This window comes from Falco cherrug, chromosome 6 (genome assembly GCF_023634085.1).
Source record: "Falco cherrug isolate bFalChe1 chromosome 6, bFalChe1.pri, whole genome shotgun sequence".
NCBI classification, from domain to species: domain Eukaryota; kingdom Metazoa; phylum Chordata; class Aves; order Falconiformes; family Falconidae; genus Falco; species Falco cherrug.
In genome coordinates this window covers 30004594-30076682 of record NC_073702.1, presented here as the reverse complement: position 1 = coordinate 30076682, position 72089 = coordinate 30004594, and the positions used below count along the sequence as shown (strand labels likewise).

General features: G+C 41.7%; 1 protein-coding gene and 1 long non-coding RNA gene across 3 annotated transcripts; one reads left to right on the top strand and one right to left on the bottom strand.

The window, feature by feature from the left end:
* Positions 1-33892: 33892 nt before the first annotated feature.
* On the bottom strand, positions 33893-55366 carry TRIB2 (tribbles pseudokinase 2). 2 transcript variants are annotated; one of them, XM_055714284.1, is made up of 4 exons: positions 55247-55366; positions 53886-54305; positions 49586-49878; positions 33893-36263 (listed from the first exon to the last, which is right to left on the bottom strand). In XM_055714284.1, the coding sequence occupies exons 2-4, from the start codon at positions 54153-54155 to the stop codon at positions 35795-35797; spliced, it is 1032 nt and encodes a 343-aa protein (XP_055570259.1). In that variant the 5' UTR covers positions 54156-54305; positions 55247-55366; the 3' UTR covers positions 33893-35794. The 2 variants fall into 2 exon arrangements, with proteins under 2 accessions (XP_055570259.1, XP_055570258.1); XM_055714283.1 differs by having other exon boundaries at positions 53886-55031; positions 55247-55323.
* An 88-nt stretch (positions 55367-55454) lies between these two features.
* Positions 55455-69805, top strand: LOC114016870 (uncharacterized). The gene is made up of 3 exons (XR_003561610.2): positions 55455-55982; positions 58808-58962; positions 69458-69805. It is a non-coding gene; the product is annotated as an uncharacterized LOC114016870 (long non-coding RNA).
* Positions 69806-72089: the final 2284 nt, after the last annotated feature.

Sequence of the window (72089 nt, the reverse complement as noted above, 5' to 3'; positions counted from 1 at the left end):
TAGTTTGAGGTTCATTTCAGTTCTGGGAGAACCTGAAGGAAAATTTAACAGGGGATCTCCATGGGAACCTTCTTTCTTAAACCATATGTTTTCCACAGAGCAGTATGACCCTCCACATGATCCTGCCACAGGGACCTCTCTCAGGGAACCTCTTTCCTAGTGAGCAGGAATGTGCTGGCTCAGACCAGATAGGAAGAAGATGCATCTGGCATGGTGAGTAATATGGCAGAAGAATGACAGAGTTGAGTCATTTGGTAAGGAAAGGTTACGGGTGTCTTTTCATGAGAAGATTTTGAACCACAGTTTCACACCCTGTGACTGACTGTACACAGGCTGAAGCGGTTGCAACACATAGCAGATCAGGGAGACCAGCTGGGCCACCACAGAGGATCACAGATGAGCAGAGAGGTCTTGGCCACTTGCTGGGTGGGAGGGGAACATGAGGAGGGAGGAAGTTGTGGGAGTAGAAGTCTGAAAAGCGTTGACAGGTCTGTCTGGTGGGGACCAGGGGACTTTCAGAGCTATTGCATAGCCAACTATAGTGTTAGAGGTAATGTCCTAACCACTGAAAGAAGCTGGACTGAGCCAGATTACCCAGCTCCAAGTGAATCCTGAATGTATATCTGAATGTCTATTTTCTGCAGGGCTTTTCTAACAGCTGAAAAAAACTCTGGAGTGTTCAGTCACAATGAAAGCTGGGGATCACATGAACCCATCACAGCCTACCTTTGCCAAAACCCACAGGTCAGATTCCTATCTGTCCCAGGTAGATAGAAAGGTAGAAAAACCTTCTAAATTCCAACATCCTTAACTACCTCCTGGTCCCTGTAACTGCATGTCCTCAAGTTTGTAAATTAGTGAGTGTACCTAAACAGAAAATTCAAAACAGACTTTCTACATATTCTTAAAATTAAGTTGTGGGGTTTTTTTTATCCTGCAAAAGAAGCTATTATTAGCTGCCTTTATCACCTTACATCACCTTCTCAATTCTGTTTGTTGCTGCTTCAAAGAGGGCTCTAGCCCATATTTTTCCTTTAGGAAAGGAAATTCACCTCTTACATGAGGATGTAAGTATGTAGTTGTGTCCCAAAAGAAAGCACAGACAGATGGAAAGCAAGATATTCTAGGAAACCCAAAAGATTATGAACATTTCATGACTTAAATTAGATGTAAGGCTACATGTATGTATCTCACTTGGAAACAATAGCGCAGTCACAAAGGGACTGACCCCTTCTTTGCTCTCACTCTTGACACCATGAAAAAAATCAGAATCATATGGATACACTGGGAACACAAGGACACGACCTGCAGTCCTGCAGTTCCAAACAGCCATGACTCAACTTCCTGCACTTGAAGGAGAGTCAGAACAAAAGCATCTTGGAGTCATTTTTCTGAAGTTAGAGAGAAACGATTATAAGTTCATTGCAGATCTCTGAGGTGAATGAGATGTACATAGCTGCAGGTCTGACCCGATTAGGTGAATTCTCAGGAACCTGAGTGCTCCAAGTGCCAGTGAAGAGGCAGCAAATGCTCTGAGCGCACTTTGCCAGGAAGCTCTGAACACACACTTATAGGTCTATTCACCTCATCCCCTTAGAACAGAAAACCATTTATGCTGGGATAGTGTGTCTCAATGGCACAGAAAGAAGAAAGAGAACCTATGACATGACATCAGATTAAAAGAAACATTTAACAAATCTGATGCAAAAATTACTTGGGAGGCTTGACACAGAAAATATTCAGCCTGACTTCTCTTCTCTCCAACCCCCAAAGCAAATTTCTTTTATTTTTTTTCCCCTGCTTTGCATTTCTAATTTAAAACAGGAAACAATTGCTTGACAAAGGATTTCTTAGAGCATTATGAAAAATATTAGTACAAATTCTACTCAGGGAAATGTTCCTTTGAGTAACTGGCTTATTGAAAAAACTTCAATGAGAAAGAAAATATTTACCCCATACATACATGCCTTTTACCTAGAAGAGAAAAATGTCACAACTAGAAACTTCCTGCAGCCCAGAAAATCATCTTATGTACTGCATGGAAAACTAACCTGAGGCTACCAACCTCAGTTTATGAGCTAGATCATTTCTTCAGGGCAATCTTGGAGTGGTCACAGGCAGTGAGCCCTATTCTGTGACAAAAAAGAGAGCTAGAGAAAAATGGGGAATTTGCAGATTTGGTGAACCATTTTATTCATCATCCAATTGAGTCAATTGGTGTGATCTACTATACACCATGAATAACACTGGGTTGGCTCAAAATCTCTCAGAGGCTGCTCTTCTATTAACTTCAGCTGGCTTTCAGGCCCACAGATGCTAGTGCATTGAGATACACTAAGGCCCCTATCCAGCCAAGTAAGCACATATTTAACTTGCACCATGATAATAGTCCCATTGAACTCCCAGGATTACCCCCACTGCTTAAACACTTGCTTATGTGCTTTACTTGGCTCATTGACCAGAATTTCAGTAGTGTTGCTCCAGAAATTAATTTGGCTCAACGTCTAATGAAATGCTGCAGATATTTGAAGATGTCTGGTACAGAATTTAGCACCAGTTTCACTGCAACAGTAGACATATTATAGCAAGCAGTAATTATTTCTCTTAACAAATTTCTGATGAAAAAGGCTAGGAAAAAGTTAGTCTCTATCCAAAGCATTGAAGTTAATCATTAAGATCATGTCTGACATGATACGAATTTCCAATCAGGACTTAAAAGTGGCAAGCGTATATCTATTGCTTGCTAACTGCCTCACGTAAATTCATACCTAAAAGTGTTTCATTTATTGTAGAGAAAATGTTGCAGTGGAATAGTCTTTTTCTCTTCTTTTTTTTCTTTCTTTCCTTTCTAATAATTCCCATGGAAATACTTCTTTAGGATGACCATTATTTTTTCATGAATAGGATTGTAAATATGTAATGGAACATAAATATTTTGTATTTAGATTAATAAAAAATTTAGTTCCATAAAAGATTTATCCCCACTAAAAATAATTTGGCCTCAAATAGGAATCAGTGGCAGTAACATATGAGGCAAATGTTCCTCCTGTAAGAAAAACAGGCAAGCTAAACAAATACTCCCAAAAGTGTTTGAAAGGGATTTGCACAAATGTAAAACTGAATTTGTGTTAGATTTGCATATAGCTGAGATAATATACCTATTATAGTCCTAGCTTAAGGACAGTTAAACTCAAATGATCTGACTGTGTCCTACAAAAATATCCATTAGGGAGACTAAGACCTCCCATATAAAAATAATTGTTTTATGGAAACATAGGTACAGAAAACAGCATTTACACTCTGGATGTAGCAATCGGTTTTGCAATTGTCTAGTCCTGTCTCTTTTTACTCTAGGTAAATCCTGCATTTCTTAGATGATCTTTAAAGGTCCATTCCACCCCAAACCTGTCTATGATTCTATGATTCCTACAGGCCAAACAGTTTTTAGAAATCCTAGAATAATTCCATATATGCAGTTCATCAGTCTATCCCAGAGAGACTTCATCCCAAGGCAACCTTTTCCGGTTCTCGTCTGCTTTCACTGCTGTTGAATTCCTGCCATCTCATGTAACTACATATGAGCAACCACAATTAACTAACAAGCTCATATTTTCAGTTCAAGTACTTGAAGCAAATTCTGTGTGATACCTCCTACAGCGTAAAAATAAATTTGCAAGAGAATATCAGGCAAACCAAAGTCATAAATAAGTGTTTGGAAATCACAACCAGCCTGCAGACTTTCCATGAACAGAGAGACAGACTAGTTTTGACAGGTCCATCTTTCATTGTGAATTATTCACCCCTCTCTTAGCATTTCTACTTTAATTGTTTTTAATTTCATTGCTGTTGGGCAGAGGTGTGAAACCACAGTAGTAAAATGAAAGTGGCCTGAGAAATTTCTCTATATGGGTCAAAGTCAAGGAAAATGCCTTAAGGAGTACTGAGCTGCTTGTTTTAAGTGTCAATGGATTTTATCTTTGCTAAAGTGAAGCTAGGTGCTTCACCCACACACGTATGACCAGCTTATGTGCAGTGGCAGCAGTTATATGGCAAAAAGCCTAGGCAGGTATGAACTCCAGAGATGTGTGGCTTCAGCACCTCGTTCTCTAGAAGCAGCTGGTATTTTTAACTTTGTGCTAACTTCAATACTTTTTCTGAACACTAACTGGCTAATTTACAAGTCAAGTGTATTCTGCTCCAAACACCCTGGCAGACCCTGGGTGAATTGCTTGGGTCAAGCTTCTCAAAACACATGGGCAGAAAGTGCTCAATAGGTTTACAGTACCCATTAGTAAAATGAAGGTAATAATCCAGGTATCTATTATCTCCCCAGCAGACTGTGAGAGTAAGAACAATGTTAGTCCTTTACAGCTCTGTAACACTCCTGTCCCCAAGAGACTTTGAGAAGGGCTGAAGTTCCATGTCTTAGAAGCAACTCATTGAAATGGCAAGTACTGTTTAAAAGAAGATACTCTGCACACAGTCTGTGCTTTAGGTTTTGCTCACCATTATTTTGACCTATTGGAAGGAAAACCATAGTATTTGGTAATAGTAGGACATTCTTTCAGCTTTAATGTAACCAATAGGGATATTTTCAAAACAAACTTGAAATCTGTTAATTGTTAGTACATTTTGGTGATAAATAAAAATCGAGGGAGCAACCAACTCTGTTAGATGTTAATCAAATCCTTACATGAACTAATTTCTATACTCCCACATTGGATTTTTGCATGCTGTTCAGACTGCAAGACAGTGTAACGTGAGAGGTCTCTGATAAGCATGCTTTTTCTTCATTATATTTACAGAAGGAAGTGCTACTGTCCTCTGGAAGATCATAAGAATAGGTGCCTTTTTAGTACTCAGGTTCATATATTTCTGAAAGTAAAATGTACAGTTTCCAGTTGAAGAGTTCACCACCACCACCCTGCCCAAAATCCTGTAAAGTACAATCCCAAGCAATGGAAATAGCTATAACACTGTAATTAATAAAAAGAACCTGAAGACATTAAAGATTTTTTTAAAGCTACCGACTTTGTTGTAAAAACGTTGCTGAAAATAGGCCTTAATTACTGCATCTTAATAAGACATCTGAAAAGACACAGATAAAACAATTATTTCTTATTGATAGCCTACATATTTGAAGCCTAAAGCAGAATACTAATATTCTGGTCACATAAGCTACATGAGTTCTAAATTACACTCCCTTAATATTCACAGACTTCACTTGAACTTCTCTATTTACATAAATCCAAGAATTTTCTGATATCTACAGCTCATCAATACCATATGCAAACTTATCAGACTGAGCACAACATCTGTCTAGCATATGCTTTTGGGTCTGTAAAGAAACAACTTGGAAGCACAAGCTGCAAAATTATTTTAACTATTCTTTTGCATCCTGAGTCAAGGTTGTGCCAGAAAGTTTAAGAGATGCTGTCTGGTTTTATTGGTTTCATGAGTGGCTGGTGGCTCTCCGTGAGTGTGAGGTTCTCAGTCTGATGTCATTAGCAAGTTGCTGTTCTCAACAATAATTCCTGGATACCAAGTGCTCTGGCATAGAACTTTACAACGGAATTAAAAGATTTCTTTAAATACATGGTAGGTTTGAGAATGGGTAATGAGGAAAGCAATGAACTTCACTGTCATCCTTTTAGTAAGTGCTAGGCAAAATACATGAAATATGGATACCTTTCCAAAATCAGCATGTGCAGAGAAAGGCATCTGATTGCTTGGTGAGGATTTAAGACTAGCTGTACTTTGCTAGATCTGGACATGCTCAACTTTATGCTCCTGCTGCTAATGGAATTTCAACAGAATGAGGACTGTTAACTCAAACATTTTCTATCTATCTTCTTCAAGTCTATATGTCCATGAAGAGGTACAAGACTATGAAGGTAAAAAAAGGGGATGAGCAAAAGGTACATTCAGCTTTTCTAAATTGTTTTTCCTATTAGGTCAAATTAACTAAATGTCCAGTTGGAGCCTGAAAGAGTGAGAGGAGTAAGCTGATTCCTTTCCAACTGAGTTTAGAATAAATGAGGATTCAAGCACTGAAGAAAGCATACCAGCTTGGTTTTGATAAAACAGATGTTCTGATGAACAACTTCAAATAATCTATGTCAATAAACGAACTGATAGACATTCAAGTTTCTGCCAGAAACAGTATTTTGTTGTAAATGAGGAGATGCAAAATGCATACAAAATATTCTGTGGATACAGGAAGGAGCTGGAAAGAGAAGTTCATGAAATAGCCCCTTTCGAATGAGCACAATTTTTTTCTTTTTTTTTTTTCTCTTTTTTTTAAAACCTTGAACAAGCTATGTTTTTGAAGGATGGAAGTAGCAAATATAATATAAATCAAGTCTTCCTTTCTAGAAGAATTCTGCACACTAAGAATCAGATCTGTGAAAGTCCATGTTAAGGCATGACTGTAATTGTTGTGGTTCCTTAAAGGAAGGAGGAGGTTGTAGCCCAAATCCATAGGGGATAGAACACACTCCAGTCTAGCATTCATTTGGTGGTCATTGATGGAAAGCAGTTATTCAAAGACATAATGAGACTGAAACAGTTATCTGTGCTTTGTTAATAGGTACATTTTACTGTTGAGACACAAAGCTTTCTAGCTTTCTGCTACTTAATGTGGTTCAAGGCTATATTGCTACTGAAAGTAGATACTAGGTTTCTCACACAGTTTTACCAGTGTGTTTCTGTACTGCATTACAACACCTCTTCTGCACTTCTAACAGTCTTTTTATGAGATGGGACTGTTCTGAAGCTTGGAGAATTAACTATAGTCAGGCTTGGTTCACTCACAGTTTAATCTAGACATGACCATATCAACCCAGTACTAAACAAGTTTATCTCAACTTTATTTTTGATCTTTTTGGGTTTGTTTTTAATTTCTTCATCATTCATGGAAAATTCAAAGAGGGAAACAGAACTACTCAGAGATCATCTATTAATATCTTTCCAGTGTTTTCCAACAAAAATTAAAACCTCAAATAAAAACAACAACAACAACAACAACAAACAAAAACAAAAACCAACCAACAAAAAAAAAAACACCAAAAAAATCCCCAAATTCCCACCATCACTACTTTGGCCAAGCAGAAATCCCACCCAAAGCAGCTAGCAAATGCCCTGAAGCAGCCTTAAATTTCAGCGAGCAGGTCAGGGGATCATGTGAGCCCATGTCCATTACCTCAGCTATACACTCCCATTGTTTTCATAAATACCTTTTATACTTCTGTATTAGCTCCTCTGTGTCAAAACCACCCTTGGAACCAAGCAGCTTCCCAAGGAAGCTGAGCCCATTTGGCTATGAGCATCAAGTAACCTGATCAGGTGGTATCATCTGACTGTTTCTGACCTCCCATAGCAAACGCAATCATAAGTCTGTTCTGCCAAGAACAGAGGTTGCAGAAAGTTATTATTCCCCATTTGCAAAAGAACTAACCTTTAGTATTTCCATCACATGTCTCAGTATTCCAGTGTAGGTTTTATTTTACTTTTGGGATTGCACCACCCCATTCCTGATTACTTTGTTTTTCCTAACGTGTTAGCTACTAAGCTATGTATTTAAGTAGTAAGGAAAATATTAGCTGGTTTCTTCTGTGATAAGAAAAGATAGAATAACCCACAATAAAACACTGTCAGCTCCAGAGCACTACCTAGGCTTGCATCATATCACTGAAAAATAAATGTGCAATATTGGAGAGCTTTTCTCTATGTGATCTTTGCATACATACTACAGTAGCCTCATAGTTTATATAAACTAATAATAGTTGCCTTCAAAAAACTTTCCAATTGTAAGTTAAATTTACCTCAGTATCTATAATTGCTGTACTCAGTGTTAAATTCAGCCAACATAGCAGACTGTTAAAATAAAGTTTACAGAGGCTGATAGAGATAAAGATATTTTACAAGGGATGTACAATTTCAAAAATGAGACTTGTCTCCCAGCTGGTGACCATCTGGCGTCTGTGACTGTGTGTTTGAGTATTAGTCTAAGTCATTATTGTGTCAGTCTTACACACACAGAGACCACCCAGCACCTTACTGGCCCTACTGCTCAATGCCATAACGGCACCGTTGTTTCTCCCTCAGGAGTGTCATTTGTGCATTGCAGACTACCTAAGGGCTGCTTCCTGTCCACATGTTCTTTGGCCTTCTGCAAAAACACATTCCCTCTAGAGGGAAGAATGAGGTTTAATATTGCTGCAAAAAAACTTTAGGAAATATATCCAGAGTGATAATTAATTACAGCAATATACAATTCCAGTCCCTTTTGGAATCTAATTATATTCTTGCCCTTGACTCTCTGTAACTGTGACTTCCACAAGCTAATTACAGGTTGGCTGAAAAAGTATTTCCTCCTAACTCTAGCTCAGTTGTTGCTTTGCACATTTTTATCATGACCATCTCCTGCTATGAATGGTCTGTTTCCAAGTTTCTTGAGCACTGTCAGTTTGCTTTGAACAGCAGCTCAAAATACTTTCTTCAGAAGGCAATAATCTTTACTGCATATAAATTGCAGATAGGACATTTCTGATTTGCAGAAGAGTACGTTAGTGATCTCTATGTGGACTGTGTAAAAAAAATGAGCTGGCTAACTGTGTTTGTGTTTCTGATCTTGACTTCAAATTGAGCTGAAAAGTCTTGGCTCAGCTATCTGTGAAGTGGTCCAGTTTATTCTCTTTGAGTTGTATTGATTCAGCTTCACTCCTAGATGAACATGGTTTTATGCCACAGAAGTTTCATTTGTCAATAATCAGAACAAAGTCCTGTGTAAGAGTTAGAGACCTACATCTTTAATTCATACATAGGCAGTCCTTGGTCACTGGTAGGACACTTGCTGGCCTCTAAATAGAAGGAATCTTCTCAGGCAGATTTAATAGCTTCTAAACATCAAGGCCAAAATGCCTAACCTCTGTTGTGTGCATGTTTGCGTAGCTACAGCTCTTTATCACTCCAAGCGTGTACTCTCTCCATTCTGGTGTAAATTCCTTTCTTAGAGAAGCTGACAGATGAAACATTTATTTAAAGATGTCTTCCCGTGTCCAGGAACATTAAGGGTACAATTAATCTCCATATTCAGGTATACTTTTCCATACAGACTTGTAAGAGGACTTGGCATCGCTCACATCTTTATATATTTGATTTCTTTTGAGAACTAACTTACTTCTCCACACTCCCCAGCACCAAATAATGGTGAGTTCAGTGCACAGAAAACAAAGAGAAGGTAAAAGCAGAGATAGAGTGGCTTAGTTCTTGTCTACAAAATAGAGTAAAAAGGTTCACCTAGGAACACATTTTAAAATGCATTAGCAGAATTAGACCTATACATTAGAAATAGATATGTATATAGAGTCTATCTTCATCTTGTGCCTCATTTATAACTTCTTAATTACTGTGCATGATACTAATGGCATTTGAATTAATAACATCAGTGGCTGAGACCACAGATTTAAACACCATGCTGAAGGAAGTTACTGTTGACTGGGACCTGCGTCCAGTGGCAAACCTGCAAGCTGCAAGTGCTGACTACCAGTGAATTTCCTTTGAAAACACATGGAAGTCACTGAGGAGCTGTCAAAGCCTGGCCAGATCTGAATGTCCCCAATTTGTGTGATAAGATCTGCCCTGCGGGATTTGTACATGGATCCCTTACGATCACCATTCAAATCTCAAATAGAAGGGAAACAAACAAACAATGACATCCGCCTCACACGAGGTATGGAAATGACTTGTAACAAAATAAACCACTGCTCAGTGGGAGGAATTAAAAAAGGATTCAAACCTGGCCACAAAGGCCTTGGGCAAGCATTGTGCAAGCAAAACTTGTAAATAATAAACACATCTTTGAAGTTCTGCAGCCAGTTAGATATCTAATGGCATGTTGGTGCCTTATTTATCCAGCAGCATGTGTGGTCGTCGTCTCCCTTTCTTTGGTAGAAGATCGGTCAGACTCTGCCATATCTCCTTTTCCCTTTCCCAAGAAAATAATCACATCAAGTTCTCTAGATCAGAAGATCAGGCTAAAGAGCCTACTGTCTCAGAAATACTCTCTCTTATATAGATGTGAATCACTTCACAGATTTTCCCTTTTCTTTGTTTTCTGTAGCAAAACTACAACCTTTCTGCCTGTCCATTTGACCCTCACTCCCGGTTCCTCCAAAATCACAGCAAGACTGTTTCATTTGAGGGAAACAACAGCAGGACTACAAGCTGAAGAAGCTCAAGATTTGCCTGATTCCAGAGATCCATGCAGTTCCCCTCCATCCCAAACTATTTGTACACCCAACTCCCCAAAAAACAATAATAAAACATTGTAAAGAACATGCATCTGTCTGTGCAACAGCATGGGTTTTTTAGAGATGAGAGGGCCTGGGGCCAGTCAGTTCTACACACTTATGAGGGTAAGCTGTTGTTTACTGAAAGAAGTACTAGAAAAGAGATTGCAAAAGAGAAACAGGCTCCTACTGCAGGGCCTGAAGCAGGGAGCTCTGAGCGAGGCACTCATAATAAATAGTAGCGTTTGATTTGAGCGCTTCCCTAATTTTCATGAGCTAGAAAAATTCCCTTTGAAAGAGATGTGATAGCAAGTGCTTCCAGCACTGGATAAACAAACCAATCACTCCAAACGTAGGAGGCACTGTCCTTCATTCAGTGAAGAGCATAAATGCATACTGGATCCTAGCTAAAAAGGAAAGGCTTCACCTGCAGCCTGACTGCTTCCACAAAGACATTCTGTGCCAACTCATCAATGTTTTACCTGCTCTTTCCCCTGTTTGTAAGCAATATTTATATTAACTTCTTTGAGTTTACAAGGTGGCAATTTTGAACCTTATTCCACTATACTGTGTACGTTTCCTTTTGTTTGGTTGGTTTTGTTGTTTTTTTTTTAAACACAGATGTCTTATATGCTCACCCTCCCCTAGCCTTCTTAATTCTTTGAAGTAGATAATGGAGAAATTTTCAGCATCTTCAGCTACTCTTTGCCCCAAAGTCCACTGCTGTGTGAAGTATAGGAAAGGAGAAAGATGCTGCTGTGCCTGTGTAGGAAACTAAGAAAGACTGCTCCAAATTGGTCACTATGTCTTACCATACATTTCCGTAATGCTCCAAAAGGTCAGAGACCTGTGTCTGTACACTGAAGTATTTCTGATGACTCCCTGGTACTCTCTGCATAAGGTGAGGAAGGCAGGCACAATGATGGGATTTTCTCAAAACACTTTTTAAATCCAAGGAAGGATGTAGCCTTTTCCTGTTGGGGGAATTTCCAAGAACAGGAGTCAGAACTCTCATTTCTGGTATGTATAATCTCTTAAGTCAGTAATATCTTACCCAAGCAGATAGAAAATTGGCTCTGTTTCTGTTCTGGCTGCATTTAAGCTCTCCAGTTTCCCTTTGTTAGCATATTCAGTGGGCATCTCCCACAGCTCTCAGGCATTTCAGGGCAGGTTAACACACTTTGGGACTGACCTGAAAACAAGGCCTGAGTGGTCCTTTGAGTCTGTCTTAATGGACTAACTTGGCCTGCAGTAGATCAAGTTACTCACGATGCAGAAATACTTAGGTTGAGTTTATTAAGCATATCTGCTCTTTTTGCACCATAATTTTGCTAGAAATGCATGGATATTAGACAGTGGAAACCACAAATGGGAAACTCGGGGGAATAGCATATTGAAGAAACAAAATGAAGCTGCACAAAATCACACTCTCTCAATTCTTCCCACCAGAAATGGAAAACTAGTAGTCTCAGCATATCAAATAAGAAAGGTGGTGGCCTGCAGGACTCAAGCAAATCAGACTAATTCAGCTCTAAGATGAATTTGATTTTAGTATTGTAATAAAAAATTAATCCTCTTTTTATGTGACAGTTTGGGGTTGGGTATCTAATATAAGCAAAGTACTAGCTCTCATCTTCTCAGGTGCTATAATTGCAGAGCTGAGCTAATTCACAGACGCTGATATTTTTTCCAACCTTTTATTCCAGGGCCAAGAGGCATAACAGATTGAATATAGCTACAAATAGCTATAGGCTTTGTCCTGTTTTCATGCATTTATGATTTCATCTTAAAGTCAATGCTGTTATAACATTGTTTACTGAACATTTAATTTGCTGAACACACAGAATTCCAGCTGAAGCTAATGTGAATTGCAGGTGCTCAAACTGCTGAAAAATAAACTGCCCCTTTTGTATTTAAATGTATGCTAATAGAAATCCATCAGGTTGCTGTGTTTCCACAATGATTAAAACATCAAAGAAGTCTATAAATATATTGATAAATAAATGATAATTTGCAAAAAAATCCCCAACATTAAATTGTACTTCCTGTCCTTCATCCCAGGTCTTCCTGAAGGGCTTGGTCAAAATTTCCTGGTGACAGCTAAAACGTTTCTTTTGCATTCAGCAGACTTTGAACCAGGCTCTAAATGCCTAAGAAGAGACATGAGCCTGTATGACCTGAACACATGCCAGTCTGGGCCACCATGCTCCAGTTCAGAGAAAGTCAGCACTGGAGGATGGGTTGTGGGACACTACGTGTGGCTTTCCTAGCCCAGTGTCAAAGTAGCAAGCCCAGAGACGCTGGCATGTAGCAAAGGGTTCAGTGTGCAGCAAACCAGGACAGGGCTGCAAAAACACATTTGTAGGCAGGGGCTTGTTCACCCTGCCAGCTCTGCAAGCAGAGCTCATGGGCTAAGCATGAGGCCGTGTTAAGAGAATGTCAGGGGAGATTATGTATCATTTCTACCATTCATTTCCTTTCCTGGACTTCAGCCTAACTCTTCAGTTCTTTTCAGGACATTTCAGAAAGCATTACATAAAATGAAAACCTCAGGCTTGCATCTAAAATCCAAAATTAAGCTGTTATTCATATCTCCTGGTCACCTTCAGAGGCAGATAAAGAATAAATGACGCCACTAGCCAATACACTCGCCAAAATTTTGGGGGTCATCTGGCTTTGGCTATGTGACCAAGAAGCTGATCAGGCATTAGGACCAAATCAAGGGAGTACAGAGGAAGGGGAAAAAATCTCCCCTACCTATTGCTGCTTGGTGCAGCAATGCTATCAAGTTAATCTGTACTTTACACAGTAACTTTACTTTTATATCCTGTCTGTGGCAACACGTGCTTCAGCCATCTGCCTTAACTCACTTCCCTCACCTCACATCATGGAGAGAACTACAAGATATGGAGGTAAGGAAGAGGATTATTTTGAGCATAGTTTGGTTGTTTTAAGATTTATATCTGTGGGAGTAGGATCAGCTATTGCCCTTCAATATTTTTTAAAAGCAGCTACTTCTGCATCTGCAAAGGGAACAGAACATTAATGTAAATTGTAGCCTTTCTCACAAACTTCCATGTTCATTTTTTGGCCTTTCCTAGAATAAACAATCCAGCTGGTGTGTTGTGTACATCCTAGGATCAAGTGTTCACCATGCCTCTCTGCTGCTTCAAAATCGCAGACTTCTGAGAGAAAATCTTATTTATTGTAGGGGCAAGAATGTATTGTGAGTCACCGTGGTTTTCTGCTGTCTGCATTAAACTGTAGTGAAATTGAAATCATACTTCAGTCTCCATTTAAATGCCTTTTCTTGGCAGGAAGAACGAAAGTTTGGCCTCCAAACTCTGACTGGCAGCACACTGCTTGGTTGGTAGCTAACTCCCAGCCTTATTGGGTCCTCCCTGTTGTCAACAGGATGGATCTTGTCCAACAAAAGCAACATCCTGTCAGCTACTCCTTCTTCCAGGAACCTGCCTTTTCCTCCCCCGCAACTGCTCTCTTTCTCCAGGTTCAGGCAAGAAAACAGTGATTCATGAAAGGGATAGAGCTACAGATGGAATAGACATCAGACCTTAAATTCATGCTTCCTATGGGCCGTATAATGTTCTTCCCCATTCATAAGGTCATTAAGAATGAATAAATGCAGCCTCTTTCTTTAGCTGGTAAAGACAACTAGATAAATGGGAAAAAAATACTTTCATGTAAGGAAGTCGTAAGGAAAGAAGGGGACATATTCTTAGGCCCCTCTCCAGATATCTCAGGAATACAGTCTTGGGAGTGCAGCTATAGGAATCCCAGCAAGGAAAACCAAGTTATTTGGGACAGGGAGGGCAGCCAGCCAGGTGATACAAAGACAATGCTTGACTTCTTACCAGCATCCTGCCACTGAGACAACAAGATCCCACACTTCAAGGCTCTTCTTAAGGGCATATGATAATTTATTTCCAGATGTTAGAAAACAGTTGTATAGATGTGGAGAATACTGGGAAGAATGAGAAAAAAAGGAGGGAATGAGGAGGGCTGCAGAGAAGGTTTCAGTTTTTTATTGTAGGCTGGAGAGGAGATAGTCCCTTCTTCGATGCTCTCTTCTCTGGGATGTGATGTTGTCCTTTCCTTAGCTCAGCAGATTGGGAGAGAGAAGGCAGAGAGATGCAATCCATCAGCAAGGAGTGGGAAACGGAGCCACTCATTGGGATGCAACTAGCAGAGTGATATGAAAACCCTTCCATTACCCCCAAGGGAGACTAGGGATCTCCGATCATAGGTGGGTGGGAGAAGACCAGGTATTGCTAGACAAGGAACATGAGTATCTCTCTTCAGAAAGGAAATGTATGAAAAAGAGATTGCTTTCTTTCACAAGGGGAAAGGAAAAGCCTGAAAAGCTGACCTAGAAACAGGGGATAACACACACAATGGGCAACATGCAAGAGAACTGATGACAGCCTTAGGCATGACTTCAATATAGCCTGAAAATTTACAGGAATGGATTAGCTGAGAACATCCCATAAGAGTGCGCAGTGTTTTCAATTAATACTTAGGTATATACGATGATAATAAAATACCTTAGGGCTATCCATTTTTCAATGACGTGTCTATATTATTCCTGTATTTTTTTTCACTAAGTGATGGCTGCTACTGACTGCTAAGAATGTTCTGCTTCAGTAAACTTTGATTTTGCTTGCAGTTGTGCATTTATTAGGCAAGATTATCATCATCCAAGTTTCCAGGGTTGGGAATTCATTTGAAAAATATGGTCTATTTGCATTTAATTATCACATATTTACAGAGGAAAAATATAAACACGCCTGTTTTAGGCAAGGAATGGAGCCAGTAATGTACTGCAGACTTGGGATTGCGCTTTTTAATATAATAAAACTACTGTTATAAACAATTCACAGTTTCCACTGGGGGAAAAAACTTAATATGGTTTCCCTGATAGTTTGAATTTTTTTTTTTAAATGTATAAAGCGAGGATATTTTACAAAATACCAAAATTACTCAACATGTTTGTATCATATGAGATATTATTAAAATTCACCTTGAAAGAGGATGTAAAGGGGGAAAAAATCCCCTCTATGAGAAGTAGCTACCAGTTGCAGCTGCTAGAAGAAATAAAAAGAAGAAATATATTCTTGTAAGACACCAAAGTTAAAGAACCAGATGACAAGATGAGGAAATGTCAAGTTAACTTTCAGGAAATAAATCCTCTGTTCAGAGTTCACATAGTTCCAGTCACTACACAGACCTCTTACATTGTTTCCAATTTAATTGACTCACAAAATGGAGTTGAGGGATGCTGACTTTACATCAGAAAGGCAGAATTATTGAACTGATATTAGACAAAAGAAAAAAATCTCACGGCTTTTCAAAATTCCTGCATGAGTGATTTTCTTGTCCATCTTCTGTGGTGTCCTCTACAGATTTTGGTGGGCTGAAATAGAAAGAACAATCAGCTTCTTTTCAACAAAGGACTTTCATCCTTCCACAAGAAACTGGAGGGACTGTCATTGACAGTTACCAAATCCTTGTACAGAACATGCTGCAGTGAGGTTGCACTAGGCTAGAAGAGACAGACCCTTTAGTGTAGCGATAGGCTGATGGGACCGCACTGTCTGCTCAGCCAAGGAGCAGGTAGCCTGGGACCAAGTACATAGGACTGAAGTGAGGGGTTATATGCTGATAAGAAGTAAAGTTGAAGATGTCAATAGAGTTTGTGAGGCATTTCATGGGGCCCCATGAAGATGGCTAGAACGAGATGAGCAGCTCTTTGGACTCCACTGGTAGCCTAGACACCTAGCTCACATGTAAACACCTACATAGTCAGAGACCTAAGCAAGCGTCTTACAATATCTGAGATGCACAAAACGTGCTGGTGTGACAGCATGGCACAGACCTTACAGTAGACCTGCATTTTCTCAACCAGCAAATGAAGGTTAGGCAGGCTAGCCCAAGGTTTCCCAAACAATGCCAGACACCTGTGTTTACTTAACTGAATCCCACCTTTGGTGAGGAACATAGGTGTTGCTCAGTGGCTCCAGAAAGGTACTGTGCAGCCAAGAAGCATTCATATTACTGAGGAGAAAGGAAACATGTCATATCAAACAAGATGGGGAAGCATTCTCTGTAGTGATAGCTATGGAAGGGGCAGATGATCCTTCGTGACATTAAATTCAGTAGTCAACACATGAGGCTTCCTCAGATACTAGTCATTTCATGCTGATAATTCTTCTGCTGTGATCTTGTTGCATCACAAAAATAAATAATTATTGCCTAAAAGTTCAGCATTAAGCAATTTCAAATTGGGTTTACCTATTTATGGTTTGATTTTATTTTAAGACTCCTAAAATGTTTGCTTGAAAAGTATTGTAAATATATTTATTACTACTGCTTTTATTTATTATTATTGAACAAATGAATACTAATGCCTGTTCCTGCTACTGCAAGAAGCATGATATTCCCTTTCATTATATTGCTCTGTAGTTGCTAGTTTTTACTTTCAGCTTCCTTCCTCATCTGTAGATGGTGTGAACGCTGTCATCTTTGTCATGTCTGTCTTCCATAGTCTTGACCTTGTGATTTGCTGTATGAAGTAAGATAATGATTTCTCTGTACTGGCGTGTTCTTCCAAAGAGATCAACACTCAGTGAGATGCTAATAGCATGAGACAGATCCAATTGTATATTTTTACTAAACATTTAAAAAGCCTTTATCTTTTTCCTAACCACATCACTCCTTGCTTTTGAAATTACTTCCATAACTTTTTTCTATTTCTGAATTTGATTTCTCTATCTGCCTTTTAAAAATTAAAAAAGATATAGGGTGCATATGTAGCCAGAAGCAAGTGAAATTATACCATCAGATAAAGATTTGTGACAACTAGAACTTCAGTTCCAGGTTTAAAAGGCATTGTTGCACAACTCTTTTCTTTTTTTTTTTTATTCAGTACACCACTACTGTCTATAGGTCTACTTAGGCGTGTAAGACTCATTCATATGAATAAGTACTTGCAGTTATGTCCCATGAAGAAAACAAAAAAGGCTTCAGGCAGTTGGCCAGCTGATTGTTGAGGACTTAACATTTATACAACTCATTCTCCTCATGAACAATAACATTTATTGTGCTGAGAGTTCAGGAACTAAATATAACAGGAACCAGCAATAGACGGCTAAAATTAAAGCAAGGCAGAAAGGAAGGCCATAATGTAGAGCCATGTCTGTTACTTAATTTCCCTTCAGAAATAAGAAGGAAAAACAGGACCATTCTTTCATCCATTCTTCTCATCTAAAAATAAAAATAAAATTAAAAAAAACCCAACAACCACAAAACCCTCATAGATACAGACCACAGAAACTCTAGACCCTAGGTCCTGGTTTGCAGAGATTCAGCTTCTGCCAAGTGGACACAATTAAGAGGGTGGAATGACTCTCAATGAAAGCAAGGCTTAAGCTGAATATGAAGTATCTCATCCCAATACCCACTGGTACTAAAGAGAATGGCATCCTGAAGACTGAAATGCATACCCATCTGTATGCATACCACAATATTCAACAGGATTGAGATATGGCAGCCACATAGAAAGATAACAAGGAAAAAAATTATTACCATCCTTTTTTTTTTTCCACTTTTCCCGAAAAGACACCTAAGACATTCATTCCAATCATTTTGCTCAATAAGGAACCAAATTCTGAGAGAGCAGATCATCATTACTTTTGATGAACATCAAATAGTTTTAAAGTTTTAGAAAATCTTTAGATTTTCATTTAGGAATTGGAAAGAAGAGTCATTTGGTGGACTTACACAACTTCTAAAATTAAATTCTAGTCCCAGTGAGGTCAATGACTGGGCTTTTATTCCCTTCAGCAGGTCCAAGATTTCCACCACAGAACTCTAAAAAATCCATGTAGAACTTAGATGGGAGAATCAGCCTTACTTTTTCTCAATATTGGCAAGTATTTGACTAATTCACTTATGATATTCAACCAAAAGAGTCTTTGGTTCCCAGAAAATACATAACTGATAGAATTAACAAGGAGTAAGAAATAGAACACACACCGATGGTTTATGTTAGTAACTTGGGGTTTTTTGTGATTGCCATAGTACTATATGTAAAACATAAAATTGTAAGTAATGGAGAATACTCTTTAAAATAGAGGATTCAGCCTTATTTTAACGTGAAGTAGTTGGAATATCCTGATGCAGGTTCAAGGACCTTTGTGCCAAAGGCATTTTCTCCTTTAAAATGTATGTTCTTTTACAGCATCTGGTCTGCAGTATCTTGAAGAGAAACAAGACTGAGAAAATGAAGGTACAAAAGGTTAATATCAGCAAACCTATCTCTCCACCTGAAAAGTAACTTGAATATGTGTGGCTTCATATTTAATCCCTTTCCAGATCTTGATTAGTAATTAGTAACATCCCATGCAGATGACCACATAAAGAAGTTAGTACTTAACTATATTGGCCAAGAAAGATGAAAACAATCTTGTGAGCTTTCTGGCTCATGCTCAGGCAGAAAAATATCATAAGAATTCCCTGTCATACAGCATTTCACAGTCTTGCTTTCAGACATTCTTTGAAACAAAACCTGAACAGCTGTGAAACAATCAGCTACAAAAAAAAAAACAAACAAGCAAAAATTCCCTGGTGTGTTTTGGTCTTATTAGGCTGAGGTTGAGTAGTTTGGGTCAATTCTTCTTTTATCAGTGTGGGTCACATGTTGTTAGCAAACATGCTTTAATACAGTGTATTTACAAACTATCACTATATAGAACAGGAAAGCAAAGCAAAACTGTTAGAATGAGCTTATTCTTACTGCATGCACACCAGTCCTACTTCGGCAAAGAAAAGCCTTATTGTTTAACAGATTGAGACACACTAAAGCAAAATCGAGTGACTTGCCGTCTGCTGGACAAACTACTGACTGGAACATTATAATTTATGCTGATTTCAAAAGGCCAAATCTTACAAAATCTAAACAAAATTCTGTTACAGAGCATTCAAGTTTGGTTGATTCCAGTAAGAGTTTGGGATACTGGTTGTGCTATAGCATAAAGCCTTCACTGTCTTGAGGCAGTTATGAACATTTAAAATTGCCCTATGTTTCCAGTTTCTCTGTGACTCTCCAAACATGTGAGAAATAGAAATGGTGGGGGTCGGTAGGGGGGAATATCCCTTTCAGACTGTGGATTTTGAAAGGGAGAAACTGTGCAATAGTGGCTTTCTATAGCAATAATTTACTTCCTCAGATCATTGCCCTCGTCAAGTAGCAATTCAGGAGCCACAGCACCATTCACAGGACAGCAGGAAGCACAAAGGGAGCAAATGTGAGGTAGAAATGGGAAGGGAAGGGAAGGGAAGGGAAGGGAAGGGAAGGGAAGGGAAGGGAAGGGAAGGGAAGGGAAGGGAAGGGAAGGGAAGGGAAGGGAAGGGAAGGGAAGGGAAGGGAAGGGAAGGGAAGGGAAGGGAAGGGAAGGGAAAGGCAGGACAAAATTGGTAGTTCAGATCAGGAAGATGACAGATGACTATGGAGACTGAAGTTCTTTCTATCAGTTTGTTGCATTCCTTCCATCCATTTTTTTATGTTTTTTTCCTGCTGGCATTAATATCATCAGTCACCTGAGTCATTCTGCCCTGAAGCTCCTCAGTGTGGAAGGAAAATCTGTGCAATGAGGAATTTGCAACCTGCTCCTTTCTTGCTAGTGACTGCTTAGCTCTGTTTATACAAAAGGAACTGCATGGAGCATGCTGATGAAATAGCCCTGTGTCATTCAACATGAGAACAACTTGTTCCTAACATAGCTGAACAGAAGAGACCACAGAATAGACTCTGGTTTTGTCTATATATAAATACATAATTTCAAATTGGACTAAAATAAATATTTATTTTAATATACAGTATATATTAAATGCTATTGATTACATATAATATTTATACAGATCTAATAAATTTAATAATATTAGTAGGTATAAATAATAATACAACATACATATAAATTAAATTCATTATTAAATAATTATGTCATTAATTGTTCAGTACCATGGCCCAAATGATAGCAAAATTCAGAATCAGGCACAGTTATTTCCAAATACAGGTGTGGAATTTGACAGACCGCTATCTCTGGAGTACTGTGTCGTTCTGGGCTCCCCAGTTCAAGAGAGACAGGAAACTGCTGGAAAGAGTCCAGCAGAAGTCTATGGGTCTAATGAGGGGCTGGAGCTTCTCCCTTGTGAGGGAAGGCTGAGAGAGCTGGGCCTGTTCAGCCTGGAGAAGGGAAGACTGAGAGGGGACCTTACCAACGCCTGCAGATGTCTGAAGGGCGAATGCCAAGAGGATGGGGCCGGGCTCTTGTCAGTGGTGCCCAGTGACAGGACGAGGGGCAACGGGCACAAACTGCAGCACAAGCAGTTCCACCTGAATATGAGGAAGAACTTCTGTACTGGGAGGGTGCCAGAGCCCTGGCACAGGCTGCCCAGAGAGGCTGTGGGGTCTCCTTCTCTGGAGATATTCAAAACCCACCTGGATGCACCTCTGTGCAACCTGCTCTAGGGGAACCTGCTTTAGCAGGGGGTTGGGGGTTTAGCAGGACTAGATGATCTCCAGGGGTGTGTTCCAACCCTGACCATTCTGTGATTCTGTGATCTCCGACATCGCATGGGCCAGAAACAGGATCACAAGTTCTGGGTAGTGAAATACCATTACTCCTGAAGGTTCCTTGTGTGAAATGGCCATATAAGTGTTTTTCAAATTGCCCTGATAAAGTCCATCATTTTTATTATCTTTCATTTCTGATGTGTGGGATATTTTGCGGAGGAATACTGAGTTGCAAAGCAGTATTGTATATTATTAAAACCATTAAACCACAACACTTTTAAAAGCCACTGCTCTTAGAGGAAAAAATTTCTGAAAGGTTCAGAAATTACAGGGAAATTTAGTCTCCTGTTCTGTCCTTCTGTATCTCACCTGGAGTGATCAGTGAAAGTTGACTTTGGACATAGATACCCCAAAAAATGGTGATGGCATGGAACTGATCAACATTTTTTCACAGGAAAAGTACCCCACAAAGGCTGCATTCCTTTCAATGGTCATATAAGCCCTCAGTAGCTGAATGAAATAAGATTACAACATACTAGTTAAAGAGTTGTTACAACATTTCTTGGCTTTTGCACTTCAGTTCAGCTTCAGCACTAAAAACAACAAACAAATCAGGCCTCCAGAACACACACAGGTTGTTTAAAAACTGTGAACTTTAAAAAAACCCACAACACATCTGAAGATACTTTATGCATTTCTGTCATTTTAGCTTTACTGTACAGTCATAAGAGTCATAAATACCAAGTTTAAACCAGGGACAGAAGAAAAAACTCCAGCAGATGAGGTCTTAGGAAAAATACTAAAACCACAAAACTTTTCTTAAAAGAGGAGACAGCACTACAATACAAGCTGGAAAGACGTCATGTGTGAATCTGAAACACTTGTCTCTGTTGACTGCTGCCTGGGAATTGTGCATTGCTGTGGAAGGTGGGAAGAGTGACACAGTAGCAACAAAAAAAAGGGACCATGGAACATAACCAGCTGTGAGAGGGGAGGAGGGAGTGCTCTGCATTCTTTCTTCTCTAATTTCACATTTTAATTTAAAATGAAAATTATATTCTTAAAAAAAAAATTAGCCTCTGCTCTTCCCACCCTAATTTGCAACATCCCCTTTATGAAGGCTGTTTGAGTGGAAATATGAAGTGAAAGAAACCCCAGAAGGAAGGGGGTTTTGTTATAATTAACCTACCATAATTAATAGACGGGTAAATGTGTATTGCATTAACCTCCAGCAACTGCTAAGTACAGGCAATTTGCAACAATATCCCTTTATAATAGCATTTCCTATTGCAAGAAACACCATAGTGGTTTATAACTGAGAGGACCACACACCTTCACCTTACAAAGATACTGAGTTTGCTCTTGCAACACTTTTTTTTAAACTGTCTGAAGGTTGAGCAGGGTGTGTGTAGCAAAACTGAGCCGTGCCACAGCACTTTCAGGGGTCTCCTCAGCTACACAGCCCTGCGCACCCTGACTGCTACAGTGCAGCTGTGGAGAATCCAGTGGCAGCTCCAGCCTGGCGCGCACCTGAGTCTATTAGTGCTGGCTCCAGGTGAGAAGAAGCTTTGAGACCCCAGGCAGGGGCTTTTCAGGCTGTCTGTAGCCCACAAGACACCCTCAGAAAATTCTTGCTCTGGAATATTTGAAATTGGGTCCAAATATTGGAGATGAATCGATGTGGGCAGCTCAGGATGGCACAGGCACCTTGCAGCCGGAGCTTCATGACCATGACTATCATGACAAAAGTCTTGTTCCTGGCAGTATTTCCACTGCTAGTTAGGACTCAGCATAAATAAACATATTCACAAAATGAACAACAGCAATTAACCCAACAGAGCTCCACAAAATATCAGTGTGGATCAGGAAGGATTGCTGTTACACTGTCACACCTTGTTTCGTTTTATAAACCAGTAAACCATGCTTAACTAACCAGAAAATTTAAACTTTTAAAAAATCTTTTGCTATTTCTTTTTTATCATAAATCTGAAGAAGGTGATTTCTTGCTTTTAAGTATAGTAATATAATATGTAATGTAATATAGTGTTGGATATAACTAATAATACTATTGCTTTAAAAACAAACTTCATAAAACATACTGCCTGGTTTCTCTTGGACTGATATTCCAAGGCAAACTGGGAACATCTAAAATGACAAAAAATATCTCAGTTTATGAGATTTTTATGTGACCTTTTTTCAGAGCAAGACCTTAAAAAGAAAATTATTCCATTGTTTTCATTTACCTTTAATAGATTATCGTCTGAGTACAGTTGCTGAAGTAGATTATTATATTTTGCTTTACTTTCAAAAGCCGGGTTAAAACCTGCTTAGGTTCTGTGAGAAATGGGGTTTGCAATATTAGGTCAGTTGCAGCTAAAGTTCATCCATAAAATTTGCTCTCTTTCTACAAAAAAAACCAAAGCCAAACAAAAACAAAAAAGGAAACCCAAAGAATTAAATTAGAACAGAGCAGATGCCTTGTCTGAAGAATCAGAGGCTGTTGATACCATAAGACAGGACATATTGTACTTGATGTTAAAACTATTCAACCATTCTAATATATTAGTTTTACTTCAACAGTCAGAAGGACCCCCAGTCCCAGGCTTATTCAGATTCTATTATGCTGCTCCATGGAGAAAAAAAACCTGTCCTGGTCCCAAAGAACTTTCTAGGCTCCACAGGCTGTGATGATTGGGTGTCCATGAACTATATAGGAACTGAGACATCCTTCCTGCAGAAACCTAAAGCTCAGGGGGCTGAAACTCACCTGAGGGCATTTAGGGAATCCAAGCACTGACTCTTATATATATATATATATATATATATACACACACACACACAAGGTAACACAAATTTTCAATTACAAAACTTGTGTATTTGCACAGGCAAGGATTTCCTGAAAAGGTGAAGGAAAGGGTCCTGCCACCTCCCATCAACCTCCCACTGAAACAGCAGGTACAGCATGTTGCAAGTCTCAGGTCTACAGAAGTGCCAAACCTTTCCCCAGTTCTTCTTGCTGAAGAAATAAGCTGTGACACTCTGAAGCAACTGGGGAATACATCACTATTTCCTGTTTCAGCTTTTTATCCAGCTTGATGCAGAGGTATGCAAATGCAGAATGGTACTGTCCCCACTCCCTCTCTCATTTAGGATTGTTCATTTATAAGCGTGTATGCACACCCTCATGCACACGGGCAGGCACACAAACTCATCCATCTCCACTTTCGCATAAGATCCTGTTTGCTGAAGAAATACAGAGAAAAAGTTCCAAGCCTTTATTTATTCAGAATAGACTTTTGCAACACTTACATGTGTAATTCGTCATGGGTGATAGGGTTGCAACATCAGGCATGAACCAGCCAGTCTATAGAGGGCTGTCTCGAGGCAATTGATGTACCTTACCGTTGGCTAAAGATGAACAGACTGCCAGGATTTTGTTGCTAGTTTTGTGGGAGAAGAGAGTGAGAGTGAAATATATCATCACTCTGCCATCATATCTGTATCAAGGCCGAATCCTACAGATACAGTCTTTGATACTCTGCTGATAACTCTTAGTTGTGCCAGGGTAATACAGAGATGGGCATACACCAAATGCCTGAGCTGCACGGACACTGAATAGATTTTTTTTATATGTCATTTAAAATCTATCCTTAAACCTTTTTTTCATTGATTATAAGCATGCATTAAAATAAGACACATCCCAAACTCCACACGCTTTTGTGATAATAAGTGATGGTTGAAGCCGCAAACCTAGCTCTGGTCATCAGCTGGGAGCACAGTTATCATTTCTTGCGTCCACATGTTTAAATCCCAGGAAGCAGACATATTTCCAGCTACCATCATGACACTATTTTCATCTTTGCTTAGAAGACTAAAAAATTAGTATTAGATCCTCAGCAAAACTATAACAACAAATAAATATTAGGTAAGGGCAGTACATAAATAGGTTATAGAAGGGCAGAATAACATCATAAAGGGAAAGTATTTGTGACTCATTTTTTCTAATTTTTAGGAGTTTTCCTAATGTGCAGTGTACAATTGAAATAAATGGAAACTTCAAGAAATATTCTACATAAGGCAGAGTCCAAAAATGCAGAAGGTTATGCAAGGCTAACTGTAAAAATAAGCAGATGAGTCCTCTAAAAAAATATTGCAACATTTTTTGGCTTCCATTTATTGGTTGCCATAGGATTTTTACTCAGTGAGCAACTGCTAAACACAAGGCTGCCTCATACCATAGTTTGGCTTTTAAAAGAAGGAAAACATTAACTATGTTTAATGAACACACTTGTCTGGAGAAGTATTAGCAAATGCGAGGAACTCATTTTCCTACTGCCTAAAACCAGAGATTTGCAAGTGTTGTGTTTATTGTGCTGTGCACAATTTGAATCTTCCTCTCTGACAGCATGCAGATCTCTCTGCCAAATAAAAAGCGACTTGTTTTTGCAGGAAGTTGTGGGGGGAGACAGTCTAAAAGCAAACAGGTTAAATTGACATGTACACAACAGAAAGGATCACAAGGCACCTTTAATGAGCTATTTGAGTTACACCAGCTGCTTCTGGAGCCAGAGAGCACATCCTCTGGTGGACACTAAAGGCAAGAAATGGGAAATGCTTTTCTAAAGTATTTATTTTCTCTACTTAACATGTGGTAATTTTTTTTATTTCACTAGGTGCACATCCTACATGGAGGTGTAACAAGAAGAAAACAAAATAGTGACATAAAGTAAATAAATACATTTGCTCTTCATCTTTTATTCAGTCTCACAGTGTATCTTGGTATATCAACATTCATTGTTAGTATTTTTTGTTATGATGATTTATGCTTTCTCTGAAGTTGGGTTTATTTCCGGGTTTTGTCCAGAACCTACTTGATGTAAAAGGCTTAAAGCAGCCCATGTGTGCCTGTGGCTGAGCGCTTACTCACATATTACATAGGGGTCAGGCCTCCTTTGGCTTGAAACTCTTCTGGGCCAACATTTGCAAGCTTGTTCCACAAGTGGCCAATTCTGAAGAGGGAAGGAAAGCTTTTACCCACATAAATTACACAAGTATTTACATTTTTAAAGGTACCCAAGTGTTGACACCTAGGAAACTCTCAAGCTAATGAGAAAATAGTGTGCTGAACTAAAGGTTTTCAAAAGATAAGGTCTTCTAGACCACCCTACATGGATGTCTATATAGACATGCTTACTCACTGCCATCTGAGATGCTGCAGGGCACCCCACCCCATCTCCAGCTGTCTCTTCACAAGAGATCTTTCTTCCATAGCTCCTGTGTCACATCTGCAAGCCTCATGTAGATATCTTGGATACCTGGTATATCTCAAAAGGAACGAGATATTTCTGTGTATGCAATTGAATTTGGGCTCTGGTGAGGAGGAAGGATTAATCCCATCTGACTTTAGACATCTATGCCTGCACTAGTCACACTGAGCTGCTTTTATAGTCACCAGAGAGAAATATAGTTGTCAACATTTAGCTGGACAAATCCCACTTCCAAATCCCACTTGTGTTAAGACATAACTCCCATCTTCAATAGCATTAGATGGTCTGAATCTTGTCCTTGTCTTCCCTGTACATGTAGAGCTGCAGTGGGTTTCTCTGCCCCTCTGCTAGGAACTTGATTTAAGAGATGAGGGGCAGAACAAAGCTTGGGTTTGTCTATACTGACTCCAGAAGTGCAGTCAGCCTCCCCTGCTGTGCTCTGACAGGGTAACCTTTTGTTGTGAAAACAATCTTGGAACAAGCTTTGAAATTGCCCTAAATATCACCAGTCCTTAGTCTAGTTCTGCAGCAAAGGCATGATGATTCTACCCCAGTCAATAAAGCCTAAAGCCTGTCTACTAACCTCCTGAAAGAAGGTCTTTCCTAGGTCTCTAGGGATTATATCTGTTATTGATTCAGCTGACTGGAGCTCATAGTAAATTGATGGTGTCAAGAAGTTGCAAAGAAACATAGAAAGATGTGGTTTAGATACTTTTTTCCATTTCTCTGAACATTGGCATCCAACTGCTACAATGTTGGAAACATTAGTTATGGATGGGAGCAGCAATATTTGGAGTCTCTTAATCCCACCTACCATTAGAAAGAAGATGAGAAGCCTTCTACCCTTTAGAAAAGTCGGGTGCTTCTGAGCTACATAGTCTTTGGCTATAATAGATGTATTTCTCTGTTACTTTAAGTTACGGTGTGCTCACCATGGTGGCCTCCAAATGCACTCTGAGTGACCTAGCAGCACAAACCCCAAGGTAGCAAGCGTCACTTACAATTGCAGTTGTCCTAAATAAAAGCAGAGTGTACTGGCTGAGCAGAAAAAGTCAGAATATAAAACTATTTAACCACCATGACTGAGGGATTTCAGTCTTTGTTCTGCAATGTAGGAAAACAGATTACTGAAAGTCTATGATTGCTTGCATAAAATAGCCTGTATCTGCTACGTTCATTATCTTCATGACTTATTTATAGGCAAGACTATCTGATACATAAAAAAAATTTCTCTGAGTATTATTAACTCCAGAAAATGATGACAATGCTGTTGAAGAATTGCAGAAGGCGCAGAATGATACGCTTGTTAAATCATGGAGGTATGTTATTGATATATTTCAAGGCATTTTGCAACATACAATCCCAGCTTACTTGATGGAAAAAACAAGGCACAGGCTTCCCCTTGCTCAGCTAGCAAATAAGTAGAACTCAGAACACCACTTGGCCCTTGACAGGTCAGCATGCAGAGTTATTCTGGAACAGCTCAGCAATGCCTACATAAGGGGCAAAGGGTATTATTTTCCTTACCTTTACCTACACAGACAGACAACTCCAAAAGGGAAAAGAAGAGCACACTCTGCAACTCCTGTGCTCTGAGGACAATAAATGCAACCTTGATCTTGTCCTGGCTTCCTACACACAGCTAAATTTATGCTGGAAAAATTTCATCCTGCAGTAAAATGTGGGTTATACTCATGGCCTGCTCAGTCAGTAGTGCTGAAATGAGATGTTTTGACTACTTCAGTTTTATCAGCTGCAGTCAATAGCAAAATGTCAGTGGATTTCTCTGAATCATGCATTTCATGCTGCCTGATGTTCTTTTTTTAAATTAAGACAGCACATTGCTAACTTTCTGACAAATCTCGCTGCTGTCCTGAGGTTACATAAGATCACTGGTTATTCATGTCAGCGGCTCCTCAGACATGGCAAAGATTTGGTATTCTAAACAGTACCAAGAAAACGGAATTGTCAATGTTCCTTATCAAGCTGATAAGAAAAAAAAGATGTTTTTTCTTTTTCTGTCATAAAGTCTCTGCTGTAATCATGCTATTTCCAAGATATGCTCCTTTGACTGAATTATAGAGTAAAAAGAAAAAAGTGGTAAAATATGCATGTATTTACTCATCTTAGGCATGTTGATTTGATTGGCCTTGATTTGAGCTACCAAGGAGAGTAGGCACATTATGTAATTTTTGAAGCAATGTTTATTCTAATAAAAAGTTTGTATGTGGTAAAATCTTTTTCCCCTAATGCAGCTGGAGCCCTGTCAGAAACTTGGTACCCAGAAGAGCTTCAATTTTTACCCACAGATACATCTTACAACTGCTGTAAAGGCTGTTTGCATGTATCAGGCACATTTCTTGCTAATATGAAAACTAAGAATCTTAATTAGCAATTACAAACACTTAGAAATTACAAATAATCTGCTGTTATGGTGTTTACACATAGGAGGGAGTAGAATACAACAAAATATGAAGTAATAAAATGGCCATTGGTAACCAGTAAGCATGAACTCCCCTCTTCTAGGAAGCTGATACTGAGCTTTTAAAATTAAACAGTTACTGCATGGAATTGAATTTTTTTTTCAACCCATGATATTCTAACTAAAATGCATGCCTAAATTTTGTCATTTCCAGTGACTGAATTAGATCAAATTTTAACCATAAACTGTTATGAGAGAAACAATGAAATAACTAACTTGGAAGAAAAGAAGAAGACCGAATTAAAGAGTGCATTGCATCAGACAAATGGTCACTAGTTGGGACCAGCGGTCCTTATGGAGCAATGAGACTCCTCTTGTGGAAGCACACACAAATATCCAAGCCAGGTACTCAGAACCAACACTGAAATTTTCCTTTTAAGGGTAAGCATAGAATGTAAATGTACATTTAACAACATCTTTGTACTGCACAACACATGGGCTGTTGAGTCAGGTCTCAGTGCGAGCAGAAATCAGGTGTTTATCCACCTCTGCCCCATACTTTGAAGAACTTGGCTTGACCCACGGAGCACGCTATTCCCAGGTGCCCTCTTAGTGCAGGTATTTTCAGTTACAGGTTGAAGTGCCTGTTTTTAAGGGTACATTCAGTCACAACCAAAGGAAGATACCCATTTTCTGTTGCTGCCCTCCAGATCTCAAGCACGTTCCTGCAGACTGGGGAAGGGGAGGCAGTGTAGTTTGAACTCCCACGGTAGCAGCTCGAGCTGCCTGCACCCTCCAGGCAGCAGGCAGGGGTGGCATGCAGGGGCAGCAGGCAGGGGCGGCAGGCAGGGGCAGCAGGCAGGGCGGCAGGCAGGGCAGCAGGCAGGGCGGCAGGCAAGGCGACAGGCAGGGCGGCAGGCAGGGGCAGCAGGCAGGGCGGCAGGCAGGGGCGGCAGGCAGGGGCAGCAGGCAGGGCGGCAGGCAGGAGGGCAGGCAGGAGGGCAGGCAGGGCGACAGGCAGGGGCAGCAGGCAGGGGCAGCAGGCAGGGTGGCAGGCAGGGCGGCAGGCAAGGCGGAAGGCAGGAGGGCAGGCAGGGCGGCAGGCAGGGGCAGCAGGCAGGGGCGGCAGGCAGGGGCAGCAGGCAGGGCGGCAGGCAGGGCGGCAGGCAGGGTGGCAGGCAGGGCGACAGGCAGGGCAGCAGGCAGGGGCAGCAGGCAGGGTGGCAGGCAGGGGCAGCAGGCAGGGCGGCAGGCAGGGCGGCAGGCAGGGGCAGCAGGCAGGGCAGCAGGCAGGAGGGCAGGCAGGGCGGCAGGCAGGAGGGCAGGCAGGAGGGCAGGCAGGAGGGCAGGCAGGAGGACAGGCAGCAGCAGCAGGCAGGGCGGCAGGCAGGGGCAGCAGGCAGGGCAGCAGGCAGGAGGGCAGGCAGGGCAGCAGGCAGGGTGGCAGGCAGGGCGGCGGGCAGGGGCAGCAGGCAGGGCGGCAGGCAGGAGGGCAGGCAGGGCGGCAGGCAGGAGGGCAGGCAGGAGGGCAGGCAGGGCGGCAGGCAGGGGCAGCAGGCAGGGCGACAGGCAGGGGCAGCAGGCAGGGCAGCAGGCAGGGCGGCAGGCAGGAGGGCAGGCAGGGCGGCAGGCAGGAGGGCAGGCAGGAGGGCAGGCAGGAGGGCAGGCAGGGCGGCAGGTAGGGGCAGCAGCCTCCCACCCTGCTACTCACTGGTTGGCAGCAGCTCTCCCACTTTCCTCACTGACCGATTACACACGCTTAGATGAGCACGCAGAAGAGAAGATTGGCATTTGCACTGCTGTGTCACAACATCCATTCTCACTTTTTCACTGTGATTGGCTTTGTGGAGGCCAAAAGTTCAGATCTGGATTTCCCCATGAGGAGGGGCTGCCCAATGCCCACCTCAAACAAACTGTCCGCTCAACACCCGTTTGGAGATTACGATGGGAAAAGTCAAGCCTGATGGAAGCTTCATAGATTTTCACAGGGGTCTTATCAAGCACAAAGTGTTTCAGCCTTTCCAGGACCAACTCTGGTGTCAGAGGGCAAGTGGAAAGCGCAGGCAAACAGGCTATTTCCCTCTGTGCTGCCTTGGCAGTATGCATTTTGCTAACCTAATCAGATGAAGATAAACACCTTGCAATATACTGTATAACCGACGTCAGCTTTTTGTGTGCTTGGAATGATGTCAGCACCAGCTTTGCAACTACACTTTAATCTCTTGAGCAGAAATAAATGCAGCAGAGCTAACCTATTACTTTCCACAAGCTGCCACACAAAGATTGTTTTATTTTTCCCCTGCAGGCTATGGAAGTTGTACAAAGAAGGCAGGAGAGCCAGAACAATGTGATCCACTTCTGTGCTGAGCCATTTTTTGTGAGGACTGTAAATGAATTTAAATTGAATAATAACTAGAATAAATGACACCTTTCAGCACACAAGTCAGGCTCATTTAGGCACTTAAGAAATGGATTCCACTGATCTACACCAGCAAAAATAATATCAGATTAATTTCTCAGGATTTACACTACCATAACTGTAAATACATTTTTTCCTCACACTTACATACACTCACCACTATACTTAAAACTTTCCAAGCCAAATATGGCCTAGAGTTTTGAACTTGTATAGAGGCCTCTGGGGAGACATCTCAGGAGGATCAAAATTAGCCTAAAATTTGCTAAAATAGTCTAAATTTGCTTAATTCAGAAGTCACAAAAGCAGAAATGGAGGCATAGGCAACTAGTACCAAGAACATATAGCAAGGACATTGGGAAAAGCAAAAGTCAGTGCCACAACTGGCCTGATTTAAGTTTGGATTGGTTTTTTTTTTTCTTTTTTTTAGAAGAAATTTTCCTCAGTAATTTTTCATGTTCCAGTGGAATTACACCATATTACTTGTCATTTATACCCTGCTTTACTTACACTTTGATTTCAATTTGTCTCATCATGTTACCAATTTTCAACATTTGCTTCTACTGAAAGAATAGGAAAGTTACAAGCTAGTTAAGTTGTTAGCTATACTGTCACTTATTAAATTAGCAAGTTTTTCATAGAAACCTTAGACAAAACTTTAAGAATAAAGAACTGATCATTACTAATTCTTTTGGTATTCATTATGTTATTAGTCACAGAGCTCACTCATACATTTCCAAATTTCAACATAATCATTTCAGGATGAGGAGTATTATTTTTTCCCCTTCCCAATAATTTTTCCTTAGCATCACATTTCATACCCTTCCTCTCCGACTGCCAGGAAAGTGCGGTTTGGGGTTTTAGGGGCTTGGGTTGGGCTTTTTTTTGATTTTTTTTCTTTTCAGAAACACAATTTTACCAAGGTTATTTCATCTCTAAGAATGTATTTTTAATTGACTTGTTTATCCCCGTAACACATGCACACCACAGTAAGACTGAGGGATCAGGTTATATGACATCATGGTGCCAAAGGAATAATTGTCACTTGTTTGTGCAGTCCTGAAGAAAAGCCTGTAACTTGAAATCACACACAATGCTGCATTAAAAAGTAAATTTTGTTGTAAATAACAAAACCTAATTGGTTTTTTTTTTTTAATTGGGAGGGGTAGAGGAGACAGAGGGGCTGAGGGGTCTCTGCCTCCAACATCTGCCATAGGGTCAAGTTTTGTGCAATGGTTCTGTTTGTAGGCATGGCTTTTCACCCTGCAGAGTTATGAGATGATCATCCCTTTTTCCAGGACTGGGAGGCAGCTAAGCCCATCCGACAGCCTCTGCTCACCAAAATCCTGCATCCCACTACAGTTACTACCCAAATCAGGAGTTGAGCAGCGCTAAGAAAGCTGTTGAGGCATTTCTGCAGTAAGCAGTACTATACCCATACTCCACTAACAGCGCCCATGAAGCAGAAATAAAATAAATAAATAAATAAATAAATAAATAAATAAAATAAAAGAGCCAGAAATCAGCTGTTTTGAATCACAGATCCCCCTCTCAGGTTTCACTTTAGGGACAAGGAAGCTCAGAAAACAAGGCTCCCCTTCAGCGTTTTGTAAATCTGACTTCAGCTGCCAAAGGATTCCTCTGCAGCAATACCAAGAAAGCTTTTCCCTCGAATAAAAAATTCACTGCAAACGAGCAATCATTAGTCAGACACATTTTTCATATAATTACTGGCAGTGAAAAACCAAGCATGCAGGTTGCTGTAAAATAAGATCTAACTACTTCCACCCAAACAGAACAGAAGCCGTTCACATAAGTTTTAGTGGGGGAGAGGGAAATCCTCAGCACTCCCCCCTCCCCTTCTATGACTGATTACAATCTGTTTTTTTCTATAAAGCACATTTATTGTGGGAGTTTGATTTGAAAGAATTTCAAGTAATTTAAACTTTGGCTGCAGGCACACAGATCATTTAAAAACTGATATTCAAGTGTTTCTACATGTTAATAACATTTCTGGTTGGTGCTATATTCAACGGTTTTAATTCTCAACCTACCAACTGAAATATTCAACACATGTCAGGGATCACCTAGGATGAAATCATGTAGCACAAAGTTAGCCAGCCTGACAGTAATCCCTATGCTAGCAGTTTTGGTGTAACACTTATTTTGAAGTGGAGAGGTTTGGGGTTGTGGCGTTTCTTTAGGGGTGATCATCAGCTACCTACAGCTTTTTCAAACCATAGAACTGCTGGAAATAGACTGCATTCTGGTTCAAATCAAAGGCCAGTTGAAATGGTCTTTTCTTACTGGACCAGGATTCATCTATCCTGCCTCAATGTTCACAAAGCACCTTATTACTCCACATGTACTTCTGCATGATCTCACTACCTGCATCTATTAATTGTTATCCAAGATTAATGACAGAAACAGAATCTGACCCTAAAAAAAAATGGTAAACGAGGAGATGCTATTTCTGATCTATCCTTTCTGGAATTGAGGTGCAAATGCAAGATGCACGTTTCTTCAGGACTTTGGAAAGTGCAAGTTCCAGGTTGCTCCATTTTGATATCTCCCCTCACTAGCCAAAGAGCCTCCCATCATCAAAGACATACTTCTCACGGCATTTCAATACCCTCCTTGAAAAGGATAAATGGGCTTGATAAGTGGTAGGGACAAGCCGAAAGAAAACAAACAAAATAAAAGCCAGTTTCATTCATAGCAAATGGTAAAATTTTTGATGAGAAGGCTTACAGTGTAACCTTGTAAATGTAAGTGCCAAGCTTTCTCAGCTCACAGTCTGGCAAGAGCTTGTTAGCAGCACAAAACATACCAGCTAAATGATTCTAATGGAGCAAACTCCTGCAGCACCTCAGACGTTCAGCAAGAACATTGTTCACCACTGAATTTTAGTTAAATATGCACAATTTTATTTATTGAAGAGATTAGGACAAAAACATTAAACCAAATACATGACAAAGCACCAGAGGCAGTAAAACCCCACCATGCACATCACCAATCTTTCCTCCTATAAGGTACTTATAAAATAAAAAAAAAAAGTCCTTCTTGACACAGCACCATCTTCAGAGTGTAAAAACATTGCTCCTTTATATTCTTAGTTACCAAAATAGAACCAAGGCAGGTCAGCTGCAGCTAGCTTTGTCTCTTGATAAAGAACTGTGAAACATCCTCTTGAGAGTGGGACCATAACCTTCCTGCAAGGCAGGCAAATAGCATCCATACGTCAAATGCCAAGTAGCTGTACGCACATGCCACATACTATAATTAAGCACAAATTCAAGTAACATTTACATACTACAGAGTCCACATGTACCTACCCAAAAAACATGACCACTTCACAAAACATATACAGGCAGTAATATCAGAACAACTGAGGTACTGGAAACACAAATATTTATGCCAAGAGATTTCAATATCATACAGCAATATAAAAGCAGTAATAAAAACATTTGCCAGTCTAAATCAAATAAAGCTATCTAGAAAAAGAAGCTAAATAAAAAGTTATTTAGGGACAGAAATACCTGAACAGAAAAGAAGTGTGTTAACTACAGCATGTAACATGTCATCCCAAGTCAACCCGTAATTGAAGTACTGGCTTAATACATCACTACTGTGACATTTTCTTCAATAAATAGAATAAGTCTTGACAATACAAAAGGTGCATATTACTGTGTATGTTTCAAGAGGAATATCTGTAATATAAATGTTCAGCTTATTAATACCCTCTTATTTCTTATTCTGGACATAAACAAAAATCAAACCCAAACAATTCTTTTCCCAAGTTGAGAGGAATTTAAAGAAAAAAAAAACCCACAATACTCTTCTTCAATAATAAAGAGCCCTCTATTTACATGTGGGCCAGTCAGTTAAAGAAGAGATCGGTTCTCAGATAAAGACATGATTAAGGGCTTTCTGCCCTCTCTAGTCATATACGTGCAGCATGGCAGATATGGAAGCCAGTTATCTCATATCTTAAAAAAAAAAAAATTATACAGTTTTCTTCTCCCCCCAACCCCCCCATTATAGCAGTAATGCATCTGGAAGTTCGAGTTATAATAGCTTCCTGCAACAAACCATTTGACACAAAACAGAACAGCTTGTTAAATGACAGTTACTTCCCCTTAAGGGAACAAAGCATTAAAATGTCATTTCCTGACAAGAATATTAAGTAGTTTATTTAGAAGAAATGAGTTGAAAATAGCTATCAAGAGACATGAACTGAAATTTTGTTTGTTTTTAGCACCCACTTTTCATGTCCGTCTTTGTGCATCTAATTTTTTTCTTAAATTAATCCCATTAATTATTAGACATCCGATTAAAAAAAATGTTAGCCAATTGTACTTTCCCTGAATAATGGCTGAAGTTAAATATCTAACAGTGCGATGCCAAGATGTGAGCTGAGGCAAAAAAGTTTTTATTTGTTGTGAGTTACCACTGTTTTTAATGGAACAGAAACAGGAGTGATACAGCTGCACCAGAATTGGCATGTGCAGTCTCCTTGGCTCCAAAAAGGTGAGAAGCTACAATTGCTCCATGCTGCCTTTTCTCCTCCAAATCAATCTAACCTGATAGCAAGCTCCCCCCGCCCCCCACCCCCACCCCCAGTCTGTCCCCATGCTACATTTGTTATATTAGCTCCTTGTGGAGGTTCCTTCTCAATCCGAGGACCTCCGAGTGTCTTTTGCTACCAAGCTAGGCTGATGCAGGATGTGATTTAACACGGTCAGGAAGGGCTCCTTCATGCGTCCATCTCCAGGTTGTGTACCTTCTGAACACCAGTCTGTGTGCTCAGTTAAAGAATGGGTCCAAGTCTTCTTCCATGTTGACATCAGGCACCAGCTGATCTGATACTTCCTTAGCACCATATCCTGAATTCGATACATTAAAATCTGTAGAAAACCATGGATGGTCCAGAATTTCCTGTGAAGTCAGCCTTTCCGATGGCTCCCGACGCAGTATGCTACGTATGAGGCATTTTGCCTTGGGGGATAGAGTTTCTGGAATGTTAAACTGCCCACGACGGATCTTGCTGAAGAGGGAACTAGGCTCAATGTCATGGAAAGGATAGCGTCCAACTAGCATGGTATAAAGCATGACGCCTAGACTCCACACGTCCGCTGCTTTGCCAGAGTAGCTGCCATTTGTGTTCAAGATCTCTGGACTCACATAGGCTGGGCATCCATGCTTATCAGAAAGAGAGTCATCATTTCCTCTTAAAATATAAGCATCTTCTAGGCTTTCCAATTTCACTCTAGTCCTGCGGGCAAAAAAACCAAAACCATCAAGGTAAGCAAACATCAAAACACAAATTCCTGTCTGTTACAATTACATGGTTGTAACAGTAATACTCTACAAAATTCAACAACCGCAGAAGTGCATCAGTTTAAACTCCCACTTCCAGCACTTGTCACAGATAATTGATACTGTCTCTTCTACGCTGGTTAGAGATATTAGAGGCACATAGGAAACACTGCCCCACGCACAGCTACCAGATTTCAAATACAGTTATGTCCAGTAAACATATATTTCTAAGACCTACTGATAAGTAATTGCCATATTCATGCGTTTGGTAAACTTTACATAGACATGATTTCCAAAAGGAGACATAATTGTCAAGATTTTTCCTGTGTTGGCTGCACTCTAATGTACCTGTGTAGGACTCATGCCCAAACACAAGCCTAGCCCTAACCAGACAAGGTTATTTTGACACCTTCACACCTGTGCGCAGTTGGTTGCACCTGGAATTCCACAAGGTTCAAAAGAAATAAAATGGTCGCTCTGACCAACATTTTCCTTTATCCCAGCATTAAGGAAGAGCAATTTTAACAGATTTCAGTCTTCCTAAATAGACCTTTGGGCAAAGGGAGATCAGATGAGTTGAACACCACCAAGATTAACAGCAAGCTTATCTACCCAGCTGAACCAGAGGAACTCCTTATGTTGGAACGAATGGAGAGGCTAGCAAAGGGCTTACAGAAAGATGACAGGGATGCCTTAATCTAGACTGCAGACTCCTTCTGCCTGCAAAGCACTGTGAACTTGTCATTGTGCTGCAAGACAATTTTCTTCCTTTAGGGATATCACACAGCAGCAGAAAAAACAATGCAGACTTGCTTGTCACAGCACTAGATGGAACATAACCTTTCTTTCCTTTTAATTCTCACTGCTAGCATCTGTAACTATATTTAAAAATCTGACCTTGTTAAAGGCATCCACAAGGATTAGCAATTACCCTTTAGACTATTTGCCAGCAACAGTTGGTTTTGAGTGCAGAATCACTACACCACCAACAGCACTTGCCCAGTGCAGCTGGATGGAAGAGTAACCTAGCAGTAGTGCAGGCTTTCCTTTCACCAACTCGAGATGATAACTCAACTTTAGGTACTACTGTCCTCGTCCCTCAACCTCACTGGTCTGTACGCTCACTCTTAGCCCTGTGTCATGGCCATGTTCCCATACCACAGACATTCACAGGCAGGGACTGAACATCACCCCAAAAAGCAGAGCTCACGTCTCTCGACTAAAGCACATCATTTTACAGGCATTTAAACAGACAAGGAGAGCCCTGTTTCTTAAATGTTTACTGAAGACAACATTGCTCGAGCTTGAGTTGCAAAAGACAGCTGGGCCAGCTTTGGCTGAGACTTGGTTCCAGGCAGCTCAGCACTATCTTCTTTGAACCAACAGAAGAGCATTTTACTCTGTGGAGTACTCCAGAGGCAACTGTGCCATAAACTCTCATAATGACACTTGGACCTTTTCAACAGCTAGAGACGTTTACTAGCAGAGGTGAAAGCCCCTTTGGCAACGTGCCTCGAATCAGGAAGTCATAAATACAGAATTCAGAATACCTGGCTCCCAAGCACAGTGTGTCAAGGCAGCTCCTTCTCTCCTTAAACAGGGCAGTGTTTTCTCCTCCAGCGCTGATGCTGTGGGGGTTTGCGCAACGCACCTGCTTCCTGATTAATTACCCATTGCCAGCCTAACAGCACCTCTCCCAGTGATGGACAACCCCCTCATTAGCACTCAAACAATATTTTACAGCAGCAATACCTCACAAAGGAAGCTGGCTGCATGGAGAAACTTAACTACAATTATCAAGACCACAGCAATTTCCCTCTGTACACAGCTCAGAGGGTCCAAAACAGCACAGTGACTAGAGAACAGTCCTTCCACGATGAACAGCTTCAACATGTTCCTGCACCTGCACAGCATAGGAAAAGCAGCGAGGAGGAGAAATGTGCACGGGAAAAAAAAGAACACCACCATAACAAAAAAAACCCATAAAACCAACAAACACCGAACATCAAGGAGGGCAGAGAACAGAAGAACAGAGAGGAGGAAATCAAAGGGAAGGCAGGGACATGAGTTGTGGTTCCATATGCACTGCCCACCTCAGTTTTTCCATAGAAAAGGATGTGTAGCAATAAACCGGTGAGACCAGCTACTCACACATGCATTAAGTCACTGAACTGCCAGACAGGAAAGCATCGACTCACTCCTGCTAACTAACAGAAGCAGAACACACACACAGGGAGTGGGGCAGAGCATGCTATTTATAAACAACTTACAGGAGTGAGTTCACCCACACACACACTCTTCTGCCATCTCAGTGTCAACAGCACAGGGAAACTGTTTACTCTCCCATCCTATTTTACATTTCCAAGAGTTGCCCAAAAATTTAGAGAAATGGTTCAATAAGAAGCTTTTATATTACAGAAAATTATCGGAATTTATTAATCTCTTATTTTCTACAATGGATGTGGTACAAAACCACATAGAGCAGACTGCAAGGTGTGTAAAAACATTCATCCTTTTCTACAAGAGGAGAAACCATTTACTGACAATAAATCAGAAGCAGCATGCAAAAGCCTTATCCCTGTCCTGCTTTTCTTGCAAGGTGCTGCAGCCCTCTGTGCATGCTACAGCGGGTTTTGTGTAAGCAAGCAAATGGAACAACAGCTGGCCCTTATCTGCCTGCTCTTCCATAAGCTGTGGCCAAATGAAGCAAACACTCAAACCAGGTTTTTCACCCTCCTGAGTTGACAGGCTTTGAGGAAACAAAAGGTCCCAAATTAAACAAAAATACAACCTTCAGTCTTCCTCCTCCCTCTTCACCAGTCCCCAAACCCCCAACCAGTAACACCCTTGTGTGTAAAGTACAAGTGGTGAAATGGCTCCTCTGTGAAATGGCTCCTCTGCAACGAGGCGGTGCTCACACCACTCCGTGCAGGTACACATTTCCCTTGCAAACTACAGGAGCTGTATCTCTTGAGCACATACGGCCAGGTACAAGGCCTTGGTGTACTTTCTCCCCCTTCCAATTATCACCATAAGCAACTTGGGTGTCCCCATTTCTACCTGTAAGGCTGGGTGTCTTTGCAGAAAGTGACAATGCAGGTTTTCCATCCTTACAGCACAGGGAGCACAGGAAGCTCGGCACGGCAGCTCACCCGCTTGGCACAGCCTGTGCACGGAAGCACTCACAAGCTTTTGCTGCCAAAGACCCTGGCTCGGCTCTGGCAGCACCCCTTGCCACGAGCTAGCATCCAGGCTGGGGAGACCCACTCCAGTCTGTTTTCACCAGTGATGGATGGATTACTTCAGTACCTCAACCGTGCATACAGAACAGCCTGTAATTGTACCACAATTGAGTAATACACAGGTGTAAACAGCAAGTCTCACTCCCCTTTTCACAGTCATTTCACGTTTTTTCAGGCAATCAAAAAGAAGCAGCCTGGCTTAGGAGCTGCTGCTTCCCAGTGCATAGCACCCCGTCTCTGTGCGATCCCGCTCTGGCTGGCCTTCCTTTCCTCCACATTTCAAGCATTACCTAAAAGAGCTCTTGTTTTCTGCAAGGCAGAGATTTATTTTTTTTTTTTTGGGGGGGGGGGGGGGGGGGGGCATGGGGCAGTGGTGGTGGAGTGGGACAGGAAAGAGGGGAGTCTAAATACACAGAAATGCAGAGAAGTGCTGGATGAGAAGAAATCTCTCTCTCCCCCACACGCTCTCTCAGAGGAAGCACTGAAATCAAATACCCAGGAAAAAGAATAGAAGCCAACAACAACAAACAGACCCTCAAAATTGCAAGTATTTTCTGAGAATACAGAGCCTCCACAGCAAAGGGTGGGGAGTGCAGCCAGTTGCAGAGTAACTGGACAACCCTAAATTTGACACTTGGCAGGCAAGGGACAGAAGCAAAATCAAACACTGAGATGTGAAATCACAATCAACTTTGAAGGGCCTCCCATCACAGAGCAGAAAAAGGACAAAATTTTTTTTTTTTTTACAGTCACATTTCTAAAAAAATCTCATTCTCTAAATAATTCCCATCAGTCAACTGAAAGACCCCCACAAGAGAAAAAAAGTTCTCCAAAAGCATCAGCATTCGAGTTCAACCATTCAAATGGTTGCAACAAAATTAATCCCTAAAGTTCAAATGTAAGCCACTGCCAAAGCCGGATGAGAATCACTTTGTACACATACTGTAGGGCAACAAAGACTTTTGTCAAGGCTTACGTAATTACAGTACATAATTTCAAGTTTTAATGCAGACCCTGAATAAGCACTTGGAAAAAGAGCATTATGCATCTATCAGATCATTGATAAAACACTGTGTTAGTCTAATGCATTAAAAAAAAATACAACCCTGAATCATGGCTATATAAAAAGGGGAAGCTATTCTGCCTGTGAATGCTTTCCCATTACTGGTGAATGAAACCACAGAAGTGCAATCAGAGGGCAGCAGCAGCACTCGGACGGGAAACGCGTCTTTGTCCCCATAGAAACCGTCAGGGAAACCCATGAAAAACAATACCACTCTGAATTTCTTATCAATATGCCATTCATTACTTGACTGCATTCAGACTTTGCTCTTCAGTAATGTAACAAAACCTAATCAATTAAACGTCTTCCAGAAGATTCTCAATGCAACCTCCGGAGTTAGCACTCTGGCAGACGGCTTTGTTGTACATCCTCCACTTTTTCCAGTGATTCGCATTATTCCTCCATGCAGAGCTTAGGGGCTACTGCTACCCTGCCTTTTGACACTGAAGCCAGGGCTATAAGAACCTGGCATTCACACTCGCTCTTCAAAAGCAAACATAATTTCCATACCAAAGTCAGTGGAATTATTCAGAGGGCTCTAAGCTCGTAAGGCAGGAGAAAAAAAAAAATCTGGAACATTTAAAGCAGAAATACTGACTGAAAGTCTGAGTGTTTTAGAGGAAAATATCTCCACTGCAGTGAATAAACAGTCAGTAGTAAAGGAACGCAGGCCTGACTCAATGAAGGCAGTTGCTTCTAGTCTGTCCCCAATGCCATCTGTATGGGAAATAACACCTGAGCCACAGCTCAGCCACCGTTACCATTTTGGAAACACTAACTGCAGACCAGACCCACAATTTTAATACAGCATCATCCCCCAGATGACAGCCAGATCAGTTGCTTTGGGAGAGGATGGAAGGAGCCATCCTGCTCTGGACACTCCAGGTACACCATGCACTTGCAGTTCAGGCTTGGTCAAAGTCAAATGGTCCAGATTTACAGATTCTATACAGCAGCCTCATGCCTCCAGAGATCAGAAAAGAACCATCATCACCATCTGAATTGCCATTTTATTAAAATGACTGCAGGTAAACATAAACCAGCAACATCTAAAGGGAAGCGGTGCCTCACAATATTCCCCCCTACACATAAAAATGAAGGCACCCAAGCAATGCTATCTCATATTTCAACATTACTCTGACAGAGGCCAGGAAAGCCTTTCCCTAGGTAGAAGCACTCAAGCCATCAACTGCCCAGTAGATCAAGGATTGCTCCTATGTGGCCAATAATTTACAGGTCGTTTAATCAAGGTCAGTTGCTAGAACCCATCATAAAGACAAGATGAGCATGAACACAATGATGCCATTAAAGTCACAAGGTGTGGGGGGGGGGGGAATAAAAGGGAAGCTTCACACTGGAAACAGTTATCTTTTGCTAATTGATTGTTTTAACTAAGGGAAATCTCTCCTAAATAATGCAGAAGTAGGCTGCCCTCATGAAGACAGCAAGATGGTGAAGGCAGCTAACGAAACCCCCTGCAGATGATTTGCAGCTTGGTGCAAAGACTTGTTCTGAACTCAGAACTACCCGATCTCCTCTGGGGGCGGTGAGGCACACGGGATCAGAGGGGAAATGTTATGCCATTAATTTAAACTCTGCTCCTTTCATCCCTTCCAGTGCGTAACAGCACACAGCCTGGGATTTCACCACACAACATCCTATACAACTTCAGATGAAAAAAACCAACACTCAAACCCTACACAAAGGCTGTCAGACAAACAGTCTCTTGCATAATGAAACAAGCTCAAGGATACGTTTCGAAAGACAAGGGGGACTTGCAGGCAGAACAGGTTTACAGGATGAACCTTGTTCCTAAGGGAAGATTCCCTCACTGGTACTTCCGCAGAATGAGGAAGCTTCTAAAAATGACACATCCCCCACCCTTCCTCCAAAGGGATGCTACCAGCACACTCAGCCCTGCCCTGCACCCCCTTCCTGATGTGCAGGACACAGCAACTTTGGCCTTTTAACTTCTTTCAAGCTGGCTCTTTTCCCCCTCAGAATTCCACTTACAAAATGCTCTGAGACCACCCCCTTGCACACCTCCACGAAGGGCTGGGGCCTCAAAGACCTCAGCTTTACAACACTCAAATACTACTGCTGGGAACAGCCTGTCCTGTATGCCGTAAGGACATGCATAGTTTCTGCCATGCCCTTATTGCCTAAGGAGACAACACGTTCCCCAAGAAGTAGGTAGGTAGGTAGGTAGCAATGTGTGCGTTTGGATGCAGGCTCTGAAATCCGATGCAGACCCTGCTGCGGAGGGGCTCAGTTACAATACTGCAAGGTGTTGATAAGCATCTGGCTCAGGGCAGCTCCTTCACCTGCTTTTATCTTTTCAGACTGCACCAAAGGTCAGAGTTTCAAAAGGCTCTGCTGTCAACTGTATGCTGTGTTCACCATCTTTTCTAGGTCTTTTCATATGATGTGTCGGGAAACTCCACAGGGAGACCAAAATTTTATTTTGTTAACGCAACGGCATGTTGTGAAAAAAGCCCTATGATTTCTGAGGCTGCAGTAGGTGTGCTCAGCACCTCCAAGACAAAGCAGTGCCGTTATTTCACAACCCCGCTGGAAATCTTTTGCTTAGATGTCTGTAAACCAAACAATATACATCTACCAAAAAGCAGGTTCTTAAGACTGAATATGCCCCACGTTGGCTCCTGTTTACAATCTCCACCTTTCCTCTCCCTCCCAAACTTGAAGTAATCTTGTGGTGTAATAACAAGGACAATTAGAAGAAAAGGCAGCAGAATTTCACCATGACAGTCTACTGCAGCCACTGCTAGCTGGGCTCCCCACCACCCCTCCTCATCCCCAGCACGGACATCCACAGATGTCCTTAGTCTCTGCTCAAAATTCAACATGAAGTATTTTGCACCAAGATTATGGATGGAGGTTTCCATGTCTTCAAAATGACCAGCTGTTGAACTCTTAATGCAAGATGTCTCAAGAGACATCTACCTCCAGGGACCACAAAGCACCTATCATTGGAGAGATTCATCTCATGACAGGCACCCGTATCTGGCATTATAGCAAACATGTAACACAGCATTCAGCCAGAGGGACTTCTCAGAAAGTCAGACAGTGTGGCTGGGGACGCCAGGCAGGACATGGTGACAACCTGTAGCAGTACAGCCCAGCCTAAAGGCAGGCAGGCCCCCAAGCAGGGCTCCCTTCCTGCTCCAAGCATGGCATGGGGCTGCACCTCAACACCGCCCTTCAGCAGAGCTAGCACATGAGGCTGCAAAGGGGCAAAGATTGAAGAGTGAAGAAGATACAGGTCCCACTATGAGCCAAATACCAAACGACAGCACAGTCCAAGGGTAAAACCTCCTGCAAACTCCAGAGTTGGGTACTGAAGCAAAGGCTCTCACCACTCATGGTCTCACTGAAGGGCCTTGAGATGACTCAAGGTCTGCTGGAACTCCTATTTCTCATCCTTGGCTTTTGCTTTCATTTATGACCTCAGGCATAGCTCTTAATCTATCTATATCCTCGGGAGAAGATTTAAGCACTTCACAGGGCTTGTATGATGTTCAACATCCACAGATAGCATTCTGTGCCCCACAGGGAAGGATACCACATACCCAACAAATCCAAAGCTCATTGCTCCCAGGAACACCAGGAGAACACAGAAGCTCAGTAACCAAACCACATGAAGGCAAAAGGGAGCACAAACTCTTCTGTGGAAAACAATTGTGCAACTACTTAATCTTCCATCCCGAGTTTGACAGCAGAGACTTGCTGCTTGTGAAGAAATTTGCCTTCCTCCCCATATTCTAGGAATAGTAATTTCTGGGTTGGAATCTGACCTATAATTCTCTACTGCTGAAGAATTTATGCTCTTTGGTCCTGTGGCCCCATTGAGAGTAATGTGAAGAGCTTAAATGACAAAACAGATCAAGACTGGTTTTATTTCTAAATTTTCTGGTATTTAAAGAGCACTCCTATTTTGTTTGATTTTCTTCCACTTCAGGGCTCTCTTTCTAGGACTTAAGGAAAGCGTCAACTTACCTGTTCTTTATGAAACTGTAAGTAAAACAGCAAGTTCTAATACCATGGGAGAAAAGTGGCTGACTGCATTACAATTTGACAAATACCGGGGAAGAAATTTACTACTGTAAGAAAATGAAAGGTCTACCTGGAGAAAGATTGGTATATGCATTTTGTATTTTTTTGTGGGATCAGGTTTGTATCGCTAGGATTGCAAACAACTAACTAGGTCACTTTAAAGCATCATCCACTCAAAGCTGATAAATTCCAGGGGGGGTGGGGGGGAAGCAAAAAACATTCTAAGAGCACCAAATAAATATGTTATGCTAACACAGGCTTCCTAAATTAGTGCATTGTACTGGCTGAATTCCCCTGGTGCAGAGCAAAAAGTGTCAAATTCTATTTATTTTTATTGAATCCCACCTGCCTCATATTTACTCAAAGAATACAGGAAAATTACAATATCTAAATACTAAAATTATCTTAATTTTCCCTTCAACAAGTATGATGAATGTACAAGGTCTTTAAGCTTCAAATATTACGACAGCTAATATTTTAATATAATTAAAGGCTTAAAAATGCACTAAAGAAATTAATAATTCCCTGACAGCAGAAATATTCTTGTAATAAGAAAAGCATTGGAACAACCAACACAGAAATGCTTGATTTAATTCTGAGATCTTTGAGGTGGCTCTTTCTCAAAGCATGTGCTCTGTATCAGACTGATGAACTGCTTTATCAGTTATATACTGTGTATAGTACTATTTTTAGCACAGCCCAAAAAGCCCTACCTGTTCTGCAACATCATTATGGGACACCAGCTAGAAGAAGGGCACAGTTGCTCTGCCCAATGGCCTACTACAAGGACAGGCTGTACAAGAAAAACTGTAAATACCATGCCATGAACACAGCAAAAACAATCAAAAGCAAGAGCCCCACAACATCAACATTGACCTGGCTTAATATCCGGGACAAGAAAAAGTTACCAACATGAGTGGAAGCAGAAAATATAAAAAAACCCATGGGTTTTGTCTTAACTCAACTCCACTGTACTGGATTGAACTTTCATTTAGAAGTTTAAGGGCCCCATACTTGAAGTATTCAAGAATCTTACAGGTACATTAGAAAGTTCGGTGAGACTTCCAGTGCTCTGAAAGTCACTATCCCCATTTAATAGATGCGCTACTGTTGCTAACCCAGTGTTACAAAACATTTCCAGCTATGCTGTAATGTCTCAGAAGTTCTGCTTCAAGATCAGCTGCAGGTTTAAGGAGTTTAACTCTCATTTCAATACTACAAGACTGGGTATTTCATCTATTACAAACGGAACCACAGACACACCTCGCCCCAAAAACCACAACCCCCTCAGCCTTCTTTTATACAAATGTGCTTCATGGAATGCAATTTACCGCATCTTCAAAATGCCTGCAGTTCAGGATTAAAACTAGCTGTAGATAAAGTACCTTGACACAGACAAATTGTTTTTGTTTCCACACTGGAATTCTTGATTTCACTTCAAGTGCTGATGTATTTACACACACGCAGGAGTAAGATGTAACACACCATCAAAGTCAACCTTTGAGTTAGCTCATCAAGAAAACATCACTAGCAAGACTAGGACCCCTACAAAATGCTCAGCACTACCAGCCTCCAACATTACTTTTTTCCACCTTTCTACCTTCCGGTTCATTACAGACATCCCAAAGATTGGGGGGGGGGGGGGGGCGCGGGGGGGGTTGGTTGTTGTTTTTGGTTTTTTTGGGGTGGTTTTTTTCAACTTTGTTGCAAAAATGTTGCCATTTGCAACATCCAAATAACATACATTCTTAGCAGTGACATCAGTAGCGGCCAAGAGCACTCATGAGGCTGCTAGAAGAGGTGCCTCAATCTTTGCAAATTCCAGCTGTAATTTAGATAATGGGAACAGGATGGAAAGAGTTTCAGTGCTGTATGCACCCCTCTGCAAAACTCTAGGAGCTTTCATTTCGTATTGAACTACCAGGATGTCATTAGGATCAATGGAAGGAGTATATACTAAGAAAAGCTTTAATTGGTTTTCTTTTCTAAACAAATGGAACTGTTTTCATAAATCCATCACATTCTCTCTGGCTCCTCCAGTCTGGCAGCTCTCAGTTAAGAGCAAAGTAGTATCTTACTGGGAGGAGAAGGGGGGGGGAAAAGGGAAAAAAAAAAAAAAAAAAAAAAAGGCAAGTTTTCCATTCATGTGTTACCTACATACTGGATTTCCCATCTTCTACCAAAATAAAAGCTATGAGAGTCTTCAAGAGGATAAAATTTCAAAGCAGTAGGTACTTAAGGTGAACTGCAGAAAAACAGACTTGAAGAAATAGTTAGGAAAAGAACTACTAAGAAAAAGCTCTACTGAAGAACAAGCAACACAGCAGTAGAGTTCACACATATTCCTCAAACCATCATTTTCACCTCTTTTCTTCCTCCTTGGTTCATTACCGGTATCAAAGAACAATAGATGGTGCAGCACCCATTCCCAGGCACTGCTGCCGACGGCAGCTTCTGAAAGGCAGGTTGCTCAGCTCGCAGGCATCCTCACAGGGATGCAAGCTTGGAGGGTTGTGCAAGCAACACACAAACACCTCTGTGCACCCAAAAGGACAGGGAAGATTTTTCAGCCTAAATATAGCAGCACATTGAAAGTGATGACTGATTACAGTCTGATGATCAGAGTATGTGAAAAAAGACAGCGCTGTTTGGTTCTATTTCTACCTCACACTATTCCATCTCTGTTTATTTAGCAGAGAAAGGATTACAGTAACTCCCTGCTTACAAATCAACATTACGTCCAGTAGAAAACCACACTATGATTATCTTAAAAATAACCAGTGTGTCCTATTTGACCTTTAAAGTGAATTATTGTATAATTAGAAGACACTGTTCAAAAGTGAGTAACTGTGATTTTGCAGATGACAGTTACGTTAAAAACATTCATAAAAGCAAACATTGCTATTATAGTACACACCACTCTTCTTGGGTGGCTAAAGGATTTGGCCCTGTGCCTTGTGTTGCATTCAGTTCCTAGTAAGAGGCAGGGTAGGAGTTCAAAAGTATTCAGCACGGGCCCACGTCTGCTCCCACTGCACTGCTCTGAGCTCATGCTGCCTTCACTTGGAGCAGCTTTTCTGAGTCCTGGCCTTCATGCAAAACCACACAAGTTTACATATAACCCCAGGAAAAAAAAAAAAGTTAAAAATCCATTTAAACATTAGGACATTACCAGACACAACAGAAAACAATCCCTCCCCTCTACATTGTAGAAGCTGCTGTCTTATTTGCATCAGAGGTGCTATAAATGGCATTTAATTATTAAACTTGGGAGTAGAAGTTGTGAAAGTGCAGTTTACATCTCTCTTTTGCGTTTCTCTCTGTATGGACATTAAGCTGGTTTCATTTTAGGCTTTTTTATTTGAAGAGGAGGAATGGGTAATTGTATGTATCAGGGCTGCAGTATAGAAATAAGGAATAGCTATTTGCAGAGAACTGCCTGAACTGAATTAAGAAGTGCAAATATGTCCCTTATTTTTCAGTTTGTAAAGAGATTTAAAGAAGTTTATTTTGCAAAACTTAGCTTGTAATAACATTTAAGTAGAAAGTATTTAAACAGGATAGATGGTTGTAATTTTTATTTTAAGGCCACAAATTTCTCTTTCCTGACTGAACTGTGGATTAGTTTTTCTAGTTCTCAGATCACGGACTTACTGAGTCTGTTGAAAACTTATGTGCCTCAGCTGTTGCTTATAACTTCCCCAAACAGCCCCAAATGGAATTGATATGCACTGGTTATTTTTAACAAAGCTCTCCAGAACATGCATTTCACTATGAACAAGCTTTCAGACAATTTGTAGGATTTAACTAAAAGGGAAATACATGTCCCCATCTTCTACCAAGATATGAAGAAGCACAAGGGCAGGCTCTGCCCTCATTTAGTTTCTTTTGTTTGTAATGGTCATCTTCCAGTTTAATGCCTCTGTGAAAGCCTGGCATCAGTCTGGCAGTGTTTATTACTCTGGTGCCTTACATGGAAGTTGCAAGTGAATACATGATGTAACATAATGAAAAGTGGTAACCACAAGGAAAGGCACATGAAGTTTCCACAGATACAACAATATAGCTATAGCTCAGCATCAGAAATAGCACATCAACAATGTATCCAGAGCATACAGCATTCTTTCTCTCCCTGTCTTCCCATACTCTTTCCCCAAATCATTTCCCGCCCAGATACTGTGAGAAGGATGTGCAGGGAGGAGATATTAAAAAAAAAAAAAAAACAACAACCAACAAAAAACACAACAACAAAAACCAATAGTTCCTCAAGTACCACAACAGCTGTGATACTAAAAACAGGCGCACACACAGAGCAAGGCAGTTGTAGTCTTAGTACGATTAGTGACCACATAACAGCCACAGAAGCAGCCTCCAGACTCTTCCAGCACAGAAAACAAGAAGCTGTCTTCAAGGCAGCCCTTCAGAGCACTGATGGCCCTTCCCTCCAACCTATGTCAGCATTAACCACTTGGCTGCTCTTCCTCTTCATGCCTCCTCGCTGGAACGAGTCATTTCTAACCCTCTTTAACATACTGGATCTTTTGCTCCTTTCCTCTTTTAACACCAGCAGCACTTGTGATAGTGGAGCTCCTTACACCAGAGAGTAAGGCAGAGCCATCCTCCAGGAGTTATCCCCTCCTCAGGACTGAGGGTGGTCCTCTAGCTGGAGATGCAGAGGCCAGACACAGATGCAAACAGCGCTCTATACTTACTTTACTCCAAAGCCTAAGCCAGAAGGTAAAATGGCACATCCATCCCATGATCAGGTTGCAGAGGAAAATAAACTGTGACACCTTGCGTACCACAAATGAATGGTGTGGTGACAACAAAGGGCACAGCGCCTGTAACTGAATATCTGACCTCAGGCATCCCCGCCTGTAAAGTAAGGGAGACTCTTACCTTTCTTCATCCTTGAAAATAAACTTTCGCAGCTTGAGATCTCGCAGTACCAGTCCACCATCATGGCAGTGTGCAACAGCAGAAGCTATTTGATAGAAGAGTTTGGCTGCCTCCTCTTCTTTAAGCTTTTTGCAGGTTCGAACAAACGAATGCATGTCCCCATAGCTCCTTTCAAAGAACACATACGCTTTTGTCTCCCCAAGAATTATCTCAGTAATTTGGTTGATATTTTTATGTGCAGGCAGACAAAAACATGGTGCTAATAACTCCTGGTAGCAGCCAATATCAAAAACCTGCAGGAACAATGACAGTAAAGCCAGGGTTAGCAACACAAAGGACAGTGAAGTTGCAGTACATCTAATTCTGTTAACAGAACCATCTTTAAGTACAATTTATGCTGTTACTGAAGCTGCACCGATGTAAACAGGAAGTCACAAGCTCAAGGCACTGAGGACAAGACAAAACAGACTATACAGCCCCCGCCGAAGATGCACGTAACCTTGACAGGAAAGGCTAGTCTTTAAAACCTGTAGCAAGAATAAGCTTCATTAGCTAAAAGCTGATCAAATTTAGAATGTAATCTGAATTAACCTGTGAACATCAGTGAGGTATAAGGGCAGTACTCAGAAGGAAACATGTTTATCTTCTATTTTCCATCCAAATAAACTCGGAGAATACAGCCAGTAGCTTTGTATTAAGAGAAGCTGTCACATTTAATCCACCCTGATACACATGCCTCCCTCTCTTGATTTTATTAACCCATTAGGATTTTCAGCTTTAAAGTATCATCTATTGCTATTCATATTTACTTCCTGCCTTTTTTTCATCTCTGACAAACAGCAAAGTCACTTTCACTTTCAAAGTCTCAGTTTTACAATGGCTGTTTATAAGATCAGAAGGACAACCCGGGAAATAGCCCTGCCTGTTGGAGTGCAGACAAACATCCTTCAAAAGGCAAAGACAAAACCACCCTGAACTCTCTGCATTTCAATCAAGTGCTCCATTAAAAGCAAAGTGTCCCTTTACTAGTAAATATGTTATTGCTGATCTTATGAATGAACTGTAAGAATTAAAAAGGCTGCTGGGAAACCCAAATATAAAAAGTTACTATAATCTAGTGATGACGAATGAATCAGAATTTGAGTCAATTGAGAAATGCCCACATTACAAGAAAAAAGAAAGACTTCATTGAGAATAACAGAAGTCAGGGTGCTAAAAGAAAATATGAGCAAAGTACAGGTAGGAGTTGTTTTACTTTTAATTATACCTGCTCCAGAGGTATTACAAAGCAAGGGATTAGCATTTCCACCAGCATAAAAACTCAATTAATATGTAACTCACTCTTGGGTGTTTTGTTACTTTGGTAAAAAGAATTTAAGGTAGTCATGTGTCATTCTAACTGAACATAAAAATGAAGAACTGGTATTGGTCTCTAACCAACTGGTTTAAACTGCAGTTGTTTTTCTTCTTTTTGTATTCTAGTATTTGTATTCCAATAGCAGGTATTTGTATCCTCTCCAAAGAGGCAAATCTCCCTGCTTTCTTTGAAGCCTTAAAAAGCTTCAAAACAGTGAGAGAGATAGGGTTGAATCAAAATTTATCTGAGGTTTCAAAACCAGAGTAATTTAACACTTCAGAGTGCAACCCTAACAAATTCCTTCTGCAGAACAGGACCAAAACCCCAAGAAACAGGGACACCCCCTCCTCACACACCTCTTTTTCCCCCCACCCCATACCTGTGCTACTATGGTCCAGCACAGGCAGAAACAACCTTAAAGGCAGGCTGCCAAACAGATCCAACACGCTTTAAGGGGGTTAAATTAGCACTGAGGCATTCTGGTGACATGGTGGCCAGGGAAGCAGGACCAGGGTGGGGAGGGGGTGCTGCTAAAATCCCTGGTGTGTAATTCATTCCGGAGCAGAATTCATTGACATTTGGATCTCAAAACTCCTAACTACTACATTGTAAGTGAATGGCTTTTCTACAAAGCAGCTGCTATAAAATAAAATTTAAGCAGGAACATTCATGTAGCTCAAATCTTCACATGAAAAAGCACCTTTCCAGAATCCTCTCCTAACTAGATTATCTTAACATAAATTAGTGACATTTTGTGGTTCTCAGACGATGTTAAATAAGTAGGTTTGGATACACACTAGTACTATGTTTGGATGGGGGGAGATGGGAAGCGCTGTCATACTGCTACAGTCTAGAATACCTTTTATGAAGGGCTTCTTTGTATCCCAGCTTTTAAGATCCCTGGCCTCAATTCAGCAAATGTCCAGCAAGCTGCAGTTTGATTTAGTTCTTGCTGGGAACTGGAAATGAGAAGTTACCATTGTTTGGATGCCACAGAGCCTTGAAGCAAATAACGGCATCTGTACAGTCGGTGGGTGCAGCCAAATGAATCTTGAGAATCATCAGTATGTGTCTGTTATCTAAACCAATGTTTCTGCAAGCAATTTCTAAGCATCTTCAATAAGATACCAGATAGCAGGTCGCTTAGCTGGAAGGCTACTTGACAAATAGTAGTCCTGATACTGCAGGCATTGTAAAGCACACATTAAATTAAGATGAGTTCAGGACTGACAACTGCGTATTCACAAACTAGCAATTCAGGCTAAGATCATATTTTTGGAGCACGGCTAGAAATAGTGCCTCACACATATGGAAAAACTGATACTTTTCAAATGTCAGGATCAGCTCAAAAACATAGAGCTTAAAGGGAAGGGAAAAAAAATATAAACGTCCACTCTTTGTGAGCTGCAGTTATGCTGTTCATACTGTTATCAAAACAGTGCCTTAATCCTGCAAACCAAACAGGAAACAAAGAGCACAGCCTCCGCTTTACCACTTGCTATGCAAGTTCACCTATAATTCCATGCAGAGCAGCAGCTTTGTGGGATCTGTTTATTTCATGAAAAGATGCCAATGTCCTAGAGTGCAGCACTGTACTACTGCACTGAGCAGGGCTTTCATTCTAGAAATTTTCATGTTCTGTTTCAGTTTAGTAACAAAGCATTCAGTTCAGCATGCAGTATTAGTCCTTTGCAAAGTCACGGGCCCTTTTTCCCCCTAAATAATCACACAAAGTCCTAGGTTGCCTTAACATCACATTTTATAACTCAATCAGCAAGCATATTTAAACTGCCCTCTGAACGCCAATCTTTACAGCAAACAGGAGCAATTATTTTCACTTCCCTGCTACAGGCTAGTCCATAACTTCTTATGAATCAAGTATGAGAAAGTATGAAACAGTCAGCAATACCACCATTAATCCCTAGAATATAAATAAGCTACAGTATGTCTGTTTCTCCGTTTTGCAGTTAGTTCGACGCTAGGTATTTGCTCCGGGTAGCCAAATGGCACTATCCTGCATTTTGGGAACAATACAAACACTGCAGTGTGTGTTACAAGGTAGCAATTTGCTACGTAGTTGTAAAAACTGCTACTGGGTACTGCCTCAGTGTGCTGGGCGTAAGTCTGGCTCACCACAGGCAACGAGAATCATAATTTAGGAACAAAGGAAAATATTCCCTCAGCCCGAAAAAAGAGACAAACGTCCCTCCACAGATGTGCACGCGTGTGGGTTTCTTTTCCCCTCACAGCACACCTTTGAATAGTAGGAGCAAACTGGGAGGAGGCAGGGAAAAGCAGGCAGGCTACAAAGAGTGGGATAGCTATTTTGTCTGCTCCTCTAAAAACCGTAGGTGTGCAGGTTTTATTCTTGCTCAGTTGTGCAATGGGGGAGGATGCTGTTTGCAAACAACCTCCACGGTGAGGGAGCTCAGGCTGATTAATTCGATGTGGATTTTTTCTTTTTTAAAATCACTTTTAAGGCAAAGCTGACGGCAACCTCCCCCCACCCCTCCCCTGCTTCTCCATCCTCTTCTGTACCCCAACTCACAGAACAAGGGGAGTAAAATACCGAGGAAGCCAGCAGGTCCCAACACCTTAAAATTAGCCGGGGATTCCCTACTCCATTTTGAAAAGTGAGAGTAGGGAAGATGAGGCTTTCTCCTTATCTGAACTCACGTTAAGACCTACTTAAAGAACGGCCCTTTCCCGAACAACATCCCTCGGGTAAGAGGCAGAACTGGCTCCGGGCCACCGCTATAACGTGGCCATTGTCTAGAGAGGGAAAAGTTACAGGATGCGCCTTTAATCCCGTCTCCCTCCCTTTTGTATTTCAACTGTTTAATAATTGATCTACACGGCCGTGCTCGGCCCTCCCGCGAGCCACGGGAAACCGACACGCGACAGGCGGCCAACCCGGGGGAGAACAAGGCGCAGAGGCATTACCTTGCAAACCAGCTCCTCGCCACTGTGCAGATGTACGGCTCGGAAAACGTGGTCTCCCTCGAGAGGCTCCAACAATAAGTATTTCCCGATGCAAGAAACGCAATGCGACAAGTTCGGGGTCTCCGGCGGGCTCGGCGAGCCTAGATTCGGGCTAAAACTCTGGCTTGGCTCGATGGACCGTATGGACGAGAGCTCCTCAAAATCCTGGGTTTTATTCCGCGGTCTCCCATATCGTGCTATCGTGATAGGGGTTGACCTTTGTATGTTCATGAGTATGGAGAAGACCAGCCGAGACGCTGCACCGGAGCCCTGGCGTGGAGCGCGGTCCCTCGCCCGTCCAGCTGCGGCTGCCTTTGTGTGGCGGGGGGGGGCGGGAGCGGGAGCGCGGCGGCGGCGGGCGACCAGCCTCAGCGCCGCGTCCTGGGCACAGGGAGAGAGCGCTCAGCCCGCGGCCCTTTGTTCCCGCCGGCGGCCGGGCGCGGAGCAGCGCGGCGGCGGGGCAGCGGCGCCCGGTGCCGGGGCGGCGCGGGGCAGGGGGCGGCAGCGCGGGGCGGCGCGGCCGGGCCTCGGCGGCCGCCGCTCCCGCGGGCGCGCAGCGCGGGCGAAAACAAAAGGTTAGGTAACGCGCTGCGCGCAGCGGGGATCGTCCTTTCTCTCTCCTACGGCGAGGCAGAGCCGCGCTGCCGCGGCCGGGCTGTAGATGGCGCGGGAGCCTCGCCGCTGGCGCCCGGGGCGCTCCGAAAATGCCCCGCGAAATAGCGAGGGAGCATTTAACTTAGAGCGGGCAGCGGCCGGGCCGACAAAAGAGCGCCCGGCGCGGCGGGAGGCTCGGCGGCGGGGGGAGGGGGGGGGGGGGGGGCCGCGCACCGGCGGCTTCCGCGCAGGCACCGGCGGCGCACCGCTCCGCGCCGGCGAAAAGGAGCGCGCTGTCGCTGTCGCGGCCGCCTCAACAGAACAAAAAGTGCAACCACGGGCAAGGGAAGCGGAACGCCTTCACGTTTCCACGGCACGGCGGGGTTTCTGTCTGGGGGCTCGGCGCCTTCGCGGCGTTTTGATGTAGTTCACGCACAAAGAAAGGAAAAACCAGCACGGCGAGAAGGGGGCCGACTTCTTGCTGCGGGGGCTGTAAGGGCAATAAGCGAAAGGCTGGGGGGGAAGGAAGAAATTGGAATCGTTTTTAAAAACAAAAAAAAAAATGCAGAGAGAAGATTTTGTTTGAGTCTTTTTGAGGTTGGTTTTTTTCCTTTTTTTTTTTTTTTTTTTTTCCCTCGGGAGTAGGACAAGGGGAGTGAGAGGGATGGCCGCGCCGCTCCCCGTCAGCAAGGCACCGTCTTTCCCCCGGCGTATTAATAGCTACTTACGTGGCGGGGACGCTGGCTGCCTCCGTGCCTCGCTGCCGGCCGCCGCACGCCCGCACGGTGCCCAGCGCGCAGGCTGACTGCCCCGCCGCCGCCGCCCGCCCCGGCCCGGCCCGGCCCGGCCCGGCCCCACCGCCCACCGCGCCGCGCCCCGCCCCGGCCGCCCGCCCCGCCCCGGCCGCCCGCCACCTCCCCCCGCCGCCAGCCGCGCTCGGGGTAAACAAGGTGAGGCGTTCTTCCGCAGCCCTGCCGAGCCGAGCTGTGCCGGGGGGCTCCGGGGGCAGCCTGGCACCGCTGTACACCACCACGCACCGGTGCGATGCTGGCTGCGGCTCCCCCCGCGCTGCCTGAGCGCCGGCAGGTCCAGCCTCTCGGGGGGATTACCCGTGCGGTTGGGGTCACTAATGTTAATTAATTAATTTTAATATAATAACGAATTAATAAATATTAACAGCCATAACGGTGGGCGCAGGCGGTGGCAGGCTGGCGCCGGCCCGGCTTTTTTTCTCAATGAAGAAATCGTTTTTTTCCGGGCAGCGCGGGTCTCCGCGTACTTACGGGAGCAAGAGCGGTTGCTTCCCGGTGCTGTCGGGTGGGAGGAGTTCTCCCGACTCCAGGCTCTTAATCCATCCCAAAATTAAAATGGGGGGGCCAGAGGGAAGACGTAAACCTTTTCGCCCTGCACAGAGAAAGCCATGAATGAGGTCGGTCTGTCTCCGCCCAGCACCACTGCGGTCTGGTAGGTTGTTTTCACCCGCTCCCCTAATGTTTAAATAACAGGAGTTTGGACATATATTGAAGTTTGATGAGCGGCTCCCTGAACGCCGAATGAGTCTGGCATTTACTCCCTAGTTCTTGTCTGTGTGTTGGTTGTGAATCCCTTTAAAACAACGACAAAAAGAAAACCCACAAAAAAACCCCACCAAAAAACCAAACCCAAAACAGTACCCACCCCCTAAAAAAAAAAAAAAAAACAACCACCAAAACAAAACAGAAAAAAACCCAACAGTAAGAGGAGAACAGGGTGGTGGGGAGAGCAGGGCTGTGGCCCCGGGCTGCAGCCTTTTGAGGGTGATGCCATGGGGCTGGCTGTATTTTGGCTCCCCTTTCCCCACATCAGCACAGGGGAGGGTCAGAAATGGGAGAGGAGTTGTTTCAGTGTAAGGACCTGCAGGCTTGAATGATGCTTGTTTTCAAGGGGTAGGGAGAAATTACCATGCTAATATTCAAATAACCCTGATAGAGAAGTCTGTTCCGCAGGTGTCTGCTTTCAGGTAGAGAGAAGAAATACCTCTAAACAGGGCTCCAGAGAGGCTGTAGGGATTCTTCCATCGGGAGCTAGTCTTGACAGGGGAGTTTTCAGAAATGGCTGTGGTGAGGGGTAGTTCTCCCTCCACGGTACTGCACCTGCCTCATCTCGTTCCCCACACTGGGAGCTGTACATGCCCTGTTATGCAGTTGTAAGATAGGATTCCACTAAGAAAGGATTGCCATGATCTTAAGTTTGGCATGGAGGTGAGCCTTCAGCAACAGAGGGGATTTGACCTGCTGAATGTCCCATGGGTAATGAGGAAAGACACAGAATCAGTGATCTGCAACAACCTGTAGGATGACCTCCAGACCTGGTCTTTGCTATTTGCCATAAAATGAGAAGGTGTTTTCCTTCCATTCCTCACTTATTCCCATCACCTCTGAATACTCTGTAACTTTTCAATACCATTTTTAGAAATGGGATGAGCACTGCCGGATATTGAATCATTGCAAATAAGGACAAGCCATAAAGTTATGCAATACATTCTCCCGTCTCACATCCTGTGATCCAAATCAAACATTCTTTTCTTAGTAGATGGCTTTTTACACAATTTCTCCCTTCCTCTTCCCCTGCATACTCCTTCTGACTATGACAAAGCCCGAGAGACATGGGCTCTTGCATCAACCTTTTTTCTCTAAACCTATGTGTTCTCTTTAACTTTCTTAGTTACCCAGCATCATCTGGAGCCACAGCCCCTAGTAATTCTGGAAAGGCTATCCAGAGCCTTCAAGCCCAACAGGAGAAAGGAGTGAAAGGAGAAAGAGATGAAAAATCTAATTCTAAGCCTCAGGTTAGAAACTCCTGATTTTTAATAGAATCTAAAGAAGTGATTCAGCATAGAATGGGATTCACTTGCCCTAAATATTCAAGTTTGGGAAGAAGACTTTTTAAGTTTTGGTTTCTGGATTAATTCTGCCCTAAGAGGCATGGAAGGGTACATGTAGTGGGAATGACACTTTTATCTATCCATGAGATAAATTTTGCTTTTCCAGTATATTTTTAATAATTTTACTTCCCTTTTATATGCCGTATTTCCCCAAACCAACACTTTGTAAACATTGCTTCTGCTCTCAGATATGTCAATGAAAATATTGCCATTTTAGTATGACATTACAGGAATAAACTCTGAATGAGCAAATCTTTATATCCGTCATAGACACAATAGGTGTACATAATCCTGTGCCTGTTTTTATTGACCCAAGTCTCCATTGGTCAGCTGAAATTGTAAAGCAAGTTCAACATATAACACATGAGATGTGAACAGGAATCAGATCCTACAAGTCAGATCAAAGTCTGAAGATCAAGTCGGCAATGAAGTTTTTTCTGACTGCTGCCTGCTTTGCATAGTTGTGGTACTTATGTAGGAGGCATTAACAAAATGAGAAAGAGATGCCTGACTTGAAAAACGTTGGCCCAGAATGTGTGAGCTAAAGGGATGCCACTGGCTGATCCAAGCCTAAATGTCATGTTCACAGTATTTGGAGACTCTTGTTTGAAATGAACTGTGTTGGTAGTGCAAATATTGTTTCATTATATTTTCTCATTCAATTGAATGAGATAATGTTTTTGAATATGTAATATAAACCAGTTACTGAATCATTGGTACCAAAGAAACAGCCAGCAGAATGGCATACAACAAAACTATCATCATCTCCCATGACCTTCCTGAAGACACCAATACAAGTCAGAATAAAGGTTGCCTTCCTTCCCCCAACTGAGCTGGGGAGGATTCCTTTTAGGACTGTTCACTGACTGAGTTTTCATCTCTGGACTTCATTGTGCTGATTTACCTTGTCTGGAAACTGTCACTAAGAGAGACAATCCCATTAGAAGTTTCTTTATCTTTTAAACAGACTCTGCAATTATCCACTTTGATTACTGTGTTCATTACTATAGTGCTGAGTTCCCTCTCTGGAATGGCTCTTCCTGCAGGAAATGCAGCTGGGGGTGGGGTAGGGGGGGCAGTTTCCCTGGAGCCTTATTTTCCTTTTTCCTATTCTTCAGTGTCCCAGGAGAGTCTATGAAGGAGGCCTTCTATTTTCATGCTATAGAAAGTACCCACAAAACTCTCCCCTTTTCTCTGTCTAGGGTTTATCTGCCAGTAAACAGCAACAATAGGATGTAGAAATTGGAGTTTCCTGTGTCAGAGAGTAAGGAAAAATATAAAGTGAATAGTGTGTTATAAATCTAACCTTGTGCAAAGAAAAGCATCTTTTCTGTAACTCTGAATTTCGGTATGTTTTATCTTTCAGCTTTTGTGAATATGGACTCTGCGTGGACAGGAGCCAACCCCCCCCTCCAAGCCAATAGCAGTCTTTCTTCTATTGATGTCAATGAGCGTAGATCAGAGCACAAGTCTTGCGAGTGATCAAAGACAGCTCTACATAAGAAAGACTTCCTTTTCCAGGTCAGTCTGCTCTTTGTCCCTTTACAGAAAATATATTATCGGCATACAAACACAAGCTAGAACAAAAAGGATAATAATTTTTGAAGTAGTAAAATAAAGAACTTCATTTTATTTTTTGCTGATTTACAAAGCGCAGGGCTGAGCCTACTGGGAACATTAAACAACTATTAGGTGTTGAGAACTGTCATATTGAGACGACAGTCTTGTTCCAGCAAAATTAATCCAAGTAGCTCGCTCAAAATATGCTTGCAAGTACCATTCCACCAGTTGTCAAGGCTGAATTCCCATGACAACTTGGATATGTTTTTCTATTTTTTAATAGTTTTTTTGTAATCATTTACACTAGAACTTTAGTATGTTAATAAGGAAGGCTAAGCAAAATGATAAATCATGGGATGCTAAAGGGCAAGTGTTTTCTCCATACATCAAAAAGGGCAATTCAAAGACGTGGAGACATGTCTTTAAAAAGAGATGTGATTTTGGCTTTTGGTCTGTAAGTCCTTTTTTTTATTAACTGAGCTGCTTTCAAGAGGTAACTTGACAGGAAACGTACCCATTTGCATGAACTGCATATGTGGTGATTAAATGCATGTGTAATAGGGATACAACAAAGTATGTAAGGATAAATACCTATGTACCATATCTATAGTCAGAATCAAGCCTTAGGCTTAATTCTTCACTCAAACAACAACACACACCAAAAAAATAAAGTAAAAAAAAAAGTATTATTCAATAACTCATTGCAAGATTTACAACTGACTATACTGCAATAAATAAAAAACAACAACAAAAAAAACCAAAATAAAAAACCCAACAAAAAACCAAACAAAAACAAAAAAAAACCAAAAAAACCCAACACCCCCAGCCCTCCACAAAGTGATTTACATACAGAAGCCAGTTAAACAGGGTAGAAAGAAGCAGGTCCAACATTTCTGCAAAAGTCTTCTTGTTATATTGTACAGAAATTGTAAAGAAAAAAAGCTGTTAACTGAAGTGTTGTGAGCTTTGCCTTCATATGTTTATTCATCTGGGACCTAGGAAGTATCTTAGCTGTCTGCAGGACAAATCTCTGTGTATGGAAGAGTGTTCTGCCTAGGAGACAAAGCAGTCTTTGGGTCAAGAATCAGGGATCTTCATCTCTGGTTCTGAATCCCAGTAACGTAGTAAATTTTTCCAAAGTGATAGTATTACATATCCACATTTTAGGCTGTGGCTATGACTATGGTATGTTCCCAGCCTAGCCATTCCTGGTAGTTTAGAGATCTCCATCTGTACATTGGATGCGTTGCTGATGGGTCTCAGGTAGCATAAGCAAAAGCAAATTGACCTTCTAAATCACAACACTGCCCTCCAAATCAGACTGTCAAGACTGTGGGCTGTTAGCTACCCTAGTCAGACCTTACATTTTCTGTTACCACTAGCTCTCATTATTCACAGATGGCACCATTCCCAGAAGCTAAAAAGTGGTTGCGTTATGTATATCCATATCAATGTTATCCCTCACTAATTGAAATCAATCTTATGTGGTAGAATTCTTTTCTGAACAGCCCCCTCTTTTAGCTGTATGAAATTACCTGAGGAAGAGCACTCCCTCACTGATCAGATGTAAGTGGCATGCCTTTTATATTTCCTGTATTTTAAGTTGTACTAGTATTGCTAAGAGAAGGAAAAGGGTGGGTTTATTTCTTTTGTAATGAACTAGGTGAGTAAAGCACACCCATGGGTGTAAGATCAGGAAGAGATGTGCTGTGTTTGCACATTCCAGGAAAACCTTTGTATGCAAGAGAAGCTATGAAATATTACGAGTGGTTATTCCTAACTTTTTGGGATTGAAGCCACTTGCCATTAAGGTCTCTATTCTTTTAGGGAGGTATAACATACACTTTTCACTTTAGGAATAAATTCCCTTGGAAGTTATATTCCATACAAGTACATAACCTGAACCAGATCCCTCTTAGGCAGGTTTTGCTGCCTTAGTTGCACCCATCAGCATGATGCTGGTGGAGATGAATGTGAGATGGAAACACAAAAACTGGATGTGCTTCTAGAAGCTGTTCTCCAAAACCTCCTTGCAATCTTGTGTTGCCATCTTTTTAGGTAACACTGAAAAATGAGCAGATTCCCAAAGCAGAGCTAGAAAGAACCACCACCCCCATCATTCACAAAGCACCTTTTGATTACACAAAAAACTGCCTTTAGCTAAATTTGGATTGCATTCTTCACTTAGAAATAACTTTATTTACTTAAAAAAATGTTTGTGTATATAATTTACACAGTTGCATTCACAGACGTTAATGATGTAAACCATCTTAACACCATTTCTGACTCTTCAACATGGGTCATTAGCTTACCTCGACTTGAGCTGATTCCTTCCTGTTGAACAAGAGCAGGACTTAAGGAGGATTAGACAGAAAAGACACCCAGCTGTATCATAATGAATAGTAAATGGTTGCAGTAGTTGCCTATCCTTAATCTAACAGAAAATATGCACCTTCAGCTTTCCATGGATTTCCTTGTATATTTTTCTAACAGAACAAAACTGCCCTAATGGACAGTGTCTATTCCACATGAAAGCACTTACAAAGCATAATCACGTTATTCCTTAGCTTTTACTTTGATACACTAAATCTAAATAGACTTACCCTGTGGAGTCACTCCATTTTACAGCTTTTTCTTTTTCCATTCATACTCTTGTGGTTTTTCTCTGAACTACCTCCAATTTGCCAGCATCCTTCTGGAGCTGCTGACATCATGATCAGCATTATTCCAACAGCTTTTACCAATGCCAAACGCAGAAGTAATACAACCTTCTTACCCCCCTTCGATGCTATCCTTTGCACATAGAAAAAGATTGCACTGGCCCTTTCAGCCACATGATTTCAGAGGGCTCTGAGGTTCAGCTGGTTGGCTGCCAGGACCCCCAGTTCATTTTCCAATCTCAGATTCCCACAGGAGATCTCTTCTTAAATGAGTAAAGCCTGAGATGTTTCTTCTTAAATAGGTCCTTTATGTTGGGTTACATGTGAAACACCTGTTATTTCTTTTGCATCTGCTCCTTAAGCAATGCCAAAAAGGCATTGCCCATTTCTGCCCATTTCCAAATTTGTGTTCATTCAAAAATATTATTAGCGAAGACACTGCTTTCTCCCACATTGCCGAATGCATTATTAGTAAACACAAGGCTGATAAGCAGTCCCTGAAGAACTGACTCTCTGATAGCCCCATGTTACATTAGGCTGTCAGATCTAGTGCTAGCCAGCTTTAGAACAAGTTGGTTGGCCAGGTGTGTTCATCCTGTTATTTCTGATTTCTGTAAGAATCTCTTGTAATACTGTATGGCAAATGCATCCAAAGTCAAAGTATACAATGTTACCACAATTGCTTTTATTCACCAAATTTGTAATCTTATAAAAATAGCACATTAATTTGATAAGATCTTTCTTCCATTAATCTGTGTTGATTGCCATTAATTAAATTGCACTGTTTTAATACTTTATTAATTGACTTTCCTATCAGCAGCTCCATCACTCTGCCTGGAATAGACTTCAAACTGACAGGCCTATAATTACCTGGTTGCCCTATTTTGTCTGCAGAAGTAATGGCAAAATATTAACTATCATCCAGTCCCTCCTCAGAAGAATGTTGGTTTCAGCTGGTGTGCACATCTTTCTTAATTGTGGCTTCTTGAAGATCTAACAATTTTTTTCTGAGTTGCTGTAAATTATTATTCATATTTTTGTTGGTTTAAATTTTCTCCTCCAGGCTGGCTGATACATCTCTTAATTTTTTTTCAGCTTTGTGGAACAAGATCTTTTAAGGCAATGGTTATAAATCTTACTGTTTAGGACTTTATCCTGCTTACATGTAAAACATGTAAAATGCACTTTAAAAGCACACAGAACACAAGTCATTATCAATTCCACCTAAGCAAACTAACTTTTGTGATTAATATTTCCCTGTCAGGATAAGGTCTAATGTAGAAGTTTCCCATGCCAGATACAGCTCTTTTTTAGTCAGGAAGTTGTTTTGTGTATTTTTTCTTGAAAATCCAAGAATGCTTTAGTACTTGCATCATGAGACATCCCTTTGCTCTCCCTTCAGATTTATCTTGCTAAGACTGAAAGTGCCATATATAGTGAAAGGCTTTTAAAAGGCTAATCGGGAAGGTCACTCTACACCCAGAGGTAAGGCTGGTTAGATGAGCCAGTTCTGGGTTATTTGGAACAAAGCCTTGGTTCATGCTATACTGTCAGTGTAACCACACTGCTGGCACTGAACTCCGTGAAAGCACTAAAACCAGAGAGTTTTCCTTGAGTGCTGGCCTTGGTTTTGTCAGAACTTATTAGCCAGGGAGAGATACTGTCTGTCATGATTCTGGCTCAGCACTGTGCTGCTACTGTGCAGGTGTGTCCTAGCTTTCAAATGATAAGCATCAGATCTGCCATAATCTGGAGAAGGTAAAAAAAAAAAAAAAAAAAAAGAATCGGATCATTTAATTGTCCTTATGCATCTGTGCTCAGGCTGCAGGTAGCAAAGGTCTCTTTCAGGTCCCATGGAGCATGAATACCAGCAGCTCTGCAGGCACCAGCCTGTGCCTCTTTGCAAAGTGCTTCCTGTTTGGATTTCCAAGAGCATTTTTTTACCCTCCATTTGCTTAAGTGATGACATCAACCAGACAGAAAGATATATGATTTTACTGGAATGATCTTTTCTCACCTTCAAGCATAGGAGTTCTGTAGGTACACTAAAAACATAACCATGACCATACAAAGTCAGAGCAGTGGCCCATCGAGCACCCTATCTTCTCTCTGACTCAGGGCAACAGCAAATGTCCATGGGAGAGGACAAGAACAGTGCAAGCATATAATGACACACCTTCACAGAAGTCTCTCAGGCCCCTCTGCCAGTGGTTTGGAGCCCATTTGCTCACTGAACCAGCAGCAGTGCCTTTCTGATATCCATCAGCGGATTTTTCTTTAGTGAATTCTTCTGATTCACTTTTGAGCCCTCATGTGCTCTTAGCAACCGCAGCATCCTGTGGCCAGGCATTCCATAACTTAATTATAGATGTGAAAAAGTAACTCTTTGTTTGAACTTGTGTCATTCAAGCCTCTTAATTTCATTTGATACCCCCTCGTTACTGTGTTAGAGGAGACAGCAAGCAGTAATTCTGTACTTACTTTCTCCCTGCCATTCATGATTTTATAGACCCTGTATTATATCCCATCTCTTTTCCCAGCTGAAGAATCTCAGTCTATTTAATAATTCCTTTTATAAAGATCTCATTTCACTCTCCCATTTCTGCTTCTGCTATACCCTTTGGGATGGGAAACTAGAATCCCACTCAATATTCAGTGTACAGAAGCAGTATGGATTTATAGTGACACATTGTTGGCTTCTGGTTTATTTCATATTTCTTTCTGATAGTTAGAATCATAGAATTGCTCAGGTTGGAAAAGACCTTTAAGATTATCAAGTCCAACCATTAACATAGCACTGCCATTTCTACCACTAAACCATGTCCCTAAGTGCCACATCTATACGTCTTTTAAATACCTCCAGGGATGGTGACTCAACTACCTCCGTGGGCAGCCTGGTCTAATGTTGGTCAACCCTTTCAGGGAAGAAATTTTTCCTAGTATCCAAACTAAACCTCCCCTGGTGCAACTTGAGGCCATTTTCTCCTGTCCTATTGCTTCTTACTTGGGAGAAGAGACCAAACAGGTCCCTGGTCAGGGCAGCAGGTGAATCACCCCCAGCCTACTTCACCTTCCCAGGTGCCCCTATACAATAGGTATGCAGCTCTGGAACCTGGAGGCCAGGAAAATGATGATGTGGACAAAAGCCCATCCAGGTGGAGAAGTTGCCTGGGGAAAGTTGTTCAACCCCATGCATCATGACCAACTTTGCTACGAAGAAAAGAAAGGGGATTGTCACCAGTGACTCCACTCTGAGAGGAATGGAAGGTCTGCTATGCTGACCATACCCAACCCACAGGGAAGGCTGCTGCCTCCCTGGGGGCTGGGTAAGGGATGTTACCAGACAGCAACCTTGTCTGGCACGGCCCTCTGTTCACTATCCATTACTGGTCTTCCAAGTGGGCAGTGATGAAGTCCACACAACAAGAAGTCTGAGGGCACTCAAGAGAGACCTCAGGGACTTGGGGTGACTGGTTGAGGACCTCCAGGCCCTTTTCTGACAGGCAGCTTTTCAGCCACTCTTCCCCAAGCCTGTAGCATTGCACAGGCTTGTTGTGACCCAAGTGCAGGAGGACCTGACACTTGTCCTTGTTGAACCTCATACAGCTGGTCTCGGCCCATCAGTGCAGCCTATCCGGATCCCTCTGCAGAGCCTTCCTGCCCTCAAGTAGATCAACACTCCACCCCAACTTGGTGTCATCTGCAAACTTACTGAGAGTGCATCCGATTCTCTCGTCCAGATCATTGATAAAGTTATTAAACAGAACTGGCCCCAATACTGAGCCCTGGGGAACACCACTTGTGACCAGTCACCAGCTGATGTAACTCCATCCACCACCACTCTTTGGCCAGTTTTTTACCCAGCATAGACTACACTCATCGAAGCCATGAGCAGCCAGTTTGTCCAGGAGAATGTTGTGGGAAATGGTGCCAAAGGCTTTACTAAGATCCAGGTTGACAACATCCACATCCTTTCCCTCAACCACTAAGTGGGTCACCTTGTCACAGAAGATCACGTTAGTCAAGCAGGACCTGCCTTTCATAAACCCATGCTGGCTGGGCCTGATCACCGGATTGTCCTGTACATGCTGCGTGATGGCAACTCAGGAAGATCTGCTCCATAACCTTCCATAACCAGTTATTGATACTGACTTGCTTTTCTGACCACTGCTGATTGTGACTGTGATTATGGCTGTGTTCATGGCTGCAAGATTTCTGTGCTCCCTCAGTGATTAAGACCAGATCGGAGCCTGTTGGTGGGTCATGAGTTAGGGGTATTTTACCTTTTTCTGATATGCTTTGCATTTATCAACTTGGGATTTCCTCTGCCATTTTATTACCGAATCACTCTGTAGCATAAGGCCTCTCCGCCACTCCTCAGAGTCAGCTTTCATTTTTATTACCCCACATGAGCAAACATTGCAGACACATTACTTGCTTCCGTTTCCTGATTGTTTTGAATATAGAACACAGGACAATATACATACTAGGTGCTTGGTATTGAGAGCAGCTGGCAGCACAGAGTAATGCCAGAGCCAGCCTCCAAGGCAGCATATGAAAAAGGAAAAGGACCAAACCAAAAAGGGAGAGCTCAGCCTTCCTACAAGCTTTTTGGAGCTTTAGAGAGAGCCTTGGCTCCTTTTCTTTTCCTTGAAAATGATGTATGTAATTGAGGCACCTAAGTTGAAATCCTTGAGTCACCTTGGCTTCCGTCAGTAGTGAGCAATGGACCTCCTTAAGGACAAGTTAAATCCTAGGTGAGCTAAAAGGAAGTTTTCTGTCTCTTTGCATAGAATCATAGGAGAAAATTCACCTTAAGCACCTGATTTAAGCATCTCCAATGAAATGGGATAAATTCAGGTTTTAATTTATAGGGTTTCTTTGGTGAATTGTAGACTGTGCAATTTTACAAGCACAGGGAAAGCAGAGTTATATGGTATCACCTAGGCTGGAACACTGGCTATTTCAAGCATGTTATAGCTGATCTATAATTCACATTCTTATTTTGACAGGCTGGCTCTTGTTAGTTTTCAATGGGTGTGGGAGGAAATAGCAGTGCATAAAACTTGCACATTACTAATACCATTGCCATATAAAACAAATATTTGAATAGGAAGTTTCAGAAATGATTCAGTGCTCTAGCTGCAGAATATCCTACAGGAATTTTTTATAGTAACAGAATTAATGAAAAGCAAATCCTATTTCTCCACCATGGGCATAGGGTGGTCCCAGTGCAGCAGAGCCAATGTGATTCTCTATCTCAGGGACAGAAAAAGCAGCCTCTGCAGATTGCTGGCCCCTTGGGTGACTGAAGCTTGCTTTGAAAGGACTCCTTGAGCTGAGAGGTTGCTATATGCTTTTTAAGTGACTGCACCAGATCGTGTGTGGGTGCAGCAGACAGGGGCTAAAAGCCCTAAGCTGCAATACAGAAGCAATTGAAAAGCCACTCTGTTGTTGCCACTCTACCAACTGCAAAGGAAAACTCTCTTCCCACCCCTACAGACTGTTCTAACCACATCCTTTGAAGGTATTGAAGTTATTTCACTCACTTAGCCCACAGTTTTCTCAACATTAAGTCATAACTTGAAAGCTACAGGGTGAGGAGATAATTGTTACGTCAGTAACAACATTTCATTCAGACACTGTCATAAGCGGAGGATTTCTAGGTGCTGAAAATGTGATATGACCACCAAACAAAGAAGCCAAAATACCACTTTAAAAATAACTACCTTCACACTGTGGCTTTTTAGTTCACTAGGAAAAATTTGCAGGAAGTTTGGTCTCAGATCTCTTTCTTATCTGAAGTATGGCTGTTCCATTGTACTTAGGATCAGCCTGGAAACAGTTTGGAGCAGGTATTGTGTCGTCCTTGTGTCTTGTGACTTCTTTATCACAAAGTATCTGTGGGCCTTCTCAGTTTGTGTCTCAGATCTCTATTGAAAAATGGAGGGAAATCACTTCATTAACTGCTGGCGAACTGTGGTTGTTTCAGATGCAACAGTAAAAAAAGGACAGAGGAATTTGTGAAACTGAGACAAATTTGATGCATCTGTGGCACCACTTTGGCAACCCCTACTGTGCGTGGTGACATAACATTGTCTGTGAACTTCAACAGCTTGACCAAGGAAAATTTCTATTTTTTCAGTTTTCAGTAACTTTTAAAATGTTGATGAGTGTATAATAGGCTTTTGACACTGGAAAAAAACACCTCATACTGGAGAATCCTTTTTATCTTTTTGAAATAGGAAAAGCCTGTGTCTCATATCTGTGCTTTGTTCCTAGAATAATTTTTAGATTGAAATGTAGTATACTGCTATTTTTTACTTACATCTATTTTAATGATCACATTTATATGATACTTCAACAGGTGGGGTTATTTATGTACATGGAAAAAGATGTTAGATCTGTAAGTTGTTCAAGAGCTTAAAATAACTTGTGTACTATAGGAATCCTTTCTGTTACCTTTAGAAAAGGGTGAAGGTGTGGGGAGGAAATGAACATAAAGTCATTTTCTTTCTGTCTTACAAAGCATGAATGAATAACCATTGTCATCTAATCTTTCAGTGTGGGTCCCCAGTCTGCTATTTACAGGCCTTTCACATTACGTATTTTCCTGACTTCCTCAGCTAAGATGGACAAAGAAATATTGAACAGAGAAATTTTATGCTTTCAAAGTGCAATAGACTTGAGAAGTGTATATTTTTTCCAGGTTTTAGGAATGTGGAAATTAATGGAAATGATCCTAAGACTAAAATAAAGAGCTGTCCCTTAAGCTTACAACATCCTGCAGCAGTGATGAAACTGTTCGCAACACTGACTGAATAGCCAAGTGTAATTCTGATCCCTCTGCTTTGCCAGGCTGTGACACTGGCAGATTTCCAGAATAAGCCAATTTCAGAACTGTGGAGCCTCCAAATATGATCTTCTGTCAGTCACAGAGATTTCAGCTCCAGGAAAGGAAAGATTGATCTGACAGATTATAATCACTACTGTATGAGACAGTGAAAGAAGTGATCTTTCCTATAGTGGGATGCCAGCTACTCTGGGACTAGTCATCACCTTGAACCGTGCTGGGAAGTGGCGGTGACTTAGCTCAAGTATTATTATGTCTCATCCTGCTCTTGTGATGCAAACCACTGTTTTTTCAATAAGTGCTAAAGCAGCAACTCCCAACCTGTGCTGAAACAATCACAATGCTTCAGAATTTCCACAGCCAACCCCATTCTGGGCTTTCATTTCCCTGAAAAAAGAGAAGTAAAGAGTGAAGCTGACACTCACACCTGATTGTTGGGCTCTTACTGCAGGACAGAGCAGACATCCCCAGACCAGTTCATGGTGAATGCTCTGCCCTTTCCACCCCACTGTGGAGTAACAGCTATGCACCTCCATGGCTCATCCCTGGCAGTGTGTCACAGTAATTGAGGCTTCAGCTCAGAAATCTGTGGTCAGGGGGAAAGTTTATAACAGAGAGGCGCAGTAGCACCTTGCAGCTCCTGTGGGGTTTCCATCTCACATAGGACCCAGTGCCTGCCTGCAGAGAGAGGGGAGTTTAGGCAAACGCTGGTCACAAATTACCAAGGGAAGTTCCTCAATGCAATATGTGAGATGCGGCACCAGGTTGGTGGTGTGAAATCAAATAACCCTGATAAACAGACTGGCTGTAATAAACAAATGGACCTGAATGTATTTGCTCCAAAACAGCTAAAAGACTGTGTTATTTAGGTAGAATGCACTTCATAACTTTTTCCTAACCTGACTAACCAACACCCCAAATTCTCTTTTCTTTCTAATCCTAGAAAAACATAAAAAGGAATATACTGTGTCTGTGACAAACCTGGATCTCTTGGGTGGTCCTGATAATGGGATACTTGGTTAGACATGAGCTTTTTTGGCGAATTTCATGGCTCCTGCCAACACCTTCAGAAGATTACCATTTCTGGTAAGGGCTCAAAACATTAAGGGAAAACTAAAAAGAGAGCAAGTTCTTTCAAGAGTATAAAGTTGATGCTGTGGGCAATTGGAATGAGCTACATCAACTTTCAGAGATTAAACAGGAAAAACTGCAAAGAAGATTTACCAGTCAAAACTCTGTCATTAGAGATCACTTTTTTGCCATTAAAATAAAATGAATTTTAAAAATGAAACTCTATGTGTGTTTGCTTAGGAATAAGAACAAACAACTATTCCTCCACCTACCGCTCAGCTGCTGCTTTATGTAATGAATGACTACTCATTTTTAACATTTTTGGTGTCTTATCTAAATGAAAAATAATGAGAGGACAATATTATTTCAGGGAAACAGCTGCCCATCTTGATACCTGTAATTATCTCTTATAACTTAATATTATGGGCAAAACTGTAATAGTCTGGCATTCAGTAGTTCCTTATTACAATTACAAGCAAAGGTAGTTGACTGGTCTACTGTCTGTTGTTAAGGTTGACTAACTGTGTTAGGCAAGAGGAACATTTTTTGTTGTTTATACCCTTATCAGACTCCAACCAACTGAATTGAAAATACCCTCGCCAGACATCTGTCTCAACCTCTTTTCATGTGTTTGCTTTTGAAACATTTCAGCTAAAATGGTGTTGGGGGGTGGGGATGGGGGAGGGGAAGGACAATGGAATCTGTGTTTGGCCTCATGTGTGCCATTGGTAAGGTCTTTCAGCCCTGTGATTAAACAGCAAAAGCTAGAGGAAAAGAGTCAGGGGTTTTTGTTCTGCCACTTGAGAAATATTTTTTGTGGCCCCATGAAACAAACCTGCATGACCAAATCATTAGCCTCCTACCACCATTCTCCTTGTGCATATGCTTAGTAGAGCTGAGACCCAACTTCATTGAAAAGGCCTCTGCAATGACTATGTTCTGCCAAGAGCTTCTCAGACTAAGCAGGATTTTCTGTGCATTACAGGGAATGCTATAAAAGTGCCAGACAGTAACCAGTCCACCTCCTTCTCTCTTCTGGACTCTGCAGTCATTCTACATTATTAAATGGGTACAAAATGACAGAATGACAGGCGTATTTCTCTTGCTTTTATGAAGTGCCCAAGTAACTGAGCTGTTGGTCTTCCTCTGCATCTTTCCCCATGCCTCTTGCATTTGGGGTTTCCCAGTGGCTTGGCTTCAAAAGAAGGCTGAGGATGAGCCTGTGCTGTGTATGACCTGGGCATGGCACTGTCTTGACCTATGGAACCTTTCCAAACCATTAGATTGCTATAAAAACCATAAAGAATAGCACCATTTCTATGGCTGTTTAAGAATTTGTCTAAATTCAAGCCTGAAAGATGTAAGGCTTGCCGAGTTACACACACATGCCAGATGTACCCCTGGCTCCAGTGACTGCATGCCACAGGATGAGGATGAGTAAGGGTTCCTCTTAACTTGTTTTGGACAACCTCCTTCAGCATGCTGGGGTTTGTGGGTCGTCTTTAGGACATGCAAAACTCTTCCTATTACCTCTGTTTACCTAAATCACATGATGGGAGCAAAGGATCAAATTTAGACATTATCAGTTGTCTCTGCAACCGTCGCCAGATAGTAGCATCACAGAATATCCTAGGAGCCTCATGTGGATGAGCTCTGTAATGATTATCTATGGAGAGAGAACCACAAAGAGGTCAAAATGAGTTAAGTATATATTTTATACAAAATACAGATTTAAGGTGATTCATTAATAAATCTGTAGTCCTTGCTTGGAACAAAAGGGCTAAAAAGAATTAACCTGTACAGCTAGCACTCTGTACAAAATGGAATTGCAGAGGGAGGAAAAAAGCTAAGAACATTTATATATGATAGAACAGTATCCTTAAAGGTTTATCTCTTGGAAATTTTACTGAGTGGCACAGTTGTCAACGGGGCTGATTAGCCTGGCTTACTGTGAATAATGTTCAACTTCTTGCTCTTAAAGAAACACTGAAACAGTGACAAAAGAAAAAAAACATACCATGTAATAAATGTTCAAAATATTAATTGATTACCAGCAGGTACAAGGAAAGTAGTATCAGTATCAGTTAGATACAAAACATCCCCTTCAAATTATAATTACCTCTCTCAAATTAAAGGGTCAGATACCAGAATACATGCTGGGAAAAGTTTGGATAGAAGATCAAATCTAGGGTAGCAAGGAACTTGCAGTGAAAATTGCAGTGCTTTAACAACTTGCAGGATACTTGGGGAATAAGGTAAATATTCTGAGAGGGTGCATTTTTTAGGAGGGAATAAAAGAGATTTCGAAAGTTAAATCTCTCAGCTTTCTTATTACACTGTGTTTACATAATCATATCCAGATGCTTTAGGCAATAGTCGCTTCCTGTGCTTACAGTTTGCTGTTGTCTCATCATCCTTTATTAATCTTTGTGAGGATTAGCAAAACAAACAAGATAACTGTGAAGCTGAAAACAATTTCATGCTACTTCCTATGAGGTTTTTTT

What these genes read in the sequence shown, in the direction of transcription:
- TRIB2 (XM_055714284.1), bottom strand. Translation starts at nt 54,155, where the DNA reads ATGAACATACAAAGGTCAACCCCTATCACGATAGCACGATATGGGAGA. An exon ending in GCGAGGAGCTGGTTTGCAAG is followed by an intron (nt 49,879 to 53,885) that starts GTAATGCCTCTG and finishes TTGTTCCTGCAG; the next exon opens with GTTTTTGATATTGGCTGCTA. An exon ending in ATTTTCAAGGATGAAGAAAG is followed by an intron (nt 36,264 to 49,585) that starts GTAAGAGTCTCC and finishes TTTTGCCCGCAG; the next exon opens with GACTAGAGTGAAATTGGAAA.